Source organism: Centrocercus urophasianus, unplaced genomic scaffold, assembly GCF_019232065.1.
Source record: "Centrocercus urophasianus isolate 14NV4802_14NV808 unplaced genomic scaffold, USGS_Curo_1.0 seq_10, whole genome shotgun sequence".
In the NCBI taxonomy this organism is placed as follows: domain Eukaryota; kingdom Metazoa; phylum Chordata; class Aves; order Galliformes; family Phasianidae; genus Centrocercus; species Centrocercus urophasianus.
Genome location: NW_024884142.1, coordinates 16,541,851 through 16,604,730, shown reverse-complemented (window position 1 = coordinate 16,604,730; position 62,880 = coordinate 16,541,851). Strand labels below are relative to the sequence as shown.

At 43.4% G+C, this 62,880-nt stretch overlaps 2 protein-coding genes and 1 long non-coding RNA gene across 4 annotated transcripts in view; 2 read left to right on the top strand and 1 right to left on the bottom strand.

Annotated features, from left to right (window-relative positions):
* The first annotated feature begins 2,535 nt into the window (after positions 1–2,535).
* Positions 2,536–41,369, top strand: ELOVL5 (ELOVL fatty acid elongase 5). 2 transcript variants are annotated; one of them, XM_042817857.1, is made up of 8 exons: positions 2,536–2,577; positions 24,086–24,151; positions 26,187–26,374; positions 33,826–33,903; positions 34,325–34,496; positions 35,973–36,097; positions 37,878–38,012; positions 39,466–41,369. In XM_042817857.1, the coding sequence occupies exons 2-8, from the start codon at positions 24,094–24,096 to the stop codon at positions 39,595–39,597; spliced, it is 888 nt and encodes a 295-aa protein (XP_042673791.1). In that variant the 5' UTR covers positions 2,536–2,577; positions 24,086–24,093; the 3' UTR covers positions 39,598–41,369. The 2 variants fall into 2 exon arrangements, with proteins under 2 accessions (XP_042673791.1, XP_042673802.1); XM_042817868.1 differs by lacking the exon at positions 2,536–2,577 and adding an exon at positions 3,358–3,407.
* A 12,307-nt stretch (positions 41,370–53,676) lies between these two features.
* On the bottom strand, positions 53,677–61,413 carry LOC122163491. The gene is made up of 3 exons (XR_006169948.1): positions 61,224–61,413; positions 54,404–54,569; positions 53,677–53,931 (listed from the first exon to the last, which is right to left on the bottom strand). It is a non-coding gene; the product is annotated as an uncharacterized LOC122163491 (long non-coding RNA).
* The window catches only part of GCM1 (glial cells missing transcription factor 1), an 8,427-nt gene continuing 6,274 nt past the window's right edge, over positions 60,728–62,880 (top strand). The window contains exons 1-2 of the mRNA XM_042824742.1: positions 60,728–60,863; positions 62,200–62,452. Of these exons, the coding sequence (XP_042680676.1) occupies positions 60,762–60,863; positions 62,200–62,452 (355 nt within the window). The 5' untranslated portion in view covers positions 60,728–60,761. The remainder of the gene's footprint in view (positions 60,864–62,199; positions 62,453–62,880) is intronic.

The window sequence follows — 62,880 nt, the reverse complement described above, 5'->3', positions numbered from 1 at the left end:
TGAAACCAGAAGGAACACCTCTGTGACACCCAAAATGAAAGCCTTGGCAAGAGGCCTTCGGACAGGTGTACTCACTTCAGAGTTGTGCTAGCTTTCATTTTAATTCTGAAGTGCTAAAACTTAATAGGTAAGGACAGCTGTGAATGCTCATGCCTTATTGCAAACTGTTACAAAGGCTCCCATCACACATGCAAAGATCATACAGGGGCTCTGTTTCTTCAGAGAGAAAGGGAAATGGGAAACTTGGGCTTCAAAAGCAAAATCTGTACATTCTTAGTAACTAGGATCAAGAAATAAGGTAACACAACATTACGGTGTGGCCACAATGTCCGGTTTGGAGAAATGATTTTTTTATGTCCAATCTTAGGTAGGGTTGGTTTTTTTTTCCTGCTCACACTGGGCAAACAAACAGTTAAAACGTTACCTGATAGTATCACCCTAGGGAATTGCTTGCACATTGGAGTCAAACCAGGCCAGCCCTACACGCAACATGCTGCATAGGCTAAATGGCCATAGACACAGGACCACTGAATTACTACAGAAGAAGAGCTACTGGCTGGCAAGGTTAGCTATCATTTGCATTGATAGCTTCATCTGTACAGCCTTTTCTTACAGTCAGAGGGAAAAAAAGATCCGTACTCATCCAGCTCTCTAAAATTGCTGACTGTGCAATTCAGTGCTGCCTTTGAGCACTAATCTTCGATCTTGAGTACAGCTCAAGCAAAATGCTGCTCTATTCCTCTCCTTAGCGAAGCAAAGCTGCATTTTATTTATGTAACATTTTCACTAAACTAGCAAAGAGGTGGAGCAAAGTCAAAGAAAAAAAAAAACGGAAAAAAAAAGACAAGGAAAAAGCCATCTCTCTTCCAGCATGAGAGAGTATGAACAGCAGCCTGACTGGAAAAGAAATGGGCTGCTGACTAAACTCTGGCCACAGTGACCCCAGGCTCCCCGCTGTTGCCTGGTATGGGTTGTCAGCACCCAGTGGAAGTACGGAACAGTCTGGGGTAGGTTCTTCACTGAATGTGCCGCACGTTGGAGAGAAGCCAACGAGAATGTGTTAGGATTCCTTCCTCAAACATTTGACACAATCAGGACAGGCTTAGAATATATATCTAAATTACACAGCAAAGTCAGGGTTTTATTATATGATCAAGATAAGATCTCGCCTTATTTACCACACACACCGCTTCCATTCAAATGCATTATTATGTTGCAAAGCCTTTTATTCCAAACATAGCAAACAGATCAACAGAACCTACCTGCAACCTTTAATTTAGGCTTGTGGCTCACCTCATTATGGCAGTCTTTAATTACATTATCCCATATTGTTTTTCACTGGGATGGAAAATGCTCACTTAATCAGCAGCCTCTCAATATTTTGTTTAATCCTCAGGAGTCAGTGTGGAGGCTCAACTTGTTGGGCACAGCTGGAAGCAGCTGGACTTCCTGCTGGGCTCCCTATGGGCTCTCTGCATTGAGTGCCAAGTGCTGCCATCCCACTCTATGCCCTTGAAGTCAACCTGACACCACAAAACCCATAGAATAATTGAATCGTTAAGGATGGATAAGACCTTTAAGATCATTTAGTCCAGCCATCAATCCAGCACAGACATCCCCACCATGCACACTATGTCCCTCAGTGCCACATCAACACATTTCTTGAACACCTCCAGGGACGGTGACTCCAGCACCACCCCAGGCAGCCCATTCCAGTGCTTCACTGCCCTTTCTGAGAAGAAATTTTTCCTAATATCCAACCTGAACCTTCTCTGGTGCCACTCAAGGCCATTCCATCTCATCCTGTCGCTGTTACCTGGGATGAGAAGCTGGCCCCGCTCCTCACCATAACCTCCTTTCAGGTAGTTGTAGAGAGCAATAAGGTTTCCCCTGAGCCTCCTCTGCTCCAGACTAAACAACCCAGTTCCTTCAGATGCTCCCCATAAGACTTGTGCTCCAGACCCTGCACGGCCTTGTTGTCCTTTGGACACGCTCCAGGGCCTCCGTGTCCTTCTTGTGGTGAGGGGCCCATAGCTGAACACAGCACTCGAGGTGCAGCCTCCTGAGTGCTGAACACAGAGGGATGGTCACCTTCCTGCTGGCAACACCACTGCTGACACACACCAGGATGCCATTGGCCTTCTTGGCCACCTGGGCACACTGCTGGCTTACGTTCAGCCCACTGTTCCCTAAATCCTTTGCCTCTGCGCAGCCTGCCACGCTGGGGCCATTCTGCCCCAAGCCTGTATGAATTCATGGGGTCCTTGTGATCACCAACCCACTGCACACCCACGAGGCCAACCCAGGCACCCTCGAAATGGCGGCACGACCGCTCCCAAAACTTCCACCGCAGCCAAGGCCTCCTCCGGCCATGATGTCACACCGCGCCCCCTCCCGCCCCCCACTCCGCCACCCTTCGCACCATCGTTACGTCACGATCAGCCCATGGGGGAGGGACCGGGGGAGGACGCGGGGCGGTGGAGCCCCACCGCTCCGCCCCCGCCTCCGCCCCCGTCGTCCCGCAGCGTGCCAGAGCCGGCCGGTGCCGCCGCCGCCCGCAGCCTGCCGCGCCGTCAGGTAGGGCCGCCGGGCTGTGGTGCGGTCGTGCGTGCCCGGGAGGAAGAGGTGCCGGAAGGGCGTGGGGTGGTCGGTGTGGCGGCGGCTGGGCTGGGGGCGGCAGCCGTGCGGGGGGCTGCGGGCGGCGGGGGCTGAACCGGGTTTTTTCCCCCCAAATCGCCTTCCGAAGAGCATGATGCAATCCGGCATTGCCATGGCTACTGCAGCTTCGTGAGCCCCCCTCCCCGCTCCGCGGTAGGGAAGCGGGTCCTTGCGTGCTGTGCGGGGAGGGCGAAAAAAAAAAAAGAATTAAAGAACAAAACAAAACGTGGAATCAAAAGCGTTGGCGGCGGAGCTATAACGGGAACGGCGGGGCCGCGGGGGCGGCGTCCGCTCTTCGTGCCCCGCGGAAGTGGATCGGAGCATCCCGAGCCCCGCGCGGCGCGGGGGCGCTGCCGGGCCGCTGGGGGGGGAGCGGCGGGTGAGGCGGCGCGACAGGACGGGAACGGGATGCGGCCACGTGCCGTGGTCTCTGCCGAAAACTTCCCCGCGTCGCCGCCGTGCTCCGTCTCGACAGCGTGCCGCGTGGGGCCGTGGCGGCTGGGGGGGGGGAGGTGCCTCCGGGGAGTTCCCCGTCCGCAGACAAAGGCGGCTCTGCGGGGCCGAGCTCTCCCGCCGGGCACCGCTGCTTGCTCGGCACGACGGGCTCCGGCCGGATGCAGAAGACGGACTGATGTACCGCTCCGGCTGCGGGAGGCTGGAGGTGCCGGCGGTGCCCCGGCGGCGTATCGGGCACCTCTGTGGAAAACGCAGGCGGAGAGCTCTGCCTGGCCGCCGGGGATGGTGAGGAGGTAAAAACAACACGAGAAAAAGGCGCGGGTGCTGTTGTATTTAGGATGCTTCCGAACAGGAAGTCTCGAAACCGCTCCGTGCAAACGACACACGCCCTGCAGCTGGAGCCAGGCGAGGGGGAGCTCGGGCTGCTCGGCTGGGCACGGCCATTCGCCCGAGTCCGCTCCCAGGGTAAGGCAGCGCCCGACCTGCCGCCGGCCCTGCGACGGAGGCTTTGCCGCCGGGACGCAGCGCGGATTCGTGTTGCAGGCAGAGAGAGGGGGGGTTTGTTTGTTTGTAATGCCAAGTCATGAATAGCACCGGAGGGTTTGGTGATCTAATGTAGGCATTCCAGCCTAAGCCTGCCTCGTTCCTTTGCCTGAGGGTTTGTTGGAAGGGTTCACGGCTCGTGCTGGGTGCTGGTGTGCCCTCGCTGCCAGGAGCAGCAGCACAAACAGCACCAGGGCTGTAAGCCTGCAGCGCACAGCGTTATGTACTGCTATTCAGGAAGGAAGGCCAGAGCTTCTTCTAAAGCCTGCGTGTATCTGGGCTGCAGTAGTCATAATCTATTGCTGGAGCAGCAGATAACCAAAGCATGTTCCAGAACGGGACCATTTTGCTGGCCGGGGTGTCTGTTGGCAGGCACGGATGAAGGGTTTCCCTTGAAACTTGCATGCCTGTGGATGGCTGGGCTTGGCGTGCTGGAAATGCCTGCCAGCTTTCTGCACGTGTCAAAGAGAGCTCTGCACCAAGGTTAGTAATGGGTTTGCCACATCAAAGATGCCAACCAACAGAGCTCATGGGTCCAGGACGCTGTAAAACATGCCAAAATTTGGGATCTTGTGCTGGATTTCTTGCACGAGTAACGCGTGCTGGAAGCACTTCGGGGTTTCTTTGTGTGTTTTTTTGTCCATAATAAGCAAAGGAAATGGTAAGTGGACTAAGCTAGGGGGCATGGTATTGGAGACATGGTTTAGTGGGTACAGTGGTGATGAATTGATGGTTGGACTACATGGTCCTAGAAGTCTTTTCCAGCCTTAATAATTCTATGTATTATACTCAGTATTTTAGCATTCAGAAGCAATCAGAGAGCAGTCATGAAGTTAATGTGTCACGGAGCTTTGTCTTGGAAGTTCAGGATGAGTTGCTCTGTTTGTTCCACTGTGGTCATACTCATTTAGAAAGCAGTCACACTTTGTGTAGTTTGGTTTACTTTCTGTATCAGCAGTTGATTTCTTAGAATGAAACTCACGTGTATCTGTAACATAAACAGAGCACCATTAGGGGTATTCAGCTGATGTGCTGTCTGACTGACCTTTAGGTATACTTAGTGCAGTATTTCAGTAAGCTGTTGTCTTTACGTTTCTCAGGAAGAATTCCTCACTGCATTCCTTGCCCGTAGAACAGTCAGAGCTGAAATTAAATATTTTGAATTCTCTCATCTTATCTGTTCTTTCCACATTGACCTTCATTTTATGTTGATTGTAAGAGGCATTAAATTGGAGAAAATACAGTTAACAGAGCAACAACAGAAAAATCTATCTGTCTGTTGGAAAGAATACTGTGAGTTTGGCAGGCTCCTGTACGGGAACTTCAATTGCTCATTCTTGTGCAGCTTTTTGGAAAGACTTTTGAAGGTTCTGATTTTTTGGACGCAGATCTGACCATTGTAGGTTTCCAAACTGCTGTGGTGTTCCTGTTTGAGTTGTCACATGTGGGAAGCCCAGCACTGAGCTGTCGGTGAGCACGTTCTTTTTAAGTGCTGTTCTGCTGGTAACTGGTTAATTGCTTTCACACAGCAAACAGATCTCATTCCTTTACCTTCCTCATTTCTGGGCCACAAACGTTGCAACACGAAACACTTCTGTGGCTGTAGAACTCAAAATATCCACCAGGGTACAGCAACATGGCATTGCTCAAACACAAGAGTGGTTTGCAAGGCCAAAACAATTCCTGCCCTTGCTGTCTCCTACCTGTCTTCTACTGGTCTCAGCACTACTTGAAGGAGTGAGTCTCTAGAGCAGTGACTGTGCAGGAGAGCAGCTGGGAGGCATTCCAGCTGTCACTATTGCTGTCAGCTTGCTGCCTGGCCAGAGGTACCCGCCTCTGAGGCAAGAAGCCAAGCTGCTCTTGTCTTATGCAGAGTTGTCTGCTGAAGTGGGCAGCACTGGAGAGGCTCCCTCAAACCTGCCTGTTGTTTCACTGCTGACGTGCAGAAGCACATTGAATCGTACATGGTGTGGGTCAGAAGAGACCTTAAAGACAGTCCCTTTCCAACACACTTGCCGTGGGCAGGGTTGCCACCCACTAATCAGGCTGCCCAGGCTCAATCCAGCCTGCATTGAACACCTCCAGGGAATACTTCTGCAAATGGTGTGCTATCCTGAGATGTTTCACAGACTGTTTCCTTTTCGAAGCTCCTGAATTCCATTAGAGATTTGCCAGTTCTTTGTATAGGTCACGAAGACACCTATTTATTCTGATGCTTTTTGCAGTAAGCTTCCCTGAGCAACCAGTCAATTTGCTCATTTTGCCTTCTCAATCTGTCCTCCTTCGTTGCTGTATCTAGAATTGGCCTGATACATGCGAGTGCTTTTGAGGCTGTTGGCCTCAGCTCCAGCAGAAACATTCTCCTGCTTTTACAATGTACCAAATTATATCCTTCCAGGACATAACATATGCTTTTGAAAGCTGTATAATAGACTTCAGAAATTGATGCTTACTGTGTGCCACTCAGACTCCAAAACACTTCACAAAACTGACAACAATCCTTGTAATCTGTAGCTGTTTTGTCATGTACAGTGTAGTCTCTAATTGGTTTTGTGATTCTTAAGTGCCCACAGATTCCTGCACTTCAAAGGATTTATGCATGGTAGCATCAGAAGCAGTTTTTCCCTTAGAGATCGCATACATTTGTCCACACCCAGACAAATCAAGAGAGTAAGTAAGGAACTCTGTAGAATTTAGGCTGTTTGAAATCTTGCTTCCAGATCAGTTGCTTTTCTTTGTTCGAACAAATTATCAAATCACACAAATGCTGCCTTGAATCTTGCTGCCAACGTACCTCATAGTTGCAGTGGACCGAATGCAGTGGCTCTGTTGAAATTGATCTTATTTCCTCAAATGTACTGCCATGGTTTCTCTGTTTGTATTTTGGTGTTTGGGACGCGTTATTGTACAGGGTAAATAAGAGCACAGGAACAAACTTGCCCAAAGTATGTGACCTGTGAATGCTCTCCCAGCGCGGTCAGCATGCTGAAGAATTATTTCATTTCCTCGCTGAGATGGTTGACTCACACAAAGCACCAAGCGCTGAGGAAGCACCATGGCAGTTCAGCAAATTCCCTTACCAGGTGCACAGCTCTGCAGATGTGTGCTGCTCCGTGGAGCTGTCACTTCTCCAAGAACAAATGAATCATGCTACTAATGCTGAACTCACTGTTGTAAACTAGGGTCGGGTCTCAGCATCCCAGTGCATCTGGATATTTTGCATGCCTGTGTTAAAGCATTATTAGCTACATAGGTTATGCTTTGCTGATTCCTTCCTAATGGTGTCTGTGAATTTACACTGTCATTTACACAGAGCAACTGTCCTTGTCCTGCTACCTCTTCCAGGTGCTCCCCTCTCCCTCTGGTGACCTTGACAAAACTGTTATTCTTCTTGCCAGCTGTATTTGCATTGACTGGAGGATAACTGCTTCCTTCCCCTTGCAAATCGAGGCTCTCTGCTGTGAAAGAAATGCCATAGGCTTGAGTTCAAATAGCACACTAGTGTTCAGGGAAGCTGATAGATGTTTCTGTTGGTGTCATGACGTTAGGGATGTTACCAGTAATAGACCAAAACTAACAGGTTTTGAGTTGCACAGTATGGTGTTTAAGCTTATTAGACTAAAAAACACATCACGGTATCCTATGGCTTTAGGCCACATGTATAACTACTTAGTTCATAAACATTCAAATTTGCAGGTGCCTTATTTCCCAATGCTTTTTTTTTGTTGTTTTTTTAATTTTTAATACTGGTACAGACATGCAGGAGAGCATTTAGGATTGAGGCAGTCTGTGTGCTGTGCCTGTGCTGGCTGAGGAGCCTCTGGATGGGGCCAGCTGTGAAACATGCCTCCCTCCTTCAGTTGCTGTACGTTTGCAGGAACCTCAGCACCAAGAGGCTCATGGAAGTCTGAGGCAATTCCTGCCACCAGGCTTCAAAATAATCTAAAACTGTGGTGTTTGTATGTGGATGGAGTGGATGATGCAGTCCAGGGCTTGAAGTTCTCAGAAATGCACAAAAAAAATCTCCTTGTATGTTTGCCATTACTTTATCAGCTGTTGATAGACTTATCTCAGCATAGGGCTATGGTCTTGTGTCGGTCCTGTGTCCTCTGCTTTGGATTCAGTCAAAGCAATCAACATCTGGAAAACTGGAAACCTTCCTACTGTGATCTTGAAGACTTCCCCTCAGGAGTGCTGTTTCTATGCATGTTATTCAATCAAAAAGCTTCTCTTAACCTTCTCCTGAAGTATTACATCTTGTTCCCACCTGGCTTTTAGAAGTGCTGATCATCTTGCAGACAAACACTAAGGAGAACCTTTGACTTAAACAACAATAATTAAACCATTAATCATTAGTAGAGTGACATTCTACAGTGTTTAACCCTGCCCTTTAAGGAAAGAAATTGGAGAAACCTTCATGTGTGCTGAAGTTTAGCTTGTATGATGGTTATGGTGTGTGGCTCTTATCCTTGCCTAAATGCACACATGTTCAGCTCGTTCATACAGTGCTTGCATGTTTCTGAGCTAGGCCTCCTGTAGGAGTTACAGGACAACTGTGGGCAGAAGGACATGAAGCTGGATTTGGCTTTGAAGGATGCAGCCTCAAGTTATGTATCATATCCTAGAATCGTAGGATCACAGGCTTAGGAGGCACCTTAAAACCCATTCAGTTCCACCTCCCTTGATGTAGACAGGCCAGACCCCCACCAGATCAGGCTGCCCAGGGTCCCATCCAACCTGGCCTTGAACACCTCCACGGATGGGACATCCACAGATTCTCTGGGCAGCTGTGCCAGTGCCTCACTGTCCTCTGAGTAAAAAGCAATGAATCGGCCAGATATATAGAATCTCAAAGTTGCATTTGTGTGTGACGGTTACACTTGCATTTGTAAGCATATGCTATGATGCTGTGTGGATTGCAGGGTTGCAGCTGTTTATAGTGAAATTCTGGACGGGCATCCCTATCCCTTCTGCTAGAGCTTCAGAAGTAGTGTGGTTGCTGTAGGACACACACGGGGAGCACCAGCGATGTATGGAATGGCAGACCCATTGTTTGATAGAGACAGAAGGCAGCAGGTGAGTCCGTAAGGACTGACACGTTTCAGAAGCCTTGTTCTGTTAAAAATAGGGAGGAAAAAAGAAAGACAAGTGGCCATCCCAGAAGGGTTGCCACATTTCAGTGTGGATCATGGCCCTGTTAATACAATAGCTGCTTATAGGTAAAAGTTTTGCATAGACATAAACCGTTGTTAGAGTCAGTTGTGTTGTGCCTCTTACTACGAGAGTTTACTTGACTAGCTCTGTCTCCTGGTTTTGCAGCCATTACCAGGTTCCCACGTAATCCTGAAATATCCGGGGTTCTTGAGGCACCACTCAGCCCTTGCTTCTCTTTGATAGGCTTCTGAAACCCCTGACTTTGTTACCCGTTCTTCTGCCCTTTCAGAAATCATCATCTGCCTTTGAAGCAAGCAAAGGCAAACTGCAAACCTGAGGATGCCTTGCAGAACAAGAATAACATACTTTGATACTTTTTTATCTTCTGTATTGATTTCTTGCTCTATCACCACTGCTAAGTGATTGCACTATGATACAGGAAGGGATCAGTAATGTTCTTTTCAGAGGTTTTGTCTCATTTTTTCAAATCCCCCATCTAATTGACTGCTTCTGGGTACAGTACAGAGCTCATTAAGGTAATGTATTCAAATATAAGCTCCAGCAGAGCTATCATGAACTTTAGTTGTGAGGGCTAAATGCTCCTTGGTTTTATATCAGGCACATCAAGCTCAAATGATGTGCAGGGGTATCAGATGCACGCAGCACAGGTCTGCTCTCTGGGTGCTTGTGTGGACTGGCTCCGTGTGCTAAAATTGGTACTTAAGAAACTTCAAGTGGAGCTTTGAGTCCTCAAGAATGCAGTAGGTGAGAACACAGGGCTCTCACCAGGTTTTAGCCGACTTTTTGAGTGTGTGGAAAATGATCACCTCGGAGCAACGCGTGTGCTTTAGTGCTCCTGCTGCCTTTGGAGGAGGTGGCTAAAACCTACTTACAGCATTAGGGCTGTAAGCAAGTTGCCAAATGTGTGCGTGTGGTAGATTATCAATAACATTGAGGGCTTTTCTACTCTTCTTCCCCTTTCATTTTTCCTTTTCTCCCTTCTCTGTTCCTCTCTTCCCCTTTCTCAGCATTGCCCTTTGGAAGCTGGCTCAGCAGCTGTTCTGGGGGGTTGTTCTGCAGGACGGGTGGGCGGAGCTGGGCTCTGTGCGAGCCAGAAGAGGAGTCCTGGCTGGGGTCAGCAGGTGAAAGACATTAGTGAGGCTGTGGGCTTGAGCACCGCACTTCCCCTGTCCGCAGTGACAGGTCTGCCTCACAGACAGTCCCTTTCTGCTGTTTGTTTTCAGGTGGCACGTCTGTGCAGGGGACTCATATGCCACAGTGATGAAACACTGTGGAACGACAACCTCCAATCACTGAGATTGCATTTAGATATTTAAGAAATAGGTCCATGGAAGAGGTATGTTGGACGAAAGAACTGTTTTTAATGGGAATTAAAAATAAACCCATGGTTGCCATGAGAGGCTGAGGGACAACTTTCAAGAGCTGCCAACATTAGTAAGCGGTTTTATTATCTGAAACGTTCTGTGTTCTACCCAGTCTGTACAAAACATACATGAAATAGAATAACAGAATCGCTGAATGGTTTGGGTTGGAAGGGACCTTTAAGATCATCTAGTTCCAACTCCCCTGCTATAGGCAGGGAACACCTCCCACTAGACCAGATTGCTCACAGCTCCATCTAGCCTGGCTTTGAATGCTCCCAGAGAGGGGGCATCCATAGGTGCACCTCATAAGGTAAAGGTCTGGTTTTGCTTTCTGGCAATTTCATGTGCAGAGTACTACTATGCAGGCTGAAGTGCTTGTCTGTTCCATAGAGTTAGAAGAGTTCTACTAGAGTGGCTAATGAAACAAAACTTAATTCCTTCCTATCTTTCACTCCTGGCAAAAGATTAGTGCTTATAAAATACACTGTAAGTTGTGTTTTCACTTTGCTCTAAGCAGAAAGGAGAAAGCTTCATTTTTTTAAATATAAAAATAACTTTTTAATTATCTAGCAATGTGTTTTTCCTATCTAATAAATTTAATTATCAAAGCTGGGTATTGAGTTGAACTGCTTGGAATTATCAGAAAATCAAAGTCACTGACGTTTCTTCTCAGGCTCCTGCACTTGAGTCTTGTCTCAGATCGCTACTGAGGGCTCAGTTCTTGTTTCTTACAGTATAATATGCTTTAATACTGAGCGTTAAGATATACTGATGAACATCTCTGTCTTCCACAATCCTCAGCTTCAGACTGACTGTGTTTTTGGTCAGAGTCACCTGACACCTAGTGTTTAGCTTTTTATTTTTATCATTTTCTATTTCTCTCCACTGTTTCTGTTTCTGTTGGAATATTCTTGCAGACTGAACAAAGGTTGCCCGTTTGTGAAGGAGGCTGTCCTTGGTCTCTGTCTGCAATCTCTTGGTGCTCAGCTCTCTCCTCCCCCACCTTATGTCCTGCTCTCTCACAGCTGGTTTGGATTGCATCCATCCTTGGTTCTGCATTTTGCAGGACAGATACTAATGCATCTTAAAATCTGTCTTTTGTATTGTGAACACCTCGGCCCTCTTTTATTGCTGCTTTTACAGTGCAATAATCTGTCACTTGGAGCTGTTTACATTTACGATCTCTCTATGAGGTAGCTCTGTATGACATTAGCACGTTCCGTATGACCTTCTGTGACTCTACATACTGCATTTTTCCTTGTGCTTTCCACCACAACACTGCCAATATGTAAGATGCAGTGTGTACAACACATTTTATTTTGAATACTATTTTGTAATTCTGCCTTAATAACAGAGGCATCTTTCTCCTTGTCTGTATTCTTCCTTTACCTACCTTTTTGCTGCGGCCTTGGTTTCTTGCCAAGTAGTGAGAAACAGGTGGTGGAATGGACATGGCTAAAAACTCCTCACTGGGTTGTTTCAGAGGGCTATCCTAACTACCTCTGCTTTTTTGCTCTGAGCAGGGCAGAGGCAGGGGTGCCCCTTGCATTTCTGTGTTATCTTCCTTGAGCAGGCAAGCTGTGAGCAGAAGGTGCCTATCTGGTACTGCCTGATAAGGACAGGGATGGTTGTAGGGCAGAGGGAGGAAACTCATTACGTTGATGAGTTTGGGTGTTTTGTCTCTGTGTTTGGAATAGGTACAGCATGTGAATTACAGTACTGACCCTGCCTTTCATAGAATCATAGAATGGCCTGGGTTGAAAAAGGTCTGGGTCACAATGATCATCGAGTTTCAACCCCCTGCTATGTGCAGGGTCGCCAACCAGCAGACCAGGCTGCCCAGAGCCACATCCAGCCTGGCCTTGAATGCCTCCAGGGATGGGGCATCCACAACCTCCTTGGGCAACCTGTTCCAGTGCGTCACCACCCTCTGTGTGAACACACCCTCCGTTCTTTGGCTCTAAAGCTTTTGAAGACATGAAAAACCTGCACCTTGGCTTGTGTTGCAGATGGGATTATATACTTCATTTGTAAAAGAGAAGCAGCAGTGTGTTTTATTGCTATAAGGTAGTGCTTTAACAAAACTTACACGACCTAACAAGGTTCATGATGGCGAGGTCACCTGGTTGTGTGCTAACTGAAGAACGGGGTCAGACAAGGCTACTGGGAAGGCTCTCCCACTGCGTCATGGGATTGGAAGGGACCCCCTGGCCAACAATTTATATGTAAGGGGTTATATGCACCGTTACCCTTTTATATCACTCAATACCATAGCAAGTTAGCCAGCTATTAGCATATAGGAAGTCTTTTTCGAGGAGCTCGGTATTGGTCGCTTACTGGTATCTATCCCAGGTAAGGAATCTCCACCTTGAGGATGACCTCGTGAGGTGTCCCTGTGCTGGGGACAGCTTGCTGCCACACAAGCAGAGCTCCTCGGGGATTTGATGGGGCCTACGGGGGTCACCTTGCTCCATGGGATCTGAGCCTGTGGCCCAATGAGCTGATGGACCTGTGATGGAATTTATCAGACCAGGTCCCAAATTTAAGAAAGCTCCCTGACCCTAACAGCTGTTTGCTTTGTTCCCACTCAAAATTATTCAGTCCCTACCACTTAAGCATACTTGCCACAGTGATCGGTGTCAGTTTCACCTGGTTTACTGCTATTATGTCTCTTGCAAATATATTAATTGCAATGAGTCCTGAGGCATGGTTTTTGTTTTATGCTGCAGATACCCCAAGGTTTCTCTGTTCTTTTTGTTTGAACAGCAGGTCTGGCTTCATATTCAGAGGATTTAAGGGAAACAAGGGATCATTTTCCTCTGGCTCGCTGTAATCAGGATCACCCCAGATATCCCCATCCCAATGTTCAGGAGATACTCTTAGTGTCCTATAAAATGTGCAGTATTGAGTTGGAGGAAGCCTGCATAAGCATCATCTCAGTCCTTTCTTCCAAATTTTTCCTTCTTTTCCTCCTTTAACTGTTTCTGAAGTTGTTTAGCTTTTAAAAGCTCCATAGCCTTAACAACTCCATAGCCTTCCATAGCCTCTATTTCTTCTCTAGGTCCTGTTCCTTTTTACTACTGTTCTCCATATGCAGCTTCTAACCAGGAGCCTAGCATCTTGCAGACAACTCCTTTCCTTTTCCATCTGTAGTGCAGCCCCTGGCTGCCTTTAAGTGCTCTTCATTGACTTTCCAGTTATGCCAGTTGTCATGAGCCCTCAACTCTGTTGAGGAGCTGAGGCTCGAGCTCCCTCCATGTCTCCTTATAAACAGAGATAGCACTTGCCACCTTGCTGACTGTGCCATCTTGCTGTGGAGATGATACACCTTACTCGTACGAGAGCAGCAGCAACGTGTCTCATTGCTATAACGTAATGAACTAAAAAAGCTTATGCAACTTAGTAAGGTTTTTGTTGGCAAGGTCACCAGGTTGGATATGGGATAGAAAACGGGGTCAACCCCATAGCTGGGTTTTTAGTGCAGGTGGTTTCTTCATTAGGAGAGATTTCAATGGCATGAGGGTTTCCCTTGCACCAGGAATTTGCAGTGTCTCGCTGAAAGAAAAGAGCAACACTACAGTTTGGAGGAAACAAAGCCATTGTGCTGGTATTCCCTGCGGGATTTATGCAGGAGCCAGGATTTTTTTATGTTGTGAACTTGTGGAAAATGGCCTTGCAGCTGCCAGATGTGTGGACAATGCTTTTTATTTCTTGAGTAATCTTGAAGTTTGTAGAAAGAGCCAGTGATGTGATCACACCAAGCCTTACCACTGTTATCTTCTCAGCTGGCTGGTCTTCCTCGTCCAAAAGCAAGTAATAAGGAACTGTAGTACTTGCATCTGGATGCATTAGTATTTTGAAAACCAGGATACCTATACATAGAAATGCTTTCTTTTCCAGTTTATCCCAGAGTCAGGCCTGCAATCCAGCAGCCCTTGTTGGGCTTTTGACCTGGTCAAAACATCATCATCACATGCACCTAGCTGACTTAGCACAGCCCTTTGGGGGCACAGCTGGTGCAGTCTCACACAGGTACAGCCCCAAAGTCTTTGGGATCCCCCAGGCTTTTCAGCTCTCAGCTTCTGCAGCAGAAATGCCACCAGCTGGCTGCCTGTTGGCTTTTTTGGCAACTCTGAATGAAATGCTGCCAGGTACCCATGTTATACAGGAAGGGAAAAGATTGGGAGACAAGGCATCTGTGAGAAATCTCCTACGTCCCCTTCCTCTGCTGTTAGGCCATGTAGTCTTTGCTTTTGACACTGCTTGTCAGTCCTGGGCAGGAAAAAATCCATCTTGTCTTTCCACAGAATTGTTTTATCTCCTTTATCCTGTGGAAAAGAAAGTGAGTTCTGAATGCTTCAAGGGTAGCTGCTTTTCTGATCTATGAGCTCTGCATTTACACCATTTTTAAGGCAAGAGAGATAGAAACAAGTCTGTGTTTTGTAAGAGTCAATCATTTTATCAAGGAAACAAAAAGATTCTTGAATGTGTTGACCACACCAGGAAGGCATTTACTGATAACCCAGAGTTTGGTAGCTGCAGTGTTTTGTTCTGAGCAGCATGATGTCATGGCCTAGCAGTTGTATCTCAACAAAGCTTTTTCCTCTCTTCTGCATGTTACTTTGCCCACCATTCTGAGAACTGCTTTAGTACCTTCTTCTATTCACAGCTGTTCACACCTGCCTGAGTTTTTGATAGCAGAACTGCATACAGTGAATGATGCTGCCTGGCACGATGCTCAGCATCTTACACTGAAGATACGGAGTATCAGTGTGGCTGCAGCCATGCAGCATTAGCTCATGCCTTCCAGGAAAGTGCGTAAGTTTCAAGATGGACTTCTGGTAATGTGTCTGTCTCTGCGAAGAGATGGCAGCACAGCAAGCTGTGAGCTGGGCTTCCATTTTCTTACAAGTGTAGAAAATGACTGGTTTTTTGAGGCCTGAAATGAATGCAGTGACTGCATATATTTTTCTGTATATTGCATCCTGCTGGGGAATTTCACTTCTCCACCATGTTTACTGGAAATAAGAGCAAGCACACAAATAAATAACATGCAGTAACTTGCCTAAAGTCTTGTGGAGATGAATTTTTGTCTGTCTTCCCAAGCATAAGTGGTCCTCCAAAATATAGCATTTACCCATCTGAACACAGGCTGTAGCTACATGGCTTAGCAAGGCTTTTAGATTTTGGTTTTGTGTTCTCTGTTATCCCTGTACTCATCAGGTTTGTATGGTGTAGCTTTATCTTTGTGACCGTCACCCTCTTGTTCATGATCTTCCTCTATTTTCTTGGCATTTTGGTGATCACTGCATCTAGTTACCCCCTGGACCCTAGGTAATCTCCTTATCTCTAATCCTGTTAGCTGTGCTCAGGGCTCTTTGCTTAGCACAGTGTTTCATGTCTGCAGTAAAATCTCACACAGGGCAGACTGCAAAGCTTTTGCACGTCAAGCTAATAAGTGCAAAGAAAATAATTAAGAATTACAGAAGTCCTGTGCTTTGTTTCACTCTTGAGATGTCCACTGGGCTGACCAAGTCGGTGTGGCTGCTGTGGGGTGCTGAAGGAGATGATGGCTCTCATGGCAGAGCGGCTTCACTTAAAACTCTTTGTATTGCTACTCACTGTGTCTTTAGTGCTTGTTTCTTTGTTTTTTAATATACAGCTATGAAATGTGACTTTGTTTGTTTGTTTATAAAGAAAGGAAAGAATAAGCTGGGGCTCAGTGTTGAAGCTGCACTGAGCTCTGCTGTCAGTGCTAGGTGCTGGTGGTGGTCACTCGAGACCAGTCTTCTCTGTCCTTTGGACTTTGTTGACTGTGGTCTCAGCAACTCTGTTACTAGAAAATAACTTCACTATGTATTGCTGATACAGCTCAGATACAGCTCAGCCTCATGACCGAGATGGCCCATGAAAGTAGGTTTCACTGACCAGACCTTTATTTTCTCCTGTGGATGTAAGAAGTTGACTCAAGGATGAGTGCAGTCCGAGATGAGAGGAGCTGCTTTATTAATGGAGAAGAGTTTTGCAGCCCTTGTTAAAGGTGGCACTTGAATGATGGGAAGTAAAAGCTGTGGCCCTTGGCACTTGGCTCCTGGCTCCTCCTTTCTGTCACATCTCCGTAGCTTCCCAGGCAGCTTGTTGCTGGCTTGCAACAAACAAAATTCCGTTAGCAGTATTTTTTTAATTGTAATACCAGCAAAGCTTTGGGGGAAAAATAAAAAGAGAGCTTCATATTAGAAAAGCAGCTGTTTACCAAATACTTGTATGCTGTGTGGGGAGGAGGGGTTCGGAGCAGAGCTGTATAGGAAATGCTGCGCTTCAGCATTACTTCCAAAATAGTCAGCCTGTATCTACTGTGCCTTATATAGATGCATATATTCTCCATTTCCATCCAGCCTAGTTTGGTACAGATTTATCCATTCTTCTACTTTATTTCCCATTTTTAAAAAACCAGTTCCTTAATAGCCAAGAGATGGTTGGTTGTTGTGTGTCTGTGCACCTTTTGAGCTGTGTGCTGTTCCAAGCAAAGCAATTGAAGAACCCTGCATGCTTTGCCTTTTCTTCCTCCTCGTTTTATTTCTGTGAATACTTCTGCTACGTGCACGTTGTGACTCCAGCACCACACTACAAGCTGGCAGCTGCGATGAGCGGTTCTGTGGTTATTGGATAACATGAGCAGTGGCTGGGCAAAGGATACTGCACTGAACGCATGATTCCTGGAAAATGCATACTGCTGCAAAAAGCATTTTACCATAGCACCAAAGGATACTGGATTACCTGCTGCTAATTGGCACTTTGCAGTGTGGAGAAACTATTCTTTCTAGCATCCTTCTGGGCTTAAGAGGGGACGGTGCACCCCTATTTTTTACCTGTTCTTACCAATCCCATGGGAATGTTTGGTTGCTTCCAGCTTGTTCTTCCCTCTTGGCTGTCATCCTCAATGCCCTCCCTAAAGCTAAAGTTATCCTGTGGCATAGCACCAACTGTTGTCTGCAAGGGGATGAAATGCATGTGAATGTCCTAATCCTGGGACATTCAGATCCTAATTCAGGCTAAATCAGATCTGCTGAGATGTGGTTTACATCAGGGATCTATGATTTGTCTTACCTCTTCTATTTGATGGTGATTAGATTTAATGAGGTGTGGGGCATGAAGGACAATTAACTATTCCATTTTGCTGTACTCTTTCTTATATTTGTTTCTACCCTGTTAAACACTTCAGTTGCCTCAGTTGTACTTCACTGTAAAGGCAGTCACTGCTGAAGGATTTGGCGAGGTGTGGGAGGAATGGCAGGAAAAAGTAATGGCATGAAATCATCCCCCTAATTATCTGGGCAAAGCTTTCCCTTACCCCTTCATTTTCACATTTTTTGAAGTACCACTGAGGTTAAACTGCTTGAGACTAGCTTCTTCCTTTGTCCTGTGGTTTTTTTACACTTCCCTGAGTTTTGTGCAAATCATTTATTTCTAAGCTTCCTTACGTTTGTGCTGATGGAGAACATGAAAGCTCAGCACGCTGAGTCCTGGCGAGTCAGCAGCAGATGATGATTTACCACCAATGCAAGCTGGGCCGAAAATCTGCAATGCTTTGCCAGAGATACAGTTGCAAACTGAAGTTTAAAAATAATTTATTGCATAAAAATAAAAATAAAAAAAATCTGCAGCATTCACACTTCATATGGCTTCTCATAAAACAAGTGTACCTATGCCTTCAGATTAAATGGACTATGAGTTATCCTAAACTTCATGTCAGTGATAACAGGAAGCATGCTTAAGGCTTAAAAAGGTGTTCAAAAGGGGAGAAAGGAAATCTGGGGCTGGTGGCAAGTTAGAAGACAAAGAAAATGTATGTGAATGAAGGATTTGGAAATGTGAAGAAGAAACTGGACAGCTTTGGCAAATGGGCAGCAAAAAGTTGCCAGTTTTGGTTATTGATGCTGTCTTCCCATTATGAAGCAGATGAGCACTTGCAAACAGCAGTGTGATGATTGTATTTGGAAAAGGGACCATTGCTATTTTTGGAGGAGAGGAAAGAGGAGCTACCTCTGCAGTGCTGAGGACTGGGAAACATCAACTAGAAAACATTATTCAAGATTTTCAAAATCAAGTGCGTAAAATTAGGCTTTGAAGTCCTAATTTAAGAACTGAGAAAGTGGCTGATTTCCAAGAATGCAGAGCAGCCAGGCCTGACTCTGCGTTGTGCTCACAAGTCAGAACAATTATTTAGATGTCTATTTTAGGATTTTTTGTAGCTCAACTTGAGGCACTTAGATTTGATAAATGGAATCTGTTATTTCAGGGAGTTCTGGAGAAGCAGGATAAAAGCTGAAGCCCTCTGCTTAAAGGGAGCGGGCTCCTAATGTGTTGAGCATTCAGCCCAAAATGTTTTGTTGCTGTTGTTTGGTTTGTTGACAAAAGGGCACAAGCCTTCAGGTTTTAGTGACTGGTCACTGGAACTGGAAACTGAAATTTGGACCTGGAAAATAACGACAAAAAATCAACAAGAAAATATGATCAAGAATTCTCAAATCAACTTTTGGCACCAAATCTCCCAAATGTGTTTTCTGTTGAAAGTGTAGGAGAAGAATTTCCCTTGAATGAAATAAGCTAGTAAAGTGCTTCAGTATTTAGCAGCTCTTCAGTTTTGATGTTCATTAGAAGGGCAAGTTCCCACTGCTGCATGAAAAACACTGATACATCAATAAAATGTCCTGAGAAAAAACACATCTGAGTGCAGCCTTCGGTCTGTGCTTTCAGCTGCCAAGGATCACTTGTGCCCAAGCTGAGCATCTCAATAGCATTCAAGTTTTCCAGCTGCACTGTACTGAGTATATGTGTGAAGTGCTAGAAATAGGGAAAGCATATGAAACATTCTGTAGATGCCCCAAACTCCTATTTAGATAGGTGCAGAGGACTTTTGAAAAGACTACTATTTTTATGATAGGCTTTGATCTGGTTGGAGCAACATGAAACTACAGCCTTTGTTATGTTTGTGTTGCGGATTTGGAAGGCCAGTAATTAAAAGGGCCTGGGAACGGTTTTATGAAAATCAGAGCTGCCTAGAGTTGCCTAATAGCTTTAAAAATATGGAGAGTCAAATATGTGATCTCTCGATTTGTTTGTTACTTCTTTGGTACAGTACATGCTACTACAAAAAGCAAAGGCTTAGTTAAAGTCATCTCAACTCTGTGCTTCCTGTTACTGTCTTCTGTCCTCCTAGGATAGAAGCTTTGTGCTCTTCTGTACTCTAGTTACAACTGAAAAATGTAGACTTTTGTTTTCTCTTGAGCTGTGTGATCTGAGTAACCTGGATATGTTCATGCTCTGTGCCACCTAGTCAGTGTGAATTTTCTCTCTTCTGTATGATGCAACATCAGACCTCAAGAGATAAAGGTCTCTTTTCAGCCTCTGAAAAAAAAACAAATTTTTATTATGTCTGTCCAAACCTTCCTCCCTGTGAAATCTACTTCAGTGCACTCATCCTGGGCCTGTTAGAGCCTAATGCAGCTTGCCTCAGCCAGGACAGGTGATGATGTGCAAGTAGCTGCAGCAGCCACAGCCCCTTGCTTGCCAACATTAAACTTCATCTCATTTTCAGAAATCAATGGTTGTAAAACTCATAAAAATGAGATTTTTATTGCTTTACAAAGTGTTCTTCAAACACACAATCTGTAATGGGTACTTTACAGCCTAGCAATACTGTCTCTGCTTATAGCCTGTAAGCCACAGAAAAGGTTGAATATAAGCCAAGGGAACAGACACTGAGTACTTTCAAGTGACAACCAGGAATGACAGCACATCTCTTCCTAGTACAAACAAATTAGCAGTGAACATGTTTCTTTTCTTTCTTTCTGCTGGGAGTGGAAAGATGTTCATGTTTTCATGGGACTGAGTTTCTTCCATCATCTGACAAGACCTTATTCCTTCCATCTCTCCCAGCTTGCTAGCAGTTTTGGTTTCTGATGGACTTTTGTGGCATAACACAGTGATGTCTCATGGCCCTCGTGTGTGCCAGCAGCTTCTATCCGGTGCTGGTAGTAGCTCACAGTGCCCCGAACTAAGACTTTTAATATATTGGTCACCTGGGTGTGGGTAAGTGCCTGAGTTCTTCTGAGTTCTGATCAGATATCTGGCATTAGCATATCTTAATGCTTGTAAAGAATTTCACAGTAACAGTAGCAGAAATGGATCTGGGCACATCACAGACTATTTTTTTCTAGAAGCCTTAATGGCTTTTTTGATGGATTTCCAAACTCTGCTCATTTACCATCCTAAAAATGATAGGGAAAGAGAAAGTAAGAGCTGTTTTCATTCTGCTGAGCATAATTGATAAAGTCAAGTAATTAGTATGGATCTTTTCTTCGTTTGTGAAGACCATTCTTGACCTTGATGAGGCTTATTTGGGAGCACTATCATGACTTTTCTGTGTACTAGGAGAGCAATTAAAATACAGTGCATTTTTCAGAGTGCACTGGAGGTCTGCTTTCTGTCCTTTAATGGGAATACCCATAAATTCTGAGGAGTTCTCCATGTGCCTGTATGGAAGACTCCCCAGCATCTGGAAAAATAGTTCTTTTTATTTTATTGTGCTTAAAACACCAGATCCTTGTTTTCCTTGAGGAGTAAAGCCTGTTGTAGGTCAGCTTGAGTGCTCCTATATTCTGATCCAGCCTGCCCTGGTGTTCTGGGGTTCTACTGCATTGATAAAATATGGTAGCAGAGAGGATGGTTCATTTCCTGTCCACTGTAGAAAAACAAGTTAGAGAAAATGATGTATATAAAAGTACCTGTTTTAGAAAGCAGAGAGTGACATAACTGGGTAATTGTCCTTCTCACTTCAGGTAGCAGTGGTGCCTTGCTGTGGTCTATGACTCCTAGGTAAAGGAGCACTGTAATTATTTGTTCACATATATGGTGAGCTGCAGGATTTGTTTATTTGCAGTATTAGGAAACCTGCTGCTTACAGTGTTTCAAATAGCAACTGGTTTAATTTTTGTGGAAGTTGATATTCCTCTGAATTGGGAAACTATTCTAATTAAAAAAGAACCCTTGTAGTTGCTGCAGTTGAAGCAGTGTTTAATGTTGTGCAGTTATTGGCAGCAGACTTGATGCATTTTCACATGACCCCCCTCTGGAACAAAAGCAGATTGTTTCACTCTGTTTTTGTATTATACAAATGAGTTCCCTTTGAAACAATTTCTTTTTTTTTTTCCTGCAAATTCTTGATGTAACACCAGGAGTAGTTCTTCCTCCACTGTGCCTTTTACGATATGCTGTGTGATAACTGTGGAACAAAAGCTACCTGGGGCAGCAGCGTGATTTGTTTCTACTTTTTGAGTTGTCTACATATCTTAATTTCTTTCAACGTCTAGCAAAAAAATAATAAATAGCCAATCAGTTATGAATTGAGCTTAGTTTGGGTAACAAGTCCTTGGTTTTGAATCAAACTCTACCATCTCAGGTATTCCCCTTCAAAGCAGGAAGCTGAAATTAGGAACAGGTTGTGGTTTATCAGATGAATGTGTAACTAAATTGTTACTGGATCAAAGGAGCAACTGATAAACTAATTGAGGTTTCAGACAACAAAATAAATAATCAGCTGCATAGTGAGCACTTTTCCTCTGGGGATACTTAATAGCTATCAGATTAAAGAAAGAAGCTTGTTCTGGATAATTTTCTTTCTTTTCCTTGGTAATCGGGTACTTATTTCTGAAAGTCTTCCTGACGTTCTGATAGCACAGCCATCTCTCAGTTCGATGTCAGTGCTCCTAGGATACCAGCGTGCCACCAGCACTCATAAATTGTGATGTAATTGGTGCTGTAAAGCAATTTAAAGAAGGGATGTTCTTGTGAAGTGGATGCTTATTTGGACCAGACTTCGTCAAAATTCTGAATGGGGAAATAAACTGGCATGAATCTGGACTACGAAAGACTTTGTACTTTCCCTGTTATTTTGAGTTCTTGGTGTTTTGGGTTTTGTGTGTGACCAAATTTCAGGGTAGTTTCTGTGTCTTTGTGTAGTTCAAAACACTAGAAATGGCTTTGAGTGCACAGATTAAGAAAGTTCTCTGTGTCCTTGAAAATGCAGTGGGTAAAGATGGGCTTGGGGCGCAGCCAGAAATCCTGTAGGAGCACTGGAGCCTCAAGGTTACGATGTGGTGGAAAGGATGTGGGATTATACAGAACAACAAATGATGTAAATACATTCTTGTCTATTTAATTCTCCCGGTGTCATGGGAAGTAGAAACTGAAATGAAATTGAGGCCCTGCCTGTCCTGCAAGCAGCCATGGAGATGGAGTGGGCCCCAGCTCTGCTTGGGGATGTGCATGGGACCTTGCGCATCCTTGGCATCTGTTCGCTGTTCTGCTGCCCTCAGGAGAAATTGAGGCGTCAGTGCCAGCTGACCTAATATTTATTTTACTTGTGTAAATCGGAAATATCCTGAAGGCAGCGTTCTAACAGGTAAAAGTAAGCTGTTTCCTTAGCTAGGGAAAAAGAAAAAAAGAAAAAGAAAAAGATGAACTTCTTTGTTGTCAGCTATATACAAACTTGAAAACTTGCGTAATGGTTTCACTTTTCACTGTATGTCGACCTCTTATGAGTTGCTTGTATTATTTCCATGTAACTAAAAATTGCTGTTAATGTGAGTACTGAAGGGAAGAGAAACATCAAGAGGTGAAAATTATACTGCTGGAAAAGGGCAAAATTACTTTAATGAAAGCTTTGTTATAATTTGAAGAAATTGGAAGGAATTCTGCATAGAGAAGAGGAAATTGTGTGTGTGTATATATATATATATTTAAAGCAAAAAGAAAGTTTCTTCCTCTTCTCATGAGAATTTAATGAGTGTCTCAGGGAGGGCTACAAAGATGGTAGACGGTCTGGAGGTCGAGAGGTGTGAGGAGCGCTGAGCAAGGAGCTGAGGGGAGGCCTGATGGCGGCTGCAGCTCCTCACAGGGAGCCGAGGGGCAGCGCTGAGCTCTGCTCTGTGTGACAGCGACAGGGCCTGAGGGAACGGCATGGAGCTGCGTCAGGGGAGGACAGCTGGGGGTGAGGGACAGGGCTGCACCGGAGGTGGTGGGCATGGAACGGGCTGCACAGGGCTGCGGGCACAGCTCTGAGCTGATGGAGCTCAAGGTTTTGGGCAGCGCTCACAGATAGAGTTTGAATATTTTGGGTGCTCCTGTGTGGAGCCAGGAGCTGGACTCCAGATCCTTATGGGTCCCTCCTGTACCTGAGGGGTGTTACTTTATAAGAGTTTGCTAGTAAGGAAGCTGTGGAAATGAAGATCTTCATGCTGTGAATTGCAGTATTTCCCTTCCTTGCCTGTGCAACACTGTTATCCCGTAGTTGTTCATCTTTTAGTTTTATGGGCTGTTAATCACAGCTGTGATCAGTCACCTATTCACAAAGAGATAGAGAGCCAGTTTTCACGTTTTTCCTTCCCTTCCTCCTCCCCAGCTAATGTTGCCAACTGTTTGAAGTTCTTTGTTAAAATAGCTTCATAGTATTTATGTGGGAATTTCAGTGTTGCTGTTCTTTTCAAGGTCCAGCTTTCCTCCTTGTAGAGCAGTCATGCCAATTATGATCCTGTATTTATACTCTTACAATACTGAACTAGAAAGAACTTTTGATTAAACTGCACTGTTTTAAACCTCTGTGTTTCTGTATCTGTGATTAAATGCACATCTTTACAGCTGTTTCTCTCTGACACTAGAATATGTTTTCTGTACTTGTACTGTCTTTACTAATAATGTCCAGTATCTGTCTGCAATTTTTGTATATTAGAATTTTCTTTGTTAACCCGAGCAGTTGGTATTCAGATAATTAAACTGTTTCTGTGCAATGAAAAATAACTAACTTGCTTTTCATTTTTCCATTTCACCAGGTTGTAGAATGGAACGTCTGGATAAAACAATCAATAGCTACCTGGATGTTTGGCTTGGACCCAGAGGTAGGCTTTTTCAGAAAATGAAATAGTATAACTGATTCAAAAGAACAGACACTGGAGCATAAGAAGAACATTCCTAGCAACCTGACTTTGAAAAGTGATCAGTTTTCTTAATATCTACAGAGCAACATAATGTGTGATTCTGTAAGAAAGTAGAAATGTCTCAGTGCATGTTCTCTTCTAACCTGGAGAGCTGCTTATTTTTTAGCTACAGCAGTCTGAGATGCTGTTCTCTTTACTAGCAGTTACATGCCAGTGTTAGCCTCACTGACCTACTGATCTCACTCAGGTCTTTGCAGGTTTTGTCTTAGAAGTTAATGATAGGTTGTATTGGAAAATAAATCTTGTTAGAATTTGCATTTGATGAAACAAAAATACTGTTATCCTCATAATTGGAGCTGCTTACTTCTCTTTCACTGAAATAAATTTTGAGAAGTGTTTTTTAGACTGCATTTCTTCTTCGGAACCATTCTTTTTAAAGAAACAGTGGTTTTGGTGAGCTGTTCACTGGGAAAAAGTTCACAAGTGGAGAGCAGAAATCCTGCTCAGTATGAAGGGAGAGGCATTAACACCAGAGAAGACACTGTCCTTGCATGAGGGCTTTCACCCAGGCTTCGTGTGATCCCGTAACTGGGGTGCACAGTTAACCCATGTGGTGTTGCTCAGTACTTGTTTTTCCTCTTCCAGTAGCGTACTTCCTCCTGCTGCCTACCCTCTTTCTCTGTCCAGATGAAGCTCCTGCTGTTGCCTCACAGCATGAGGTCCATCGGGGAGCTCCTCTGATCCTTCAGAGAGTGCTTTCTGCTTGCTCTTGAGTTGTTTGGTGCCCTGGTTGTGCTCACCTTCATGCTAAACCTGTTTAGATTAGTCAGGATGTTGTGATATGACACAGTGTTCATACTTTCACATAGCCTATATTTGCTATGTTTTGAAAATTAAGGCAGTAAAATCCAAACAGATCCCAGGTTTTCTTAGCCATTTCCCAACCTATGTTTTAAAGCCTTATCTCTTACAGTCAGCTTACACATTTGACTCCTTTGCAAAGAAGACATTGCTGGTTTATGGTTTGGCAAGCATGGCTTCTATCCTTTAGACAGGGCTCAGGTGAAGGTAGTTAAATGCCATGCTGTTGCTGGGTAGAGACCACGGCAGTGACTGTGGAAAAAAGTGTGACGCACTTGTCTCAGGCATTTCTCTGAAGTGCTCATTCTGAGGAGCTGATGTGCTTTTTCTGAGGAGCTGATGTGCTTTTTCTGAGCAGCTGATGTGCTTTTTCAGTATTTTGCCAGCTGATCTGGGTAGTCTAACAGGACTGACTGTTCTGTGTTTCATTGCGAACACAAGGACTACAAAATTTAAGTATCCTAAGTAGCACATTTGTTAATCTAGTTAGGCTAGTATTGATACAATGCAGATACAATGCAGACTACAGAAAGCTATCAGGACCATCTGCTGAGACCCTCAGAGCATCCACTTCACTACTAGCTTTGCTGGCTCTATGAGGGAATAAAAACTGTGCTGTTGGAAAAGGCTGATTTGAGAGAACAAGAGAAGATGATAGAATCATAGGATCATGGAATAGCTCAGGCTGGAAAAAACCTTAAAGGTCATCAGGTTGAACCACAGCCTAACCATACTACCCTAACAGCCCTCTGCTAAATCATGTCCCTGAGCACCGATTGCTGAAGCTTTGCTTTATAATTTGAACTCGTCTTTGGTATTCAGGATGGATGGAGCTTCTGAGCTGTAGTTAGTATTTCACTCATAATAATTAGATAGTAGTTTAGAAATATCTTTGCCTTGTAAAGATTTCTGATAAGAAATAAGATTTCCTTTAACAACCATGTAAATAAGATCTTGCTTCTGAAGTTGTTTGTAATTAGTAACATAGCCCTTGATAAAAAGATTTGCTGTTCTCCCTTCATCTTTCTCTGTCATTCTGATGCTAGAATCATTCTTGAGTAAGATTTTTCTGGATGCATTGAGTTCTTCTTCATTCAAAAGTCTAAGTGTTTGTAATTTTGTTTGTTTGTTTCAGATCCCAGAGTAAAAGGATGGCTTCTTCTGGAAAATTATACACCTACCTTTATCTTCTCAGTCCTGTACTTACTAATCGTATGGCTAGGACCAAAGTACATGCGGAACAAACAACCGTTCTCATGCAGGGGGATTCTAGTGGTCTACAACCTTGGACTCACACTGCTTTCTCTGTATATGTTTTATGAGGTAGGCAAAAGCATTTGGGTTGGGGTTATTTTGCAGTGTCTGTTTTAATTATACTGGCTTGTGTTGAAAATGATCTATGAAGATAGTCCTGCTAAACATGGGGAAACGTCAGCAAAAATGTTGCATGATTCTTTAATGTCACTTCTGAGAGGAGAATACTCCCATTGCCTAGAAGACAGGCTTAACTGGATTGCTTTGATAGATTGTACAACATACTTGGCAGCAAAACTATATCTTGTTTTGAGTGCAAAATGTGTTTTATTTAAATGTGTTTAATCACAAACTCTTTGCATCTGTTTGTGTAAGCTTGGAAGCTTACACATGTCCTCTTAATTTTGCTGAAACAAATTTTGCATCTGGACAGTTGTGATTCATCTGTTTGTGAATGTTAGAATCTGAACGTACAAATAGATTTCAAACTGAAGTGGACTTATTTTCTTTCTTAACAAAACAAAGATTTGTGCACTATCAAGTTTTCTGCTTCCGTAGAGCGATTTAGCTGCTTGTAATTGAGATTGCATGCCTTTGATTAACGTGAAAATGGAAAACTATGGCAATTTAAATAAGAATGTGGTCAATAAACAATGTGGCTTTAATGTACAGAATATTGTGGCTTGCCTTTAACCAGAAGCATTTCTCTTTTTGGTAGGGAGTTATTTCATTTTCAACGTGGAATTACAAGCAAAAGCTAAAGGTCCTGCTTTCCTTGAGTGGAAGAAGGGGACATTTGCTTAGAAATACATGCAAGTTATAATTCTTAGAGGTTTGTAGTGTCTTAAGAGATAAATTTAGGTAGGAAATGATTTAAACTTAAAGGCAATTTCTCTTGTATAGTGAAGAGTTTAGTCAAAATTGCTGTATTGATTTGGATTATTGAGAATTTTGATACTTAATTCTTTAGGATGAGCAGCGTGGGATTCAGTAGGTACTTAGAACAGCTTGTATTCTCTATTTGTTCTCATTTCTAATCTTCCTTTCAGGATATTCTAAATCCTGAGTGAGTGTGTGAGTGTGAGGAGTGCATACAGAATTTGCACATTGATGTGTTAACACATAGTGTTGCTGTGGACTTCATTGACAGTACCTGCATTGTTAGTTTATCCAGAGATTACTTACACAGTAATTCATATTATTTTAACCTTTATATTACAAGTGCCAACTTTTCTTCAGTTGTACTAAGTATGGATAAAATTCTTAGCATAGCCAATCTTCTTTTCTTGAATACTTGAAATAATTCTCATAGTTTCCAAATGAAAACTACTGTATAAATTTAAACAATAGAAAAGATTTGAACTGCTGATTGTAGGCCTTTATAAGACTTTCCTTGCTAATAGTGAGTAGGTTACTAAGAAAAGTTTATGTTGAAGTTCCTTGTACTTGCAACCACTTGAATAGCTTTTATATTATCTCATCCTTCACAGTTACAACACGGTGAATATGAAGGTTTATGCTTTCTATAAAGTAAAACTCTTCACATGGGTTTGAACCACCCTTTCTGTAAAGAAGTTTTTCCTGATATCCAAACTAAATGTCCCCCGGAGCAACTTGAGGTCATTCCCCTTGTCCTGTCATATAAAGCTGCAGTGTTATGACGACTCATGATAAACTCATGATAACTCATGACAATTACAACAAAATGCTTTTGAGATCATCTTGTCAGTGAGTTTGCTCTTTTGTAGCCTATGTTGTCTTAGAAGATCACTGGATGTCCTTTACTGTGAACATTCCATGCTTCTTCCCTGCCAATGCAGCAATGACGTGGTGGACTTTAGGGCTACAAAGGCGATGGGGGGCCTGGAGCATCTTCCTCACAAGGAGAGACTGAGAGACACGGGGCTGTTCAGGCTGGAAAAGAGAAGAATGAGAGAGGGTCTTGCCAATGCTTATCAAAGGATGGCATGGGGCCAGCCTCTTTTCAGTGGTGCCCAGCAACAGGGCGAGGGGCAACGGGCACAAACTGAAGCATAGGAAGTTCCATACAAACATGACAAAAAATTTCTTTACAATGAAGGTGACAAAGCACTGGAACAGACTGCCCAGAGAGTCTTTTTCTCTGGAAATATTAAAAACCTGCTCAAACATTTTCCTGTGCAACCTACTGTAGGGAACCTGTTTTAGCAGTGGGTTGAACTAGAACATCTCCAGGGTCTCTTCCAACCCCTGTGATTCTGTGACTTGGGAGCAAGCAGTGGTCTGCAGCAAGGACTGATGCCTTAAAATATTGCAAGTCGACAGCCTTGCTGACATAACACTGTGCTGCTCGCTGTTTGCAGGATGAAAGCCAAAGAGCCAGGTGATAGTGAAAAAGTCAGATTCCTAAACTTAATGTACATCTGCTGGCTGCAGTGAGTGCCTCTGTAATAGCCGTGTCAGTATAAAGCCAGCAACAGCCTCACTCAGACCACGTCTGTCACTGAAATTTAGCTGTGAAGGATGAGTGATCATCAGTCACACTTCATGACACGTGTTCTTTTTCAAGCTAAATTGATGACAATAAACATTCAAAAAAGGAAGAGGGAGGTATAATACCTTTCTCATCTCTGTATTTCATTGTATTTCAGCTGAATTTTTTATCAGACCTAGTTTGAGGACAGTCATAAAACAGCACCACATACAAACTTGTTCAATATCCTATCTGAAAATAAACCGTTTTATTAGCTTGCTATTAAACTTCTGCCTGGGAGTTTCTCCTAAGTTACAGCTGTCATGGTTCAGCCTGTGAATCATAGCATCACAGCTCAGTTTTAGTGTTGTGTGACCAAAACATGATATTGAAGTGAGGCGTCCTCCCAACCAAGATGAGAACGATGATCTTGTTGGTTTTCTGACCTTTTTATCTGAATGTTTGTATGCACTAACATAGGGGTGGGGAAAAAGTGTGGGATTTGTATAATTCCAGCTACTGTGTTCTTGCTTCACTTGGTGGTCTGATGGTCTTCTTGGTCTTTAAAATCACATCTTAGACTTCTTATTCAGGGTTTGTAGGTAGTATTTTATGTACATAATAAGTATAAATTATTTATTCTGGCATTTAATGACTGGAAAAAGCTGGGGTGTGTTCTGATACTATCAAAAGAGAGCGGTGGGCTGCTTGTCTCAGATAATTTTAGAGGAAGGCAGGCCCTGGGGAGTGGAAGAGGTTCCTCTCAACTGCCCTGTCAGTTCCTATTTGAGGAAACCGGCCTGTGATGAAGGCTCACTTTCTGAAAGCAATCTCTGTGTCTTCACTCTTCATATGAAGCACCTGCCTGTAGTGAGGCTTGGGCCTTGGCTGGTATCAGAACACAAAATCCTTCCCCACCAGCCATCTCCACAGCCAGTTCAGAGAGGTGCAGGTATGCTGCTTTATTTTGACAGCAAATGTGATAAAAACCACATGCTGCAGCATTTTGAGGAACTCGATTGCAGCACAAACATACTATAAAAATGAAAGAGAGAAGGAAGAGAATCCTACTTAAGCACAAAAGCGACTTCAAGCTGCCGTGTTTTCCCTGGGGCTGAGGAACTTAGCACTGCCTTGGAGTGCTATTTTAACTGGATTATGAAGGAGCTGCCCTCTTGGCGTGTCATTTCAAAATGGCAGACTCTGGAAATGATTTCAGTCAGCCTGTTCTACACAGGTTAATTTCTCAAGAGAAGATAGCCTGTGGCCATGCATCAGCAGTGCCATTAGCAAGCCTGGGCTCCTGCCAGCCTTGAGCTGGAGGACGTCCTGAGGTCAGCTGGCCAGGAAAGGCCATCTTGGGCCCACAGCAGCTGTAGGAGGGCTCAGGAGGTGGAAGCAGGCCACAGGAAGCACAATAAATTACTTAAATGCACCTGCTGACAATTTGTGACACCAACATTTTAAGCGAACAGCTCCATTAGCTCCGTTTATTGGTTTCTGCACTGATGTGCCCAGCTCTGTACACAGCGCAGCCGTCTGGGAACTGCTGTTGGTCAGATCTCAGAGCAGCCTATTGTTTCTGTTTTCTGAGGCCTTCCAGCATGTGCTGAAAGTGCTGTGGCTGTAATAAATAGTGGGAGAGCAGCTGATCCCTCTGAAAAACCATTACCTATGGGTGCCGTGTGTTACTCAAAGCAAGGCTCACAGACAGTAGTATGAGCTCATGGCAGCTTTTGACCTCTTAGTTTCTTTTGGAAAGGAAGGTTTGATTTTTCTTTAGTAACTATCCTATTTCTATGTGAAAAGATACTGCTGTTTCCTACAAACATTGCCTTGCTTGTATCATTTACAGCATTATGACTGTGAAATAACACTACCATTCCTAGCGTATTACAATATGCTCTTCTGGAAACAAGGAAATACTTGACTGAAGTTTTACTGAAGCTACCTACATTCACACTGATGCCTTTATTCTTTAAATAGCAGAATCAATCTGGACACCTTCTGTCAAGCTTTATGTAGTGAACCTGTATCCTTGCAGGGAAAGCCCCCTGGGTGTCACTGTGCTAGCCTTTGCTCTGAAGGAATTCCTGGAAGAGCTGGAGATGGAGGCTGACCCTTGCTGTTTGCAATAATCACCGTGCAAAAGTGATTATTCCTCTGTTTCTCACCCTTCTTTGAACTGTGAAATCTGCATGAAGACATCTGTAAGCTCTTAGCAACGCTGTTACAGCACAGTGTGGTCTGCCTGATGGACTAGTGAGCACCCAAGAAACCTTACAGGCTTTCCCTCAATGCTGTCAGAGTAGCTTGGTGTAAGCTTTGTCCAGAGAGGGTAGCTGGTACCTGGATGAGTTCTCCATGCTGCTTGGATAGAGAAATTGCTTGGGTCTGCTGCTGATGCACAAGGCTGCCTTGCTGTCACTATCATGTTAGTATCGATTGTTCTCCATTACATGAGGTAATTTCAGGTCTTTATGTTAAGGTATTACTGGATGTCTTTTCCCCCCCCTTCCTCCACTAAATAGTGGCCATAGTTCTATTTCAGGAGGTCTAAAGTAATGACCTAGACTGATTGGGTATTTTTAAAGGTAATTTAGGGAGAAAATGAGCCATGAAAGAAATAACATTAGGAAAAGGTCATTTAAATCATAATCTTTATTGTACCTTTCAGAATTAATTTCCCATTCACAGTTCTGGACAGCGTTTAATAGCACCAGTTATTGTAGCAACTAATTATTTTAAATGACTTACAGTACATTGAGTTTTTAATCATGGCCTTACAAAGCCTGTTTTTTTTTTTTTAATCCTCCATGAGTGTAGATAAGGCCCAGAATGGACAAGTCACTTGTGCAGGATGTCTGTCCGGGCTTTTGGAAGGATTTTTTAGGTTGCCTTCCCGTTCTTTTTACAATTGGAAGTAGTTTAAATTCCCTATTCCTCTTCTAATACTATTTCCAAGAGGAAAAAATGTCTTTCTAAACATCAAGCAGGCTCTTCTGTCATGATTATTACTTTAATAGAAGCACTGATGGCAACCTCTTAAAAGTCAGAAGCCAGAACCACCAGAGTTCTCCCTTGGTTTTAAAAATAAATAGCTTAAATAGCAAGCTGCTTCCTGGCCACATTATAAGCCAAGACACTTGTTCTCATCCCGTCCTCACACCTACTGCCCTCTCAGGTCCCACGTTCAAAATCTCCCCTTCCAGGAGCTCCTCCATCTCGCCCTTCAGAGCCTGCTTCAGCCTCTCCCTTTGCAGTCTGCCTGCTCCCCATCACCCCTCATACACAGAGCTCAGGGACAGCGGCGTGATCCGCAGCTGTGGGAAAAGCATGGGACACAGGCGCTGGCAGCGGATCTGGATTCCACCTTGGTTTCAGCCAGCCCCAGGGAAAGGACTCCTCGTCACCCTCTCATGACTGGTAGCTAGCTGGTCATTACTCCTTAATTACTCTGCAAAGTAATTTTGTCATATTTGAGGTATTATTTGATATATCAGGAAGTCAGGCAGGCAATGACAGAGACTGAAGAGGAAATCACTTGGATGGTGAAGAATGTAATGTGCTTGGAATTAGGGATTTATTTAAAAAGATTTAAAGAATCAACATATGGTGAAGCATTAGTTGTTAACTGTTAAGGATAGCAAAGCTGAAAGGTTTGTTCTGTTATACGGCTGAAAAAATTGTAGTCAGATCCTCATGTTTGCAATTGTATTTTGTAATCTTTGGTATTACCAATTATAATTTGTAATCTTTGGTTGTTCCCTTTCTCCAGCAATGAGATCATCAGCTGAAGGGAGAATCTGTCTAGGAACAAACACATGCTGTGTGGGATAGAGGCCAGTTGGAGGCCTGTAACCAGCGGTGTTCCTCAGGGGTCTGTGCTGGGTCCGGTCTTGTTCAACATCTTCATCAATGACCTTGATGAGGGGATAGTGGCCACCCTCAGCAAGTTTGCTGATGATACGAAGTTGGGAGGATTGGCTGACACGCCTGAAAGCTGTGCTGCCATTCAGCAAGACCTGGACAGGCTGGAGAGCTGGGCAGAAAAAAACCGGATGAGGTTTAACAAAAGCAAGTGTAAAGTCTTGCATTTGGGGAGGAATAATTGCATGCACCAGTACAGGTTGGGGGATGAGCTGCTGGAGGGGAGCTCTGCAGAGAGGGACCTGGGTGTCCTGGTGGACGACAGGTTGGCCATGAGCCAGCAGTGTGCCCTTGTGGCCAAAAAGGCCAATGGCATCCTGGGGTGCATTAAAAAGAGCGTGGCCAGCAGGTTGAGGGAGGTGATCCTCCCCCTCTACTCTGCCCTGGTAAGGCCTCATCTGGAGTACTGTGTCCAGTTCTGGGCTCCCCAGTACAAAAAAGACAAGGATCTCTTGGAAAGAGTCCAGCGGAGGGCCACGAAGATGGTGAAGGGCCTGGAGCATCTCTCCTATGAGGAAAGGCTGAGTGAACTGGGTCTGTTCAGCCTTGAGAAAAGAAGACTGAGAGGGGACCTGATCCAGGTCTATAAATATCTAAGGTGTGGGGGCACAATGGCGAGGCCAGACTGTTTTCAGTGGTGAGTGGAGACAGGACAAGGGGGAACGGCTGGAAACTGCAGCATAGGAAGTTCTGCACAAATGTGAGCAAGAACTTCTTTACCGTGAGGTGACGGAGCACTGGAACAGGCTGCCCAGGGAGGTGGTGGAGTCTCCTTCTCTGGAGATGTTCAAGACCTGCCTGGATGCCTACCTGTGCGACCTGCTGTAGGGAACCTGCTTTGGCAGGGGGGTTGGACTCGATGATCTCTGGAGGTCCCTTCCAACCCCTACAATTCTGTGATTCTGTGATAAGCTGGAGCACTATCTCGTACTTTTATTCTGTTACGCTGCAATTGAATAATTTCTATTAACTCACCCTTCTTTATGATTCAACTAGTGCCTGGAGCTGAAACCCAGCACATTGAAGTGTCCACAGATGCCTTGTCACCAGGTGTCTCCCAAAGCTTCTGTCAGGGTTTCGGTTCACTGTGAGGCACGGTGTTGGCACCGACTGACACTTTGTTCTTTGCTCTCCCCAGTTGGTGACAGGAGTATGGGAGGGAGGATACAATTTCTACTGTCAGGACACACACAGTGGAGGTGAAGCTGACATGAAGGTAATGTAATCAAGACTTCAGGCTAATTACGTTTTCAATTGTCTCCTTGAATGTAAGTAGAAAGCAGAATGGTATTGATCATGCAGTTTTTGTTCAAACTGTGTTTTTTTCTCCTTCCACAGTATGGATGGGTGATGCATGGTCAGACATAAGAATTAATCAACAGTATATTCATTGATATTTACAATTTCTGTGAATAATTGTATGTACACTTTCATGTGTTCCCAGCTCAAAAAACAGAATTGGTCTTCAGTCTGTATCTGGCCACTGTGTGTCCGTTCTCTGTCTGTGGGAAGGTGTGGTGATGATTTCTTCTCAGATCTTGCCTTTACAGGCAGCACTACAGCATTTTTTGCCCTAGTTTACTAAATACTGTGGTCACAATGTGCAGTACTTTTAAAACTTGTTTCCTCCTTTCTAGATCATAAATGTCCTCTGGTGGTATTATTTCTCCAAACTCATTGAGTTCATGGATACCTTCTTTTTCATTCTGCGGAAAAATAATCATCAGATCACTGTCCTGCATGTCTATCACCATGCAACGATGCTGAATATTTGGTGGTTTGTTATGAACTGGGTGCCTTGTGGTCACTGTAAGTACTGGGTTATGATGGGATATGCTGGCATCAGAGGCCTTGTTTTGATTTTCATTTGGTCAAATCAAACATTTCTGGTATCTTCAAGTGCAGGATGTGTTGTTTCTGATGCTGAGCTATTTTGCTGAATTGCAGCCGTTGCTGGAGATATTAAGATGCCTGCGGGGTGTCTGGAAAATACATGACTATATAGCTTGAAGATTTTACTTGACAGTTTGACATTTGTTTTCTGCAGCAGTCCAAGTCTGGCACCTATCAGCCTTGCTTTCTCTTTTTTTGGAGACCCTCAAATGAAACAGTGTTTTTTTCCAAGGAAGAACCAGAAATGTGTTTTGACTGCAAGATGTCCAATAGTGACACTTGTCCTTAAATCTGTAAAGTTCACCTGAGATGTAACTTTCACACATTAATCTCATTTTATACTCATAACCACAACAAATGATTTCAATTAAAATGTTGTTGTCCCCTGAGCACTAATGAACTTGACTGAATGTGTCTTAAGTGAAAGGTTTCCGTGTCCCTCTTGTCTAAATCCTTCTAACCTCTGGCAACCTTGGCAGATTCTTTAATGTCCTTTGTTTTTCTTGTCATCTACTTCACTGACTGTATTAGCGTGGTTCAGTTGTGGTTCAGATATGCACGTTAATCCAAGAGAAACCTTTTGAAATCCAGTGGGTGTGAACTAGCAGCAAGGCAGACCAAGTAGCTGGATTGCTCAGGAGTCTGCTTTCCTAGCCAAACAACATAGAAACTCGTATTTGTTTTGTGTTGTCAGCACAACAGTGAGTAATGTTGAACTTATGGGAAGCGTGCATCCAGAACCACATTTTCCTATAAAGAAGTCAATCTCTGTTTATAGAACAGTCAAAAGTGCAAGTACTTAGAGTCTATCTTGAGTTTTTGTGGTCTTGAAAATACTTTTGTGCTATTTCTGGTGATGTGTTTTTCTTCTTCCTTACCAATCTCTGTGTCGTGCGTGGTCATCCAGTACCACACGGTTTGGTGCTAAGCTAAAACTGAAATTTATTTGATGACTAAAGATGCCGCAAACAAGGACAAATGGAATGGTTAGCTTTCACATTCGGAAGCTGCTTGTTGCTTTTGCTTATAAATGACCAAATAGGCTCCCTCCCAGAAAGTGAAATTGGCCTAAAATTAGATTGGAGAAGCTGTGGATTGTTGGACATGTTTACATGACTCATTTTTGTCAGCTTCCTATTGACAAGATGGAGTGTAGAAAAATAATAAATAGAGCAAACAAAATCAGAAGGCTGATACACAGCACACAGTGGCAAAGCATCTCAAACACTCGGTTGAGTCAACATTCTCAGTTGAGTTTCAGGAGAGGGGAGTTTTTTGCTTTTGTTCTAAGAGAAATCATATTTTAAATAGTAGCCATTTTGAGCTTTTGGTTCCATGTAACAGCATTTTCCTGGTAATTCAGGGTACTTTCTTTCTCCTTTGCTGTTTCAGCTTATTTCGGTGCCACACTGAACAGCTTTATCCATGTCCTCATGTACTCCTACTATGGATTGTCGGCTGTTCCAGCGATGCGTCCTTATCTGTGGTGGAAGAAGTACATCACTCAGGGGCAGCTGGTGAGTGATGAGCTCTTGTAGTGCTTCAGCAGGTTCTTGTGTTCTCAGTGGCATCTTTTGGCCTTTACCAACAGAAAATTTTGGTATGGATAGAAGGGGAAGTGAAATCTAAAAGCTTTTACAGCTTCCTGCACACAGATCACTTTCGAAATCCAGCTTCTGCCTCTCTGTACTGCTTTCAGGGCAAAAGGGAGGTAGGAACTGATGGTGTGCATAAATCAGTGCTGAGCAGTTCAGTAGGATCTTTTTGTATCTCTCCAAGCTGTGTGGCAAGAGGTATTGGGGAATCCCAGTGCTGGGTTTTTGGGGTCTTTTTTGGGGTCTTTGGAGCCGTGTAGGCAGTGTGCCTGTCTGGGTGCTTGTTGCTCAGGCTGATGCTGAGAGGGCAGAGCAGAAGCAGAGTGCTACACAGTCTGCAACTAACAAGGCCCTTCATTTTAGTCCTGCAGGACAATGGATTTTCTGTCCCCCTTTTTGCATGCAGTTGCAAATGGTTTATTAAAAACTGTTCAATATTTCTGTTCTCCTTCTGCACTTTAAATGGGCAGATTTTTTTTCACTTGTAATTCTGCGTTGTGTTTGTTGCATCCATTTGTATTGTTTCCTGGGTGTACAGAGATGATGCCTGAATGCTGTGGACTGGGGGTGAAAAGAGCACTGAAATTAAGCAGTGAGGCACATGCTGCAGTGACTCTGATGTGTATAATGTGCCAGAGCTGCACAAGAAAGTGTGCACAGGCATTTTGTTCTCCTCGTTTTATAGATAGGAAAGACAAAGCCTAGAGGTTTTTAAAATTATTGTTAATATTTACTGCTATGATTCTTTTTCTTCCCACTTCTCTCCCCACTCTCAGAACTCTGATTAGGTTTAGTAGGATTTGCTGGTGATTGTCAGCAATTCAGAGTTCAACTCTCAAAATCCTTTTTCTTAGCACTGTTTCTTCCAGAAGGAAGGCGAAGCACAGCAAAGTTCTGTGTGGTTTAGCAGGTTGTTTTGTTTTGTTTTGTTTCCCTTCCAGATTTGGGCCCTGTTCTTCATCTGTGCTGTCGGAGCGCTGCAGATTGCAACCGCCTCTGTGGTGTAGCTGCTCCCCTGGCTATTGTCACAGTGCTTCCATTTCCCTGCCTGCTCTGCATGGCAATTGCATCTCTTTTCAAATAAACATTCCCTAATCTGGTAGCCTTCATGTAAGGATGGATTTTTTGCCTGAAGGCCTTTGCAGCACATAAGCCCGAACTGTTGATTTTTTTCCAAAAGAGAAAACCAAAGGTTGTTGTAAACAGGTGTAATGAACCTCTGATCTCTTCCATGCCCCCGTTCCCCCAGCTTCTCTGCTTCATATGTGCAGTTTTTGACTTAAAATTCTTTCACTGGAGCCATATATAGGGTAGTCTCAGCCTGTGGAAGAGGTGACGCTGGATTTTTAGCAGAGCTACTGTGTTAGGCTGGCAGAGCCAAACCCTGGTGAGCTCTCCCTCGGGAGGTGGTGGTCTTTGTTCCCTAAGACACTTATAAACTGATTCTATGTAGGTTACAGTAATGCTCTAAAATGGAACAATATTAAATAAAATCACTTAAGCAACAGAATATCACAACCTGAAAGTCTTGCTAAATCATGTTTGCTCTGTTTTAGTAAAATAGAGAAGAAGAATGCATCAACCTTAGGTCGTTTTGGAGACACCTAATTAGGTTTTGGTCAATAATGGCTTTTTCCCTTCTTGCACTGACGTGCTCTGGTTTTTGTTTTGTTTTGTTCTGTTTTGTTTTTTCTTTCCCCAGATTCAGTTTGTCCTGACAATCTTCCAGACCAGCTGTGGTGTTGTTTGGCCATGTGCGTTTCCTCAGGGGTGGCTGTATTTCCAGATTTTTTATATGATTTCTTTGATTATCCTCTTCACAAATTTCTACATTCAGGTAAAAGTCATAATATTCATAGATTCTTTATACCATTCTGCTGGCTTTGTTCCATTGGAAAGCTGTTTTACAGAAAGATCTGCTTGAAATAGCCTTTTTCTTCCAGCAACATGCATGCATTTTTAATGCATTATACTTACTGGTCTACCCACAACTTTGAGAGCTTCAGGTGTGCTGTCTACAAAATTCAAAACTGTTAGAAATCTCTATAAGCAGAGTATCACAGAAACACATTTTACTAATGCAATTTTAACTACAGATAAGGGAGAGGAGGAGCTTAATTTAGGAAACAGTTTTTCATTTTGAAATAAAACAGCAACCTCTGAAGTGCACAAGCAAATTGTTTCCTACTGTTCTTACAAGGGTAAATGCTTAGTTTATTGCCTGAGAAACATCTGAAACTATCAGCACACAAAAATCTGGTTTGGGTTCACCTCTATAAGCATTTCCACGTGGAAAATTAGCGTTTTGAATTGAGTTTCTGTGGCATTTATTTCATGTCTGAACAGATCTAGACTCAATCTATATTGTTCAGAGTAGGTCACACTCAGGCTCTGGGCAAAGATGTACCTGTCTTCAGGAAGTCAACCCCATGCAGTCCCATGCACTGACCTCAAACAGTGTTACCTAGTTTAAATGTCTCTTTTTAACACTCTTTTCACCTGAACCTTTCAGGTCTGGTGAGAGTGACTGAGGCAGGAGAGAACATAGCAGGCGTCACCTTTCTGATCTTTTGGTGTTTCTTAAAATCAGTCCTGTGCTCCTGATCACTTCCTGCATATGAACATGCAAATTAAAGATGATCATATACCCCAAATATTATACTACTTCCCTCATCAGGGTTACTCATATTTTAACTTTCCTTCACGTGCACAGTTTGGAAATGTGTTCTCATCAGGCAATTGAACCCCTTTGACAAAGATTAAGTCACGCGTATTTTTTCACTGTCACTAATTTTTGTGCTGAGTCTCCTGAAAGCTGTTGGTTTTCACTCCTTTCTTGCTTTGCAAGTCTGCTGCAGCAAATTTGTTTCATATTTCTGTCTCTGAAACTACCCTCACTGTTCCTGTTTACCCACTTCTTGTTCTGTCACTGCTGGAGATAGTCACCTGCAGTGCATCAAACCTCCCTCCTCCCTTGTCATTTTGAGTATATTCTTGTGCTATAGTCTGCTCATAAAATTGCTTCCCTGCTTCTAATTTACTGTTAACATATTACTGCCAGTGCTACCATCGTGCAGCAATCCCTGTTCTTTGCCAGTGAGCTAATTCTCTTCTTGTGATGAATGAAACACACAACGTAGCCTCATACACAAAAAATGTTAGCTTGTTAGACTCTGCTGCCAGCACAAGGCCTTGATGGATGCAGATTTACTTCTAGCTTCTTGAATTGCTGTGAGAAAATTGTCTGAAATCTGTTTAAGTAAAACCATGTGTCTTTCTGTATATTCTAGACTTACAACAAGAAGGCATCCTCGAGGAGGAAAGAGTATCAGAATGGCTCTACAGCCACTGTGAACGGGTACACAAACAGCTTTTCTTCCCTTGAGAACAATGTGAAACAAAGAAAACAAAGGAAGGATTGAAGACCAAACTGAAAAACCATTTTGATAACCCCAACAACAAAATCATCTGATTGTAAAAGCACAATAAGAGTTGTGCACTAATACTCTAATGGCTACTGTAACTATTCCTGCCTAGAATAGTGTGACTTATGTAGGACTTAACCAGTGCAAACACCCTAGAAACTGTATACAGAACATAAAAGTAGGTTGAAGTTTAAAAATAATTCTGGGCTGTCACTGACCCCGCTATAGACTGTGGAAGGGAGTGTTATTGTAGTATATGACACTGCTGTTGCCTTACTAGTCAATACGATAGGTGCTGAATTATGATTCACAATTTGAAAACACTGTAATCTAAACTCCATATTTTTTACTGTAGATCATGCATGTGATTGTAGAGGTAATTTGTATGATGCTGGTTTCAGTAGTTAAACACACATGCCTTAAATTAAAAAGCAGGGCCCAAAGCTTACGACTGGTTTAAAAATTAGGGTATGTTTCAACTTTTCAGTTGACTGACTTTTTATTAAAAAGTCGTGTAGAAGAATCCATGATCATTTTACTGGTCTGTATGTGATACACAGTGTTAGGTATCTCTTACGTGATACAGTGAAATTAGAAATGGTGCATTTAGTTTTGTATATTTGGCTTTAACTGACTAAGCAGTCACAAACCAGATGGAAAAGTTATTTTACCTTTTTAATAGATCTTATTTTTTTATTTGAAGTATGTCACTACTGTATAATTAATTGGCGCTTACTCAGTCCGGTAAGACTTACATATTTGTCTCTGAGGTTTAGGGTATATACAGGGTGGACCCATCTTTTATTTTCTCTTTGTTATTTCTGGGAATTCTTCAATGCTAAATGAAGAGTGGTTTTTAATATGGAAACTGGCAGAATTTCAAGTGTTGTTACCATAGCCATATCCACACTTTAAGAGCTACTGTTTAAATCTGTAACATATCCAGAGGTGTATTTCAAAGCGAAGACGGAAGGATGCTTTTCTGATGGAACCGTCTGTGTTTAAGTTGGTAACTGTGTTGGTCTTCATGTAGCATATGTTCATTTTTAAAATGTGCCTAACAAACATCTTTCCCCAAACAAGCAAAATTAAGTGGTCTAAGTCAAACACAATGTTTTTTAAGTGTTACTGAAATGTGCTGGAGGTGTCTGTTCCTGTAGTGTGAGTTGTGTTTGTCACCAGTAATGTCTTGGCTTGTTATCTGAGGATTTGTTTAGAGAGCTTCTAAGGTTGCTCCTGTAAAATGTTGCCTTGCACAGATGAGGAGCCAGCTGCAAAGCTGAGGTCTGTTGCTGGGATGTTACTCTGGTATCTGCCATGGTGGAGCCTGGCTTATGAATATCTCATTCATTAAGCTCTGAGAAATGGAATTGTGCAAGATGTTCAGTTGGTTATTGCTCAAGTTTAGCTATTTTTGATATTTATATGAATGCCAGTTTTAACTTGTTTAATTTTTCTTTTTTTAAATTAAACCTTTTTAAAATTTTTTGCACATCTCTTAGGGAATTAATAAGTTTTCCTGCTACCCTTGTGGGTTTTCATTCCTTGTTTTGAAGGAGACAGTGTCTGTCATGTTTACATTATCGAAGCTCGTGTGTGTGTCTTCATTTCTAGGTACTGGTTTGCAGAGTCTTTACATAGCTCAGTACAGCAGCTATACTGTTCAAAATAGGCTGTCTAAATGTGCTAGAAATAAACTCTTGGCTCATCTGAGTATACCTACGTTGTTAATGTTTGACATGGTTTAATCATTAAAACACTTTTGATGATTTCTGCCTGAATTTTATAGTGGGTTTGTACAGATTTACTATATTGCTGATTCCTGTGTAATGCCAAGAAGAAGTTGTCTTGACCAAAGGGCAGCTGCAGATATTTGGAGAAATTTAGCATGCCAGAGATTTGGTATCACATTCCATGCAAAAAGCTTTGGCTGAATACTGATCCATTGCCTGGCTGCAGAAATTACCTGTGCAGTGGATTAAACCTCCCAGTGGAATTAGTGAAAGCAGAACACCCCAAGTGGCTCCGAGGCTGAGTCTTGGGAGCGAAACTTAGCATGGGCTTTCTGCCTCATGTACACAGTCTATAGAATGGGAATGATACCTTTCTCCAGAATGTGGGCACTTTTGCAACTTCTCTATAGCTTCTATTGCCCTTTGAGTGGTCATTTCTGAGCCCTGGGTGGTTTGAGCAGCAAGCTCAGACAGCTTGATGATGGACTTACTGAAAACAGAAATACTTAAAAATACAGCTGTCTTCAGGTTTGCAGGCTCTCAATACAAGAAACCTAGAGCAAGGAAATGGATTTTGCATTTCATGTGAAAGGCTCAGAGGTTTTGTGTCATTCTGGTTACTTCTGGCAGGGAGCTCCAGGTAACTGCTAAGGCAGTTTCTTTCTCCTGCATGTGCAGAGTCAGCTGGAAAACAAGTGTTCTGAACAGGGCTCAGAAGGCTTACCAGGGACAACACAGTACCTTGGATGCTGAGCCTAATCTGCAGGTTGTTCCTTGAAGGCTGTAGCATCAACCCAGCCTTGCCCAGAGAGCTGTACTCCAAGCCTACCATGGCCAAAAGGATGTACAGCACCAGTAACCTTCATACCTGCAGGTCAGAAGGCTGGCTCCTAGGCGCTCTTCTACAGTCTCAGCAGCAGCTGCCATGTGGATGAGAGCTGTAGGGGTTCAGATCTCACTTCACCATAACCAGCAGCCAACCTGATGGGCTGAGTCTGGACCTCTGCACCTTGTTCTGCTTCCAATGCACTGCCCAGCCTGGGGCAAATAGCAACCTTTGGGTTGCCTGCTGTTCTGTTCATAGATATAACTGCCTGGGGCTTGGGATCCTCAGGGTCCTCCGAACAGACCTTTGGTGTTGTAAAGGCTGGAGGGGTCAAAAAAGACCGGCTGCTGCCACGGGCCTGGAGGGGTTTCATATGAAACAGGCCAAGGAGAAAAAAAAAACACATCACTTCAGTGACTGTTTGCAAAGAGCAAATGACCAAGCTGCAAAGTGTACCATTAAGATCTCATGTAGTTACAGTTAGTGAGCTGACCACGTCACCTCTTTTGTTGGAACCCTGCAGGATTTTGTGGTGGAGAGGGAGGAGGGCAAATGCTTCTGTTTGACACAAAGGGGCCACGAAGCCATGGCAGCACAGCACAGCTGTTCTTAGAGCAGTCCTGATGTGAGTACCCACAGAGCTCTGTTGCTGTGGCAGGAGGCACTTCGAACTGGTGGCACATAGCTACCGGTCTGGGAGGTTTGCGGAGGGTAATGAAAAAGCAGAGAACAACACTGACAGTTTAGGAAGTCTTCTGCGTTGTTTATTTCACCTGACGCAGATCAGGTATTAAACAAATGCTGGAGCTTCTGATAGGCCTTTTACAACCAGAATTAGAGCAATGAGACCCCCTAAAGCCCTACACCTGGTGGAGTTTTCTTGGGGTTGCCTCTACCTTTGATGTTTGATTGCTGTGTTGAGGGACAAGTTGATAAAAATGTGTGTTGTGTGTGTCTGAAATTAATTGTTAAAAGGGTATGCATTATTTAAAAAAACAAGCGTAGAAGTAAGCTGGATGCTGAAGGAAAATGTGAATAAATCATAGGTGAAATTGCTTTGACAGTGTGGGCTCTGCTGGGAGCCTGCTAGAAAACAGTGCAGGAGGTGATTTAATTATGGAGGAAGATCTCTCTTGCTAGAGAAGTGCTGCTGAGAATTGTGTTGATACGTGAGATTAACTTCACACTGTCATCACCCTCTTGCCAAGAACTGCTGGACCAGCAAAGGTGTTTAGTTGCAATTATCAAGATTTTGCAAGAACTGGCTTTAAAAGAAATGAACTTGAATCCAATTTCAAATTTTCAAACCATTTAGGTGGAGGACAAAACAAAGTCTGAATATTTCTTGATTTCAGTAGAACAAATGTGGATGAACAGGAGAAGCTGAGTGCCCAGGGTCTCAAAAGCCTTGGCAATAGAAGAAGCATTAAATTTTAAGTCAAAGGTGTTAAAATCATCACAAAATGGGGAAAAAATAGTTACAGATATCCAATTTAAATTTTAGAAGAGTTCGCAGTGCTGAGTCAAGCTGGGCTGAGGAGAGAAAAAAAATGACATGGTTTGTGTTTCAAGGATATACAATGTAGATGCTGTATTTTCTATAGGAAGAATGTAAACAGTGGCACCAGGTCACTGGTCGGCCTGAGAGTCTGACCTCCGTATGGTGCAAGGCTTCAGAATATGTAGAAGGAGTGGTTGAGAGAAAGGAATTAAACACAAAAGGGGAGAAATTGAATAGGTTTTCTGAAAGCAACTCGCACGTCTTGCTGTTATTGCATAATAAAAATACTGTCAAAAAGGAAATTCATATTTTATCCATCTGCAATAGGTAAAGAATTTAATCTCATAACTAGTTATCTAAACCGAAGAGTGTGGTGACCCTGCATTAGGATCTACAGTCAGGCAAGGGTCAAACTGGTGGGGAGGTGCTGTGTCCTGATGCTTTCAGCCTGAAGGCAGCCCATTAATAGTGCTTTCAGTAATGACTATAAAAAGTAGCAATATTGGCAGATGACAATGCTAGGAAACTGCATCATTACCGAGCTAGGGGGAGATTGTATTTCCTACAGCAACAACCAGATGTCCCAGTCCTGGTGGCTGCAGTGAGAGGCAGGATTAGTGTGTGAAGTCATTCCCTCAGGGACCAGCACCAGAATTCCAGTTTTAGTTGGAAATAACTGAAGAGGAGAGAAAGATATTTTGTAACCATCTGCTCATAACTCAGAAGGGGAAAAAAAAAAACCCCTCATTTGCTAATCAGTCTGTATTTAGTAGAAACAGGAACGTGCTGTGACAGGAAACTGTTGCTTTGGTGAGGTTTCCTTCCAAGGGACACATTTCTCCCGACTGCTGTCACTCATCTTCAAGAAAACTGAGCTGAAAAGAAGCTGTACGGATGGGGTGGTCAGAGGAATGGAGCAGCCTGGCAAGGGGAGGGAGGGATCCACACTGGAGCAGGGCAGAAAGGAGGAAGGAGCAGCAGAGAGGAGCTGTCAGGGCTGACCACAGCCTCGTTCACCATCAGTGCTGCACTGCTTGGGCTGGAGCGTAACAGTGAAGCTGTTTCTGGACAGAAGAAGGATGGCAAGAAGGTGGTGTGGGTATTGTCTTTGTTTCTCACCATTCTATCCTTATCTCAACCCTCAAACTTATCACCTTGTCTTCTCTCCATGCCCTGTAGAGGAGGAGGAGGAGTGAGAGAGTGGAATTCTAAAAGGGACCAATAGCCGTGATGCAGCCAGAGCTCTCACTGCCTGGGGAAACACTCCCTGGAGTGAAGCAGCCACATTCTTTCACCTTGTTTCTTCCAAGTACAGCCCATGGCAAGGCATCACCTTTTCCAGGAACCTCCCCTGTAGTTTTTGGAAAGATTTTGAAGGTGATAGATGAACCTCCTGCCTGCTGAGGAAAGGTGCCACAGTGGCACCACGTGTGGTAGAAGCCAACCGTCAGCAGAAAGGTCCGAACTTTCCTGGTGGGAAGAATTACCTCACACTAAGAGGCAGAAGGAGCCCTGTTGTTTTAGAAAGGGATTGGGCAGCAGTGCAAGAGCAGGAGAGGAGGATCATTCGCACTGCATTTTGTTTGGGAACAGGTAGATCTTGGTGGGAAATGAATCTGTTCACATAAAAATGCAGTCCCCTATGAGTTGGCTCTGTCTTTGCGTTTGCTTTTCCTGAGTTGGTGTGGAGGGGAATGCATAAATACTGTGGCACGATTTCATTGTTTCTGCTGTATTCACAGCATCCCCTGTAGGATTAGCCAGCACAGAGTGATGATCAACACTATGTGATGACAAATTACCTGATTGAAGTATTTAAAGAGAAAGCAAGAGACATACGTTCCGTGCATACTGAAGTACTGCAGCATTTGTGTGGCTGCCTGGCCACATGGTGTCACGTCCCATTGAGCAAGCAGGAAACCTGTCTTCAAGAGCTGCTCTACCTGTCACTAGAAGCCAATGTTTGCTAAATGCTACGAATACCATTTTACCCGCTGCTTAGGAAAGCAGCATCTCAAATCACACCACAAAAATAGGACTTCTGGGGGAAAAACAAAGGGAATCCATAGCCTGCGTAGTTATTTAAATATATGACTTCCATTCAAGTCAATAGGACCTCGATGCATCAGGGCCTTTCTAGGACCAAGTTCCTAATATGCTTCTGTGCCTTTGGAAAGGATTCCCTCTTTGAAAGTTCTTCTGTTCATTTCCCAGTTTGTTTTGATTCCCACAGTACTTGGGGAGCTTCTCGGGGTGTGCTGAGCTGCTGCAGCCTCTCTGATGCAAATGAACTTCTGCTCACTGGAATAGCAATGAGTTTGCAGAAAAGACTAGGAAATACCTCCTGTGCATACAGATGGCCTAACTATTATTGGCTGTTATCAGCTTTGTTTCCTTTTTATTTTTATTTTTTTAAGATTTTTGAAAGTCGTTGTGAAAAACATCCCCCTAGCTTAAATAAAGAGCTAAGGAGTCCTCCTAACATCTCACCCTGAGTTGGAAATGTTGGGGAAATGTGCTGGCTATGCCCATTGTTATAGAATCACAGTGTTGCTTGGGTTGGAGAAGACCTTAAAGACTACCAATTTCAACCCTCTGCCATGGGCAGAGCTGCCTCCCACCAGATCAGGATGCCCAGGGCCCACCCAACCTGGCCTAGAGCACCTCCTGGGTCTCTTCCAATTTGTGCCATCCTATGAGCCCCAAACCAACCAAACAAGCAGAACCCCCAAAACCTATCACAGCCTCCCAAATTCCCAACCCTTTACCACACTTCTATAAGGAAGTCTTTTTCCTACTGCCTGCTTCAGCATATTCATGTGAGCCCCAACGGAAGGTGTGCGTCACAGCAGGGGTGCACATCTTGCTATTGCAGGATGCCCTCTCCTGGCGGCACAAGAGAGGCGACGGAAGGGTGGGGGGACAGGCTGAGCCTCCTATGGGTCCTCTACAAAAAAAGAGATCTGAGCAGGAGGAAAATTTTTAGGTGGAAAGATCTCTGCTCTCTATTTGAAACACCCACAGCAGCTCCTAGCAGAATAACAGCATAGCTACAGATACGGAAAGTGTTGCAGTTAAAGTTTTGCAAAGTGGAGATGAGAGTGAAATAATGTCCTTTGTCTCACTGCTGCAAAGCCTTTACAATCAGGAGTTGGTGTGAGAAGAGGGGAAATAAAGGAAGATGAGATTAAAAGGAAGTGTATCCTGTATTATGGATTTGGTGCTGCATCTGGCCCCAGTTACACAAATCAGCCTGGGAGCAGCGATTCAGGAGGAAAATAGGAGCTGGTTGGATAAAAATGATTGGAGTACAGATCTGTGTGTTCTGGTATTCAGGACTACTCAGAGCATTTTACAGGTAGAAGTAAATGAGTATGTTTAGGTGGGGGAGAGAGAAGGGAAGGGAAGGGAAGGGAAGGGAAGGGAAGGGAAGGGGAGAGAAAGATCATTAAATTCAGCTTAAATCTCAAATCAGACATGTCTAAAGGTTATTCTGCAATGATTATTATTGTAATACAACGTGAGCAGCTGAGCACATACAAATGGATGTAATTACTTAATAGCATTTGGTATTGATTGTGCTCTATACCAGACAACGATGAGTGAGCAGCCCAGAAGCAGCAGAGTGCAGTGCTTATTTCCCCGTTCCATGCCAACATTTCCTAGGAACTCCTGACCCTGGTCTCTCAACATGGGACATGATTAGTGGGCATAGTGGGGATGGGTTGATGCCTGTACTGGATGATCATAGAGGTCTTTTCCAACTGTAATGATTCTGCAATTCTGTGAAAAGACAGAGGGGCATGAATCACAACCCAGTGCTCCCTCTGAAATGAGTGTCATGTCTCTTGACAGCCACATGGACCTGGGAAGCTTTTCAGACAGAGCAATTGGGATCACTGGAGCCTGCAGGAGCTGCTTTCTCCTGGCACCAGGTCTGGCCCTATGCCACACTGCTTCTCTTTTCTAATGATCTTTGTAAGTTTCACCTCCAAGTTTGTGGAGATTTTTCCATGCCAACCAGTGGATTCTTGCTTTCAAGTGAAGAACAGCAGGAACTGCTGCTTTCCACAACTGGGGCTCAGACTTGCCCTTTTTGACTGGATTCAGTCTCAACTTATCCTTTTGCCCAGATCCAGCTACCTTTGGCTTCCTTCTATACAATCTGCCATTCAGAAGTGAAGATAGTGGGTCTCAAATAAGCAATCCTTGAAAATAGAAAGGAAAAATCAGGGGTTTTTGGCTTGCTTACTTTTTGTCTAAAACCTAACATCCCAATTCTGAGTTTCTGCTACATCCCCTTGGCCTAGCTCAAGCTTCCTGGGTTTTCCTTCCCCCGCCTCTCTGACTCTTTTTCATCAAAATGTTGTCCCTTCAGTTGCACTCACTCACTCAGGAACATTCAATGGGAGAATACTGTGTCTATTACCACTGAGATCCTAAGACAACACTTTTTTGCCATTTATTTCAGCAGCAATTCACAAGTTATTTTGCTGGGGGAAAAAAAAAAAATCACCTTTTTTCACACATTTCCATTTCTGTCAACATGATTTATGGAGAAACACAAAGCAAAAATACTCTCCTACTCCCAGTACTAAAAGATAAATCAGAAGAAGTCATGGTCTTAGGTGTCGAGGAGCCTGCCTGGTGTCTGCTCTATTGCAGCAAACACCCGTAAAACAAGCCTTGTCCTGCTGGCTGATGAAAGATCACATCACTTCAGTGCAGCAGCATCCCATTAAAATACTGACGGAAAATACATCTTACGAGTGCGATGAGAAGTGTGCTTGAGCTGCAGAACTGTAATAACTTTGCTGGCTGTTGAGAAGCCAGCTTCCCCCGAGGGAAAGGTTACACGTTAATCATTCATGGTACAACACAGAGAGACCAGGTCATAAGGAGACCGAACACATTCTAAAAATAATGTAATCCAGGGAGGAAATGAAGAGATCTGCAAGACGCTAACTTAGAGGTCTTGACTCTTCTGTCCTTTGAAACTGAAGATCCCAGATCAAATCCTACTTTAGCAGTGTAAGAATGGAAGAACTGAAGGCAGCATCCCATGTTTAGATTCTGATGGAGAGAAGCTGAGTAACAAGATCCCTAACAAGAGCTGGGGGCAGCCATTCCCACTGACTCACCTCAACCTTTGGGCAACTCAGGATATTCTGTCATGGTTTGTCTGTGCTTAACATTGTTGAAGTCTTTCAATGTCCTGACACTGTGAGAGTGCCTATTGGCAAAGTGTCTGTGATTCCAGGTCCTTGGCCCACCATGAGGAGCACCAAGGTTGCCAGGGAGGTGCATCGAGGGATGCCTAGCTGCTGTCCTCAAGAGGAAGAGCTTGGAGTGACACAGTAAGAACACAGAGGGGGAGGAAAGGAAAGGACAAAGGTGCAGGTTCAGCAAGGGAAATTGAGATAAATTCATCACAGTGAGTGGTTGAGGAGTGTCACAGAATACCCAGAGTGGCCATCCTTGGAAATTTCATCTCCATCCTTGGAGATTTCAAGGCTCAGCCAGCCAGGCCCTGGACAGCCTGCTGCAATGTCAGAGTTAGTTAGCCTTCTTTGAGTGGGGTGGTTTCCAGAGGGCTCCTCCAACCTAAGTTATTCTCATTGTGACAGTGTAGAGAATGAGAAGAGACTGTGTTGATGGAGAAACAACTGAAGTAGTTTCTCTCCTCCAGGCAAGTGGAGGGAAGTGCTCAGGGCTTTGCCCAAGCCAAGTGCGTCTGCACAGGAGTTGCTGCAGTTGAAAGCCAGAGGCAAGTCAGTAGCATATGAGCTTCACATATGTGAAATCTAAGTGATGGAAGTAAATGTCACCTGAAAGCAAACAGTTTGAAACCCAAACTTTTTAAAAACAGCTGTGCAATAGTAGGATAAATAGCACAACCTTGTCCTTCCAACTGGCTTTGTGTTTGCAATGAGATACAGATACTGGCACCAAACTGTTTCTGCTTCTGTTTCCTCTGTTCTTAATACCTCCTAGCTGTCCTGCTAGGCATTCCTCCTCCTGAGCTAGACATTCTTTTCCTGAATGCTTCATCTGAGTACAGTCCATGAGGGCTACATTACAATTTTCAAACTATCTGGAACTTAGCTGGATTTTTATCAGCCAAAGCAAGTTTTCCTCAGTTTCAGGGGTTTCCACACTGGAATTTTTCTACCAGGTGCAGCAAAGCTTTTACCTTTGCTCTGGAGCTAGGAAAGGTGTAAGCAGGAATGTGTGATGGTCATCTCCCCTGCTTTGCATTCATCTGTTTGCAAATTTTTCTGAAATTTCTTCATGTCTTTTCTTCATATCTGGCTCCACCACTCAAACTGCCACATTTATTGTACAGTCATTGCTAAATTAATACAGTATTGTTCTGTCTTTTTATAAAGTAACCAACTGAATACACGAAGCTCAGCTTGTTGGACAAACAGTTCCACCTTCATTTTGAGATTTTGAGGAAGATTTAGGTTGAATGTTCCATGGTTGTTAATACTTCTTGTCAGAGATATTTACACTTACTGTCCTTTGCTATTTGTCCTATCCCTATTCAGCTATCTTAACATTTTAGCAGAAAGTCAGGCTGTACTTGCTCTGTTTATTCCTTTATGAGCTCCTTCCTTCTCTATTTTGCTTCCTACAAATAAAGGCAAACTTCCCCAACAGAAGCCACTTAGCCTCCCAAGAAACTGATCAAAGCTCACCTGTGCCATAATGCCTAGAAGTGTTAATAGCCCAGTTTGTAATTACAGCAAACAAATTACCCTGTTAATAATGAATTGTTGTTTACTTGCATCTCTGTCCTGCAGGGAGCTGATCTTTAAAGAAACACAAGCAACAGAAATGAACTAACAATCAGGGTTGGAGGAGGAATGTCTTGTGGACTGGAGGGCAAGGAGAGAAGTGACACCAGAAGCTTGCAGACAAGGCTTTAAGGATTTGTTTCACAAGGGAAATTGCCTGCTGTCTCCATCTAAGGGAAATGAGGGCAGTTATCAAAGATGCGTTGGGCTGCTGCTGCTTCCTCCATGCGGTTGGTTGGATCGCAGCTCTGCCTTGTGATGGAGTCTTGGCTTCTGGGACTTTTCTTCTGTTACTGATTACACCATGTGTGTCAGCTGTGCTCAAACCAGAAAGCCTTTCTGTGTCCTGGCTGCCAGTGTTGCTGCCTCCAAGCTTTACGTCGTGCAGAAGACAGCTTTGTTCCTGCTCCAGGACACCTCATCCTCCTGCTCTGCCAGGGACCTGCCAGAGCATTGCTAGCTGGTTCTGGTAATTGCCTACAAGCGGTGAAGCCAATGATTGCCGCGAGCAGGGAATCTGAAATACGGCTGGAAGGGCTTTGCTTTATTTTCTTTTGTCTCTTCTTTTTCCATCCACGGACTGAAAAATACACAGATCTGTATAGCTTCAATGCTCTAAGGAAAGTAACGGGACACAAAGGAAGACCAAGCCAACAGAGTGTGGTGGGCAGGCTGGGTGTGGTGCATCCTCACCCGTGAAAACAGGGATTAACGTGACTCACAGCTGTATCAGTGCAGGGAGAGCCTTTCCAGCATTTCCAGCTAGCGAGATCATCTATTGCAGTGAAATGACTCAGTGACCGTAAGAGGCAGCCAGAGGCTCTCTCTGGAGTCTGCTTCTGGGACAGAGCAATGTAATAGATGGGAAAATGCACTGAGCACATCTCCTCTGGGCCTTGTTACTGATCTCAGCTGCACAACTCTGCTCAGCTCTCTGAAATATTGGCAACTCCTTGAGATTTTCAAATAATTTTAGGGTCGGTACTCCGTTGTTGCTAAAGAATACAAAGCACACCTTAGCTGCATAATGCTTACTTTTTGCTGTAATTTTGGAAAACTTTCATAACATAGGGGTCCATCTCTTATTTGGTTAGAGTCAGCACAGAGCACTTTCCCCTAGGAAAAAACATTCTCCCTAAGGCAAAATTATTGGCCCTTGGGGCAAAAACTACATTCAGATTGGGGCAGAACGAAGCAATTCCACTAAGCAGCAAGTTTAAGTAATTTTCAAAGCCTGTTACTCCTAGCCTTTAGGATTCTGGATCATTTTTTAAATGTCGTGTAGTCCTAAATATGAAGACACATCACACAAAGGGAAGGCAGAAATACTTGGAGCAAGGATGCTCCTTGGGAAAACAGAACCACTTTGTAAAGTTCCCTCTCAAACGTGACTCAAACCTGCAAGTGCAAATGGGACACACAGGGTCTCTGGGTTCCTTCCATGCCATCTTTGGTGATTTCTCAAGATCCTGAAAATCTGCTCATGTCTTCTCCTGCCTGCGTTCTATGCAGACCTCCAGTATGCGTAGAAATGAGGAACCAGTATCAAGGAAGAAAGGGAGGCAAGAAAACTAAACCCAGAAGCTGCCTGCCCTGCCACTTTACCCAGTGGTGCTCACTTGGCATGCTTAGCAAAGAAAGGCTCCAAAGGAGGCTGGAAGTCAATTTAGATTATGACTTCACTGCATGCATTGCCAAAAACAGCAGCAGGAAATGAAGCAGCCCAATGTGTAAGTGACCATTGTGCATCCTGGAATGATGTGTTTCTCTTGTCTTGTCTTTTTCCCTGTGTTGCCCAGCATGGCATGGTAGGTATGATATGTTTATCCCCAAACCATCAATTCACTTCACTGCTTTACTTAAGAAGGTGTTTGTTTTGAATGAGATGACTGATTCACCTTTTTTTCCTTCTGAATATTTCAATGAGTGCAAATGAAAGGAAACACTTCCAGTGAATGAGTAACCACCTAAACTTTGGATTCCAAATACTTTTGTGTTTCTGCTTTTTTTACCGTTAAATGACTAAAAAATGTTGTAGTGGTTGCTATGTCTACGGTCAAATAGTCCATTTGCACAAATCTTTTACACACAAATAACTGAGTTTCATGGCTCAGAAAATAAAGCTGCAGTGAGCTCAGCTGTCTCTTGACATCAGCAGTCTGCCCCTCTGTGATGACTGCTTGTTCAGTGTCTGATGGGCAACTGCAACCTGTTGCTCCATTTCTTGATGTTGCGGTTCTCTATTTTTCTGTACAGAAACTTTTAGAGACTCTTCTCTGTGATTTTTCTGCCTAAAGGCACAATGCATACTAGAACATTCTGTGCCCCAAATGGGCGCAGTAGTAGCAGAATTAGAATACATAATCTCTGGAATTTACAAGATTATTTCTTGCTCATACCTACTTAAAATTAAGACATTTAACGTGTTCTGCATTTAACCTGAGATCAGCAAAATGAAGTGGGCAAAGAGCAGCTAAGAGTGGAAGCCATCACTTGTACAGTCAGATGGCCAACGCACAACCAGCCCTTACAGAGGGACACAGGGCTCAGATGCTTGGCGGAGTAGCAGGATCGTGTGTTAGTCTCTAAAGGTATGAAACCTGCTGACAATTAGATGCACTAGGACATCACTTCTGGAGATGTAATTTCTTATACAGAGATCAATGTGCCTCCTTTGTCAAGGTGAACTGGAGTCATGCAAATACTGCACAATTAGATGGGAACATCCTGACTTTCTCACTTTGCAATGTCCTCTGTTCAGCAGACTGTAAGTTCCTTGGGGAAGGGAGTGTTAAAAGCAATTTTTCATTCTATCAGTAGAAGACAAAAAGGCATTTTTGCCACAAAATTAAAGCCATCCCCAAAGAAGAAACTAGCTAGGGAGGAAAAAAGTGTTATAAAGAAAGCTAGAAGAAAGCAGCAGAAAAGTAATTTTGGCCTCTGGTCTCTGGCGTGAGCTGAATGGCAGCACTGGTACTTTGCTTCCTTCAGCTTGGGAGTTGGAAATACAACCACAGAGCCTGGCCAAACATGGCTGTGGGGCTCCCTGCATGAGTGTTCCATTTCAGTTAGTTAGAAGGCTAGCTGAGCTGAAGCACGGGTCTTCAGAGGAATAACAAACCTGGTGAAGAAAGGCTTCAGATTCATCAGACAGTTACACTGCCAGTAGCAAGAAAACTGGTCCCATCTCATTAGTTAATAGGAAAATGAGAAGCATTTTGGGGGGAGAGATGAGGTTTATCTCACACAGATGTCTGGGGTTGTCCCAGCCCAGCTGCAGGATTGATGTCTGCCTCTTCCCAGTCATCAGGACTCTCCTGCAGCCACCACAGCCTTTCAGAGACGGCCTTGCAACAACGTCAGCCAGCTCCCTCAGTCCTTGGGTGCATCCTATCCAGTCTCCAGACATGTGTAGGTGTCCGTTTTATTTAAATTGTCCTCAATTCTACATTTTTTTAACAGCTCGAGATTCTAAAGAAAGCAAAGAGAACAAAATACCCATCATCACTGAGCATCACACACATCATTTCGTCAGAATTAGACCTTACCTATGGGCACCCCAGTCCAGCCATCCATCTATACATGTATGCATAGTTTTTGCATCAAGTCCTTTCTTCCTTGCTATATTGCCATCCTTCTCAGCTTTGCACTGACTTTCATAGCAAGACCTGAATTTCCTGTATTAGCAATAATGGACATCACTTTACTAGAAACAACTGGTCACATTTTCACTGAAGAATGTTTGTCCGTGAAACATGTTTCTTGACTCTCCTGACATATCAACTGTGCTGTGAGAGGCACAAAAGGAGAAGGCCAAAATGTGCACAGCATCTAGGGCAATAGGAGGCTGCCTACAATAGGAATCCATCAGGAATTGCAGGCACTGAATTCTTTACTCAAGGCAAAGCAAGATTTGGCAAAAGAAAGCATGGGTTGTGCATACCTTTTTTCTTGATCTCTGTTTTTCTATTCCAATATCACCAACAGGTTCCCCATATCTGTGGGACAAGGGCTGCACAGCACTGCCCTCACACACTGCAGCTATGAAGCTATTAAGAGCTATTAAGGCTGCAGTGGCTTTAATCCAGGGGTTTCAATTCATCAATAGCCTGTGCAGAAAAAAAAAACACTTGCAATTCCTCTTTGTGAAGAACAAATGGATAAGTGAAAAACGGAGAAAATGAGAGACAGTCTTTCCCTTCTGTGCTGAGAACAAAGTGTAAGAAAAGCCAGTGATTCTTATCAAACTCCCACTGCAGTTTGTGCATCAGCATGACAGCAAATAGGTAGGCCATAACTGGAACATGTCATCAGATTACCAGTAAATTGCTGCACTCTGCTATTAGATATGCTGGAAACTGTGCTGTATTTAGACAGGGTAATGGTCTGTTACAAGCAGATTCAGAACAGCCTGCAATACTGTGCTGCTTGTGTGGATGGACTTCTGTAGCAAGGTTGGTCAGACATCCATCAAATTGGGTGGAAAGGCAGAGGGACGCTCTCCTTGATGATGTGATGCAAGAGTGAAAGATACCACTACATCCAGCAACAGCCAACCAACGCTGGCAGAGTACCCTGTACAGCTTCCAATACCCAACCACCTACGTTGTTTTCTAGAGATATACTCAGATTTCAGTGAAATTTATTCAGGTTGCTTGAGGGCTTCACAACATAATATTTATTCTGCAAATGGAACTGAGTTAGTTGAGTCTAAAAAGGTAAGGTCAGAACTAAAGAGTATATCAAGTATCCAGGACTACTAGTCTTCCTGCCTTCAGTGAGCTTTGCTGGGGTTGCTGCAAAGACCAAAGGGAAAACATGTATACTGGAACAGCTTTAGTTGGATGAGACGAAGCCAATGAGGCACATGGAGGGAACTGAGGGATTTCAAGGGATGAAAGAGAAAGCTTCTCCAAAGGCTATATTGTACTGCTGAACCTGCACTCACAGCTGGCAGCCTCTCTCCTAAGAGCTATAGGCACAGGATCTGGGGTCAAATAGATAGGCAAACATAATCTGGCATTTCCAAAGCTGAAAAAGACCTGATCTCTTATCAGTGTTCTAATTCCCACCAATCTCTTTCATATCAAAAGGAGCTCAACTGGAAGAGAAGCTCTGCTTTCCCAGGGGCAACACAAACTAAGCCCTGTGGCAAAGCAAACAACTAGAAGGAAACTATTTCTCCTACAAGGTGTTCCTCCAATTGCTCAGGCTGTGGAAAGGTTCCACTCATTTTAGAATATACAACAACGCAAATTTATCAAAGCTTTAGAATTTCTGCACAAAAACATGAATCCATAACAAGATGTAGTCTGTAGAAACTGGAATGGTGTGTGTACATTGGATCACTAAGCAGATGATTATGTCAGCAACAATGGCTGATCTGAAGCTTAGGTGTGAATAACTGATAGGAATTTATTTTGGTCTTATCTATAGCTGAGGCTGGATTTATCAGGGGTGATACTTCATCTGACCTTGGAAAAGAAAACAAAAAGCTGTCAGAGATGATATTAGAAATGAGCCAGCTCCTACAAAGAACAGAGATGATAATCATCATGACATACCATGAAGTATATGGACACTTGTAGCAGAAATGCTGAGTCACAGCCTGAAGCAGTGATTGAGCACCTGGCGGGAAGGCAGGGCCAACCCAGGGGAGCTCAGGTGCATGCAGTGCTGCTGAGTGACCAGAAGGGGTGGAGGTAGGATCCATCTCTTCCCAGACCTCATTTTAGGGTTGGCAGTGAAAGAAGTGTATCTTGCTGAAGATCCCTGCCTATCTGAGGCCTCCCAGAGGTAAGAAGTTTTTCTTCCTTTGTTTCTGTGTCTATGACTGTTGTATTTGGGTTTGTCTTCTTTTGCTGTAGCCTAGGACTTTGCCATCCTACTCTTATTGCTGTACTTTCCATCACACTATAGCACTGCAACATGAAAGGCAACTCATTTAGTAAACAGATGCTCTTCAGATTAAGATTAAGAAAAGGGAAAAATACAAAACTGTGTGGAAGAAAATAGGACCATGTTCAAGGTGTAAGCATCAATCCATAAGGTGATTTGCCTGTAAGTAATGTTCATGCTGTGAAGAACTAAGAAATTAAATGCATTTGCACCAGATACAAACACTGGATGAGAAACTGAATGTAAAATCAAGATGTATGTATGAAGGCACTAGACTGAGAAGATTAGCAAAATAATCACAATGTCCATGCAATAAATCCATTTTTTCACTTGATTAAAATGTTGTTGTCACTCACTATTACAACGTATGAGTGTAAGGCCTCCAGAAAGCATTTCAACTAAAACTTTGGGTAGTTCATAGAAGCCACTTATTTCAGTAAGAGTAGGGGAATTTGTGATCCTAGGGGAAAAGAAGAAAACTAGTTTATAAAGCTATCAAGATACACAAGCAAAACAATAAAAGATTCAGACTTTTACCACCAAAATATCCTAATATTAATGCAGTTATATTACCATGTTATTTGTGCATCTGTGAAATAGCTTTCCCTTGTGGAGTAAATCAGATGTCCAGACACATCATCTGCTTTTCAGACTGTCTAATGTGGTAAGAGAAACAAATTAAGGTGATTAATAAAGCTAATAAGAAAGCTGGCCATCACCGTCAAAGCATTAGAGCTCAAAGTTTTAATAAAAAACTATCAGGACAAACAGTGAAACTCTAGACCCAAGCACCCCAAAGAGATCCCTAAAAAGAGCTCAGTCTCCAAATATTCTTCTTGTATTATTCATAATATTCTTTAAGTAGTAATTCATATCCATCCTGGGTCAGCAGCTGAGAATGCCATTTGGGAGCTATTCCACAAGTGGATTAACACTGATATCCTCAAGAGGGCAAACCAAGATGCCTGGCAAAGGTATTTATGCTATATGACACAACTGTGTGGGCATGAAGCTCACGCGGCAGGACCTCTGGTAGATAATGCCTACACCAGCACCCACCTACTGGAAGGAGCCAGGAAAGTGCTTGGAAAATGAAAAATGAGAACACTGCAACAGGCTGAAACATCCTTCTCTTGACATGAAGGAAAAACTGGAAATGTTGTAAGCTGTTAAGTGGAGAAGCCTTCACTTGTCTCTTGGCAATCTTGAGCAGTGAACACAGTATAAGACCTCAGACAACGTCAAGTACAAAGGCAGTTTACTTGGGAACATGTTGGGGCCACCTAGGACAAAAATACCTGTCTCCACAAAATAAGAAGCATCCCCAGCACATTTTGCATGGACCTTAACTGTTTCCTCACTACCATTGACATGTCTACCTTTAGAAAGTTTATGCTTTGTGTCTGGGAATTTAATCAAATTGCTCCATCCTGCTGCCACAGTTGATCAAATGAGAATGATGAATCTGTGGATAAATTTGGTATTTTAAAGTCTGCTGAATGTCACTGGAAAAAAAATAAATAAATAAATGAAGTCAAAGAAAACAAATTTTCCTGTCAATTTAAAGAACTATTCCACAAGGAGTATCTGTAGCATCTTAGTACTGTGCTGTCAGCTCTTTGCACTGCACTCAGCAGTAATCAAAGGAGGACCAAGGGAGGGTGAGAGAGCAGTGAGGGCCAGCATCTGCATTGGCTGCAAGGTACATGGGATGGCTTAGGTTGGTAGAAATCATCAGGCTAGAACAGCTCCTACAAGTGCAGCAAGGAGAACCTTTCATTGTCAAGGTTGAAAGTGGGACACAAACGCAGGCTTTGAAGAGAGTGAAACAGGCACCACTGGCAGGACAAGGTAACTCAGACATGGAGTGGGCCTCTGTCTGCACCTAAGATCAAGGAAGGGTTGTCATCATTGACAGATGGCACCAGAGACCGGATCTCTGATGGTGGCAGTGACAGAAACACTTCTCTGTGTGGCAGCAGAATAACACATGCAAGAAGCCAGACCTGGTGACTACCCTGCAGCAGCCTCCATCCAAGCACTCCAGCTCTCACCTTGTGTCAGTGCTTGGCACCAAACAAGAGGCAGCAGCAGCTCATGTGGAGGTGGCTGCTTGCTGGGCACTCCTCTGTGAGGCTGCAAAAAGCTGCTCACAGCTCCAGAGCAAGATCTGTTGTCACAGATGATGGCTGAAGAACTCACATGATTCATCTGTGGTCTTGGTTTGAAAGACTACTCTTTCAAACAAGAACTTGCGGATTACATTGAATTAAAATTAATTCAAGCTATTGGATACTGTGACGCTTGGTAGTACACATAATCTCTTTTATAAATACATAAATCTGCTCCTAACAGCAGCCAACGCCAAGTGCTTCTAAGGGGAATACAAAAAAGCATAATCCTTGCTAGTGAAGAACGGTTGTAAGCTGTAAAAAATGGGATCTATCTTTCTAAATGTATGCTAACAAATTTCAGATGGTACACAGATAGAAGGGATAAAGAGCAAATCTTTCTTTGTGTATTATTTCTTTCCTATCTTTTTTTCAGTCTTATCTGTTTGATCTTCATGACGTACTGCAGCAATACCAGCAGTACTTATAACATAAGGATCCAAAGCAACGTGGGAAATGAAGACGAAATAGCCATCACCAGATCAACTGATATTAATTATACAGTGAATGACAAACGTTTCCTTGCTTCTCTTTTGAAGCTGTCAATTTTTATTCTGTGCCATCCAGGATTTTGGGTAGTTGCAACAAGAAGCACCCCCTGCTTCCTCTGCACCCTTCTGGATTTCAGAATTTATAGGGTCTATCAGGCTGTTGCTTGTCTTCTCTAAAGTGAACAAGTCCAGCTTTTGTGAATTTTGTGTGCCCTGAGCCCTTTCTCTTTCTGGAAAGGACTGATCTTTCTGCACAGTATCGTAAGCAAAAAAATATGATGCTGTTCTACAACTGGCAGTATCACAGTGCTGTGTGTAGTCCTTCCATTCAAGCTTTCTGCAGTGTAACAGTCTGGGCTGCTTTCTGTTTGATGCATTGCACCTATAGAACTGTCTGTATGGATCTCTCAGTTGCTTCCATGAGTTAATTTAGGCCTCTGTGAAATAAGTACTGTATATATATTACCCTTCTAAATACAAAGGGGGTAGGGAAGGAGAAAAACCAAAGAAGACCAATTCAGAACTCATATTTTATCAAGCTGAGAATCTCAGTAATAATTTAAGCTACATAAACAGTAATGAAAAAAGTCATACGTTGCATCATCCTGCAATTATTACTCACGTTTTTTGCTACTCTTTCAGCCTTTGCCAGCAGTAGCTTGATATATATGACTCACTGTAAATTTGGGATTTTTTTGCTTAATATCATGCAGCTATCATTGTCTTCCATTACACTTTAAGGTAATATTTAATTAAGTTTTTATCTTTATCAATATGACATAAAAAAATTATTCTCTCCAATAAGGTGGAAATTAGAAGTCAATTCCTAAGACATCTCATTTTGAAAAGTTCTTTTAAAAGCAGGGGGACTGCCATTTTGGATTAGGTAACAATTCATTTCATGTTTTAGAGCACACAGTAGTTGAGAGTTATTTATTTAGTATGCTCATCCTGGTTTTCCAATGCAGCTCATGTTTTGTTTGTCCTGACTACCAACTCCACCTCTGTTGTAATTTAATATAGAAATAACTGAGGACCTGATGTTTCCTACCTCCATTTGTATTCCGAGGCTGCAATACCCCCCTCTCCTACTGTCTAACATCTCATTTGAACCTGTGGTGCCCTCTCAGAATTGGCTTCATTGCAAAGCCCTGCATGTGATGGTGCCAAACATGCAGGTAGCCCAGCCTCCTTTTCCACACTTCCCTCGTGCAGTTGATAAGTTCTCAGATGCCAAAAGCTTCTGAAATGGTTGAGAGCGATCTCATTTGGAGTGATGCAGTAGTACACTCTTCCTTCTCACCCTTGTCACATCTTGTATGTGAAACATCTAATAAATGAGCAGTGACTCAAAGAGCTCTGTGAAAATACTGAGAGACAGAGTGGGATCTCATGTACGAGAAGACTGTCAACAGAGTTACATGATTGAGTGAGATTGAGTGAGAGAGAAAATCTAGTAAAATAACACAGATAAAAGCATGGCTTGCTTGCTATTCACCATGCCTCTGTAACATCATGGTCTATCTCTAAGCTGTACTTTCTACTACACTACTGGCTTGCAAAACTTTTAATGGAACAAGTTTTTCTGGCAGAAGAACACTGATTCTTATCTTTAATGAGCAGCCTCTCTATCATTTTGCTTTGGGAAACAGCTTCCTGGTTGTAAACTGCTTGAGAGTGCTGACAACTTCAAAAGCAGCCGGTAGAGATTTTCTTGCAAAGTTCAGGAAGGATCTCAAAAATGCTGAAGGCTGCAGACAATGTTGCTATGAAGCAGGAGGACTCTGCGTCCCAAAATGGAGAAATGACAAGTTGGGATATCAATGACATCAAACTTCCCCAGGTATGTGTCTGCATCTTAGAAATTTACCCAATTCTGATCGGTCTTCTCCACTTCAGAACTCTCTCTTTCATCTATGCCTCATTGCATTTATGCTCTTTGTCACCCTGAGCTATAAGACTACGTTTTGCTTGAAGGGCTAGAGAATATCCAGTAAAATGGTCTTTCTACCCTTTTCTGGTCCCGTTACCTAAAAATCATACCCATGTACTCCATGGAAAACCCATGACACCCCACGCCTCAAACCTCATGACGCCTCAATGCCATCTTCAAAGACATCTTAGTATGTATGTGCCAGATTCCTCCTGCCAGGCTGTTTTGCCATCCAGCTCTGTCCTTCACCTTCCAACCCAGCCCTCTTACCTGATCTCAGTATCTTCCATGCTGTCTCACTGCTGCTTGCCCAAAGCCTCCATGTCCCAGGCCACCTCCTTCCCCAAGGTCACCTTCACCTGCATTCAGCCTGGAGGCTTCCTCCATACCTTTCTCTATGCTCTGAAATGAGGGTGCTCAGCAGTTTCTATCTTCAAAGTTCATATTCTTACTGCTATAATGGCTCTCAGTGGCTGGGAGCAGCAATTTTAAGTAAAGCTCTAATACCTTTGTTATGATCAACCTTTTCCCTCACAAACCATCAGAGGGTATGCTTCATGTTTTAAAGCTTATTACATTTTACTGTGTTAATTGTAGCAATAAAAGAGTTGTGTAATTAGTTATTTGCCTTATTCTATTTTCCACTGAGATGTTTTGTTCTTTTATTGTTCCTTACAGTATTGCCTCTGGAGTTTTTTTGTTTGCTTTTTCTGCTCATTCACCAGTGTTGAAAATAAAACCTGACCTTTGGTTTTAGACTTCAAAAAATCACTGTGGAAGACTTCCATGGCACTTTTAGGCCAAAAATCTAGAATGAAAGACCTGCAGATGTGCAAATAGCCTCACTTTAATTCAGTATTTGCTCTTTTTCCAGTGAGCTGAGCTAAATCAAGCCAGATGACTCAGAATAATGCTGCTTTCATGACCTGAAGGGCAAAGCAGAACAGCATGTGTTGTTTTATGTCAGGTACCCCATCTTAGTCCCCTGGAGCAATTCTGCACTAGGCAGAACCCACAGCCTAAGCCTTCTGGCCTGCCCTTCCTGGCTCTCTGGGGCTTGTGAGGAGCCTCATTTTTTCTGCCTTCCCCATGCCATGCTCTCTGGCAGAGAGAGCTGCCAACCAACACTGCTGCTGCTGTGCTGGAGTGACCCAGACTTGGAGAAAACCAGCAGAAGGCCATGCTGGGCTCTTAGACGAGCCCTCCTTTAGCCTAATGTTTTGTCTCTTTCTTTGTCTCTTTTCAGGACGTGAGACAGACAGACTGGTTTCAGGAATGGCCAGATTCCTACGTAAAACATATTTACAGCTCAGAGGATAAAAATGCTCAGAGGCACCACAGTAGCTGGGCAATGAGAAACACCAACAACCACAACTCTCGTATCTTAAAGAAATCCTGCCTTGGGGTGGTGGTCTGTGGCAATGACTGCTCTACTTTGGATGGCAGGAAGATCTACCTGAGGCCAGCCATATGTGACAAAGCTAGGCAAAAACAACAGCGTGAGTATGGGCATGGCTGCTCGTTACGTGGCAGCTAATAAGTGAAACCACATAAGCCAAATCAAAATGGAGGATAATCTTCGGGTTACCCAGCCATTCCTGTATTCAAATGCAACTCTTAGAATACTGCACTTCACATTTCTTCATATTGGAGGGCGTTGTGTGTTTGCTTGTTTCCTTTTGGGCTTACTAATCCTTAGAGGTTCCTTCCAACTTGTGATATTCTATGATTGTATGTGTTGGTTTCTTTTTTTCTGATGGAAGATGGTTTGAGATTGATTTGCAGCCTTCTCAGGCCCTGCTGACCTGAGTGTTATTTCATGGGCCCAAGAGTAACTTGGGGAAGTCTTGCAGGAAAGACAGTGCTCATTAACTACAATGGCTGGCAAATAGAGAACAAGTCTTATGAGGAGAGGCTGAGGGAGCTG

What these genes read in the sequence shown, in the direction of transcription:
- ELOVL5 (XM_042817857.1), top strand. Translation starts at nt 24,094, where the DNA reads ATGGAACGTCTGGATAAAACAATCAATAGCTACCTGGATGTTTGGCTT. An exon ending in TGTTTGGCTTGGACCCAGAG is followed by an intron (nt 24,152 to 26,186) that starts GTAGGCTTTTTC and finishes TGTTTGTTTCAG; the next exon opens with ATCCCAGAGTAAAAGGATGG. An exon ending in TCACAAATTTCTACATTCAG is followed by an intron (nt 38,013 to 39,465) that starts GTAAAAGTCATA and finishes TGTATATTCTAG; the next exon opens with ACTTACAACAAGAAGGCATC.